Source organism: Anabrus simplex, chromosome 2 (assembly GCF_040414725.1).
Source record: "Anabrus simplex isolate iqAnaSimp1 chromosome 2, ASM4041472v1, whole genome shotgun sequence".
In the NCBI taxonomy this organism is placed as follows: Eukaryota; Metazoa; Arthropoda; class Insecta; order Orthoptera; family Tettigoniidae; genus Anabrus; species Anabrus simplex.
Window position 1 is genome coordinate 786,638,184 of NC_090266.1, and position 72,089 is coordinate 786,710,272.

A 72,089-nucleotide genomic window follows, 5' to 3' on the forward strand; every position below is an offset into this window, starting at 1 on the left:
CTAGTTACGTCACGACCACGGCAGTCTATTGCGCATCCGTCTCGTGACACCTACCGTCTCTCTTTTAGCTACCGTGCTTTAAACTAAGTGCTTAGACATACTAATATTACTATAGTGAGTTTCTCTCATTGGTTGATGGTTCACCCAGCGTAAGACAAGTAAACAAGTGACCGGCCGACCCACCGACCGACATTTCTGTCTCTTTCGACGTATTTACTGTATATCGGATCACGGATACATAATAATTTTTGTAGTGATGGGGCGGTCACCTAGAGGGTTACCCCCTCTCTCTGGCCAAGAGATGCAGGCAAGTTGAGAAGATACATTTTTTAACTAGGCTTGCATATGTACCTTGGCAGTTCCTTATTCTTTGCGCGTGCTAGACACTCCGTTCTTGTGGAATGCCTGCTAAGACTTCAGCCAGTGGATTTTGTGCAGTACGAGGTTTCGTTCTAGTTGAAATGGTGAATGAAATATTCAGACTCCTTAGAGGCGCGCCCAGTTTATCTGCTTCCCGTTGACTCATTACTCCCCGCTCCGTTGCATAGCAACACGGGCAGGACTTTGCTCACTTTATCCGTTCATGATATGACATAACAATTAAAATTAAGAAAACAAGGATTAAGAAAATTAGTAAATAAGAATTAATGAAATAAGCTCGTACCTCATGGCAGAAGATGTTGGAAATGTTCTCCTCCTGCATCCACACATTTTCTGGCACCGTCTTAGGAAGCTCCGATTCACACGCATACGTTCATCTTCCATAATTGAGGCTAATTCTCGCCGGATACGTTCAATTGTAACATTTTTGTAGCTCGCCATACTAAGTTCTTCGAAACCCCAAGTGTAAGCATACGAATTGTAGAGCATAGAATCCTCTACAAAAAAGTCCCGGATGGCACATACCTATTTCCAACCGGCTGTCCTCTAGAAGCGATTTTATGCTATAGTCCGCGGTAGAAAATATAACTCCGTAAAATTAAATAAATATTTCGATATTATCCTCTACTTCCTCATCAAAATAAATTGTTTGACCTCCTCCAGTATTTTATACGGATTACAATAAACTTGTCAGGACATTATTTGCATGAATGGTTCAGAAGTTATGACCATTTTCGACTGTAGTGGTAATACGTGTCAGCAGGACGGGCGAGCGCTGTCTCATACCACATGACGTCACGTAGAAAGCGGTCAGGGAGAGAAACAAGTGAGCGCGATGCGGGAAGAGACCCCCCTGGTTGATGATGACGTATGCAGTTATCCTTTTTTGGTGATGATGAAAAGTAAAGCCGTGGGCGGATGCAGAGTAGGCTCCGGCCTACAGTGGCCACCGATGGTCTATGGTTTGAGGGCTCTGCACTCCAACCGACCGAGAAACCGAGCAGAAGAGTGCTGGTTCTCGCCATCGGCAGTCCTGAGAATGGTCTCCCGTGGTTTTCCATTCTCCTCCACTAAGGCGAACGCCGGCACAGTTCCTGGTTTAGGCCACGGCCGCCAACCCCGTCACCTTCTCCGAATATCACCTTCACCACATCACGTCTCCTTGGCCTGAGAGACGGCGTTACCATCTAGGTGACCCGCCAAGCATGAAGGGAACGAAAACGTTTGTTCGTAGTAGTAAAAGTAAAGAAAGACCTCCGGGCACTGGGAGACTAAATACCATGAATTAATAAGGGTCTGTTTTGCTCGCCATTTAATTGTAGAGTATTGAACTCCCTGATGTTCGAAAATAAAGAGCAGGGGTGATAAACACAAGATGGCGCCCTCCAACCGCACCGGAACTAAAGTAGACTGATTTAAGCGGAGGGTTGGTCGGGGTTATATAGCGAATTTCACGGAACATACTAGAACTAGGTGGAGTCTTGTAAGTCTTCTGGAAGTAGCTGGTGACGTCAACTGTGATGTAGGTGAAGGTCCATGGAGCAGGCCAGCCGATGGATGTGTGTACGAGGCCGGTGAGCGGTGGTGGACCCGGGAATATGTAGGTTGCAGCCGGGCAAATGCAGTGTTGAAGTTGATGAGGTACAGTTTCCAATGGCTTCATGCGTGCAATCGTTTTAAACGGGACTGAAGTTAAGAATATATACATAATAGTTTATTATTATTATTATTATTATTATTATTATTATTATTATTATTATTATTATTATTATTATTATTATTATTATTAATAATATTTTTTTCTACTACGCGATAACAGAAATAAAAACTGTCCTCAATTGCTGAAATATCGAAAGTACGAAGGAAGATGTCTAAAACAGTGACTCAATAAGTTCTCTCAGAACTATGCCGGAAACTTGAACTACAAATAGCTGCATATACGAATCAGCTGATTTACCCGACAGTTGCCAACAGCGAAATATTTGAATGCGAAGATCAACAGCGGTCACCAACAATGCAAAACCCTCTCTTGTCAGTGAGATACCATATATTATCATGAATTCTTACAATTTTCTTTAACTAAATATACAATGGTACCACTATGTTATAGTTCGTTTAAAGAAATGATTTCCGTCCTGATATGTGCAACATGCTACACGAATTGCTACTCGAAATATCGTGTCTGGTAGGCCCCACCTTTACGACTGTATGTGCATGTAGGAACTGCAGAATGTGCAATTCCATGATGAACGATCTATATTCTGAGAATGCTTTCATGTGGTTCAGAGCGTTCGAAGTCAAGGATGTTCCTTGTTATAATATTGCGAATATCAGCCACACGGTAACAAATAGAGAATAGTTAATACGCAGAGGGACTTATACACACTTCATGCCAAAATGTTATTTAACATTGCGTCTGATCATAGTAAATTATGCTTTAAATACGAATTTTTTGTTTCAAAATGTTCTGACACCGGAGTCTTCTAACCCGCGCATGGTCGCTAGCCGAATTATAACACGATTAGTCACACGTGAGACTTTCTCTCACATTAAACTTGATTTAAAATAAATATATCTTTCACAATTTTGCGGGGAGTAAGAGAGAAATAAATTACTGAAATGAGACGCAAAATCCGCGTTATATATTTTAGATTGAAAAAAATATGATTAGCCGTATATTACAGAAACAAATTGCTACTTAATGGAAATTCATCATTAGTTCAGTCACATGTCAATACGTAATATTCACAAGAGTGCCGGGCTGAATGTCTCAGACGGTTAACGCGCTGGCTCTCTGAGCTGAATTTGGCAGGTTTGAACCTGGCTCAGTATGATGGTATTTGAAGGTGCTCAAATGACGTCAGCCGTAGATTTACTGGTATGTAAAAGTACTCATTTGTGACAAAATTCCTGCACCTCGGCTTCTTCGAAAACCGTAAAAAGTAGTTATTGGGACGTAAAATCAATAATATTGTCATTAATATAGAACTTTCTGATTGTCGCAATACAAATGCAAGAATAAAGCACAATAGGTCTTCTCTTTAATATTTGAGTTAGCTGGAGTTTGTAACAGCGCTTATTACCCAGCATTGTTCCTCGACTCATAATTTTTGAAGATTCATTTATGATTAACTGCAAATGGAGAACTTTTCGCTCTCGACTTAAATCAAGTACTAACGCCTACAACAGGAGAAAGTTTCCCTCTCGACTTCAACATAACACCAACGCTACTGGTCGTGCGATGAGAGAACCTCTCACACAGGGCGCACGAACTTAGACGAATCTTTGTTCCAACTAGAGGAGGGCATGCTTACCCTTCAAATGTGAATCGCCTTACTCATGACAGTTATCAGCTCAGCTAGAAGAGGGAACAGTCACCTCGCTTGCATCACTGAGAAGTGAACTTACAATAATAAATATCGTGAGAGAAAATCTCATTTAGCGAACACTCGCGGGCTAATGTACGCGTGTTCTAGTATTTCTAACATGAATCTGGAAATTAAATTACGGGATATTTTACAATATTTACAAGATCGCATTAGGTACTCAGTGTTCAGATATCTCATATCGCATTAACCACTTCTCCTACCAACAACGGAATCAGACCATATCTTGTAGGAACGACAGTAGGATGGTAATGATGTTTTGTATTAACATCACGCAAACACAGTGTTCGTCTTTGTTGGGAGGTAACAAGTTTACGTTCACGTTCGAGAGAGAACAAATACAACCTTAAGATTCGTGTAAAATAGGCTATATGGTATTATTTTATACTTAGGACTGTAGGTAACAACTACTGTTAGTTTAGATATGTTCATGATCCTTAACACGAATTGTTGGGAATATATTGGAAATTAATGAATAAATTCAAATATCTCTGCTCATAGCGTGTTTTACTCATACTTTCTACAGATATCTGTACTAGTTAGTTCAATATCTTCATAAATAACGTACAGTACAACAATGATGAAGGAAGCACTATATTGTAAACAATTAGTATCGGTATTTATTCATCGTATTTCGTATAAATCCAAGGGCGAACTGTAGGAGGGATATCGTTAAAATATTAGCCATAAGCGAGTAACGATGTATTACGGAAATCGTTAGTTGCATGACCAATTTTCTTAAAATAATCACCATCACCAGATTATGCTTTGTACCGAATATTTGGGGGCGGACACTCTAAAACGCACTGGCTAACTCGGATAACCAGCCGAGCAAGGAAAGGACACATCTCTGTAAATAGCACGCCTCCAGGCGCAACCATCGCAACATAGGAGGTGATGCGAGACTCACTGCACATATTACGACAAAGATAACACTCCCATGTACTTTGATCTGTCATGTGAAAAGTGAGAGCAGGAGATCACGTTTTGGCTTACTGCGCTAGCGCTTTCCAAACACGAGAGGACTGTAGTAATTGGAGGGAGGATATAATGACGCGATCGAGGATTGTACACTACTACCAATCTATTTTAATTCGGGTTAAATGGCTCAGGCTGCAGAGTGGTGCCATTCAGAAACCGAGGTCGTAGATCCGATTCCGGATTAGACCGGTGGTATCTGAAGGCGTTGAAAAACGCCGACCTCGTGTCTTAATTTACTGGAACGTAGAATTAAGTATTAAGGACTACATTTCTGACACCTCAGATTTTACAAAAATGTAAAAGTAATTAGTGGAACTCAAAGCAAATTATATCATTTATTCCAAGCGTGATTTGTTTTTTCATTACATATTTAAACATATCTTCTCTCCTGATCACAACAGGTCAGAGATATAAAGAAGCAGCCAGTGAGTCGAGTAACCATAGATGCAGGAGATAGTTGGGCATGAAAACCATCACAGTTCATTCTAAAGGATTGTTATGCGTAGATTTCACTGAAACTGGAAGTGAATATTCTGATTAAACGACTATTTCCTTCGCAATCAGTAGTTGTTTTGTGAAAGTTCTAGTACCTCCTCATCCTCGTCAGTGAGCTGCCCTTTCCTACGTTAGACCATTACGATCGACTCGACAGGAAAGCATTCAACAGGCGTTCAATACCTGTTCGGAGATGAGCCAGGGGTTAATGGTGATATATTGTTCTTATAGGCCTACATTTACAGAGCTTCCACAGGGGCTCACAACTTGTAACTTATGACCTATTAGTTTTATCAACGTAACGTTCCAGAACTTAGGCAAAGCTTACCGTCAAAATGGCTCCTATACTCTATTCGTATATAACTAACTCTAAAGATCTATCTCAGGGGCTCATAACTTGTAAATTACGAACTATTAGTTTTATCAGCATAACTTCCGGGAACTGAAGTAGGGGCTAACAGAAACGATAGTTGATGTAATTGGTTATATTAGACTAACTTTAAGGAGCTGGGCTATCGCTCATACTTCTAACCGCCTGCCCTCCATAACTTTAGTCTAGCACAGGGACTAGTGGTGATACATGGGCTTTTATGGCGCTAACTTGGGGAGAGTCGTGCTAGGCCTTTTCGTGTATTGGGCTAATTCGGCGGCATCATTCTCCTAACCGCGTGTCCTTCCTAACTTCATTCTTGCGCAGGGGTACATGCGTATACATGGGCTCTTACGGGACTAACCCGGGGGAGTTGCACTGGGGATCTCGAGGAAAGATAGCCGCTATACGTTGACTCCATGCTAAGTTCCCTCATCTTCTATCACCTCTACCTTTACCTCCACTTCTACTTTCCCCACCTCACCATAGCCTGCAGTAGAAGTTGAGGTGAAAGTAGAGGCGGTGGAAATTGGGGTAGAGGTAGCATGATATGACGCTCTACCTTCACCTCAACTTCTGCCTCCCCAAACTCAGGATAGCCTGCAGTAGAAGTTGAGGTGAAGGTAGAGGTGCTAGAGGTTGAGGTAGAGATAGGATGATATGGCGGAAAACTTAACGTGGATTCAACGTCCCAAGAAAAATACTGCTTGCATGTGGGAGTCTGCGTCAGATGTTTCAACGGTCATTGCTTACTTCTTCAGAATCGGGGACTGCTATTTTTTCAATTTCGGTATTAGATTTCATCTTAGATAAAGCTGTACTCTCACATTCGTGCAGATTACTCGCATGCAGGAAGCTGAATAACCTGCGGAATTGTCTCTCCGGAGGTCATACGCCATCACTAGTCTCCAGTCGTTAGACCGTAAGGTTATCAGTCTAGAGGCTGTGCATCCAAGTAAATAAGATAGGTTATACGCTATTATTGTTAGTTTACTGTAAACCGTTAAGTTGTTAACATCGTGGTAAGACCTCTCTTCTTAAGCTAGTACTGGATACTTTTCTACTCTACACAGCTTTTTATTACAGTACATCAGTAGAGAGTATTAGGTGTCTATTAGAATTAGTTTGTTTCTTTCTTCCTAAAGAAGAATCTGTTAGCAGATGAAAAGTGACTATCATAGAACAACCTATTCCTAACTATATTTTCAAAGAGTCTGGAAGAACATTTCTCCGGGGCTATCTCAAGGGACGTCATGAGATATCGTATGGGATAATTTTTCAATGTAAACATTGTAGACGACAGTTCAGGAACGCTTACAACGCTCAACGTCATGAAGACGCGTGTAATTTAGCTCCATCGAGAATAAAATTTAACTCAAATGTATTCAAGCAAACGCTGATTTCTTTTTAAAGTACACCTCTGCGAGAGGTTTTGAATTCTCCCTCATTGTCTACCCCTGCTACAAGATCTGTTACTAAGAACATATTTCAAAATAAAGAGAAGCAAGATCGTGATGATGATGATGCTGATGATTATCATGATGGTGAAAATGATGATGATTATGGCAGTAGTGTTAGGAAAGTAAAAATCTGAAGATGAAAAAGAAGATCTCAATGTTTCATTCCCATCAGAACTTCATGATTTTTACTTCGTTTTCTAAAGCCTATTACACGTTCTGTCGCCATGCAATCACGTCAAGAAGAAGAAGAGATGCAAGTTGAAATAGAAGAATATTTAAACGTTTCTTGGCTATCAAAACAAATTAAATTTGTACCTAGAAATGTTACTGAAGGAACACGTACTACATTAAAACATTTCCCTATACATCAAATGTCAGTATATAGGCTCAAAGTTAACAACAAGCCTCTGTTACCTTATGTAGACGCAAGATACTGTAAAGACCCCAACCTACTCGTTAAACGTTTGCAACATCTAAGAGCCTATCAACATGCTGGTTTTATAGAGTATAAAGCGGAATTTATTTTTAAATAGAGCAAGAATTACGTCGTGCGGGTATTATTGAGTAATAGGTCTTCAAAATGTAAACGCAACATATATCTGTGTCAGCTCGCCAGCTTTTGTCCGATAAGACTAATAGGTCCTAAGTTACAAGTTGTGAACCCTGAGTTAGCTATGCTTATATACCACGAGCCCAAGTCACATAGGAGCATTGCAATAACTACCCAAGTATACTACGCAAGTTGCGCGAACCGTTTTCGGTTCTGAACACAAAGATTTGTTGTCTAAGTGAGCAAATAAATCTAGAGTTCAAATCTATAAGTCAAAATCAGAATCTGAGTGTACCTGACTTTAGCATCCTTTAAAACTGTAGTGTCCTTTACAGCACTTTAGCCCTTTAGACCTTTCCCCCTTTGGCCCTTTAGTGCCCTGCATCCCTTTTCCCTCTAGTAGTCTTTTGCCCGTTAGCCCTTTGCAATTTAGCCCTTTTGCCCTTTAGTGTCCTTCAGCTCTTTAATAATATAGCCAATTTGCCCATTATACGTTTATGAAAAAGGAGGAGGAAGTCATACGCTACTAAGTCTAACAGGAAGGTTTTCAAGACTTAAAAGGCTAACGCTCTTCCGCCTGAGCTATTCAGCCTAAGTCAATCTATATAGAATAGATATGCTGCTATGTTTTAACGTCACCGTAGTCTACAAATTCTTAGATGAGCATTTTGGCTGATGTAGATGCAGATTTAAAGACCCAAAATACTAGTGCTTTGCCCCTGAGCTCTTCAGCCTAAGTTAGTTTATATAGACTTGATATGTGGCTATGTTTTTACATCACCTTTACCTCACATTCTTAGATCAGCTTTTAGATTTATAACCATGCCCATTCAAGATTAAAAAGCTACCGCTTTACCGCCTAAGCTACTCAGCCTAAGTCTATATACATAGGCTTAATATGCTGATGTGCTTGTAACGACACCACTGCCTGTCATTCTTAGAAGAGCCCTTATTGCTGCTGACCGTGCATTTGTTAAGAGGCATACTCCAGAGCTGGACGCTTTTCAAACTCGGAAGATAGATGATTGTACCGTATTCAGAACTGATACTGGTTGTTTAAAGGGGCCTAATATATAGATCATCGGCCCATTTAGAATTAGATAACATCGTAAATAGAAGCTCAGAGGTAAATACCAAACAATCGACTTTGTATTTCCTCCCTCAGTGAATTAATTGTAGGTTAATATGCCTGCTCGTAGATCAATTGTTTTGCTGAAAATTCAATCTCACACCTACCGTGTTTCACTCAGCCTTATCACCTGTATGATATGTAACTTACCTCAAGAGCCCTACCATAGCCCACGCAAAGTTAGTTTCATAAAAGGCGATGTACATCCCATAGGCCCCCTGTGCTGGACTAAGGCTGGGAAGAGCAGCTAGTTACAAGGATGAGACTGCCGAATTAACCTAATACACATTACCCCATATCCCGGCTCGCTAAAGTTAGCCTGACATAACCAATTGTATAGGGGCTATCTTTCCTCGAGAGTCTCAGTGCAGCTCCCCCCGCAGTAGTCCCATAAGAGCCCATGCATACACATGTGCCCCTGCGCTCTACTGAAGTTAGGAAGGGTATCCGGTTAGGCGGATGAAGCCGCCGAATAAGCCCAATACGCGAAAAGGCCAGCACAGCTCTCCCCAATTTAGTGCCATAAAACCCATGTATCGCCACTAGCTCCTGTGCTAGACTATAGTTAAGAAGAGCAGCTGGTTAGAAGGATGAGCGATAGCCCAGTACCTTAAATATAGTCCAAAATAACCAATGTACAGAGGCTATCTTGCCTAGTAACTCCTGCCTCCGTTCCGAAAGTTAGGCTGATAAAACTCATAGGTCATAACTTGTCATAAGTTACAAGTTGTGAGCCCCTGTGATAGCTCTCAAGCGTTCGAACCATGAGAATAGAGTGTAGCAGCAATCTTACATAGTAGCCCTTGCATCTGCCCATGAAATTTAGGCTGATAAAATTCATATGTCATAAGTTACAAGTTATGAGCCTCTCAGATAGCTCTCTAGACTTCGGTCCAGGAGAATAGAGTATAGCCATCTTGCATACTAGCCCTTGGCTCAGTTCCTGAATTTTAGACAGATAAATCTTATGGGTCGTGTCATATGTTACAAGTTGTGAGCCCCTCAGATAGCTCTCTAGACTTCGGTCCTTGAGAATAGAGAATCTTGAATAGTAGCCCTTGCCTGAGTTCCCGAATGTTAGACTCAATGAACTAAGAGGTCGTAAGTTACAAGTTCTGAGCCCCCGAGAGAACTTTTTACAATTAGGCCTGTACGAATAGAGTATAGCAGCCATTTTGCATGGTAGCCTTTGCCTCAGTTCAGGAACATTACTCTGATAAAACTAATAGGTAGTAATTTACAAGTTGTGAGCCCATGAGGTAGCTCTGTATATGTAGGCCTATAAGAGCAATGCATCACCTTTAGCCTCTGGCCCAGCTCCGAACAAATGCTGAATGCCTCTTTAATGCTTCCCTGTCGCGTTGATCGTAATGGTCTGACGTGGGGAAGAGCAGCGCGCTATGGAGGAGGAGGCGCTGGAACTCTCACAAAACAACTACTGCAATCATAACGTTCTATGATTACAGGTAAACACACTATACTGAGAGTCAACTCAAGACCTAAGAGGTCCCTTTGATGTTAGCCATATTTCTGGTCAGTGGCGAGGCCTCCGCAGCGGTAAATAGTTCCTAGGTTTTTTGCTTTTTTCTGAAGTCAGGAGCTCCCCTCAGTTTGGTTCGATATTCTGGTGAACTGACTTGACCACTTAAACGTTTTTGCCCTGTAAAAATATGCAAAATATTCCACAAGTTGTATGTTATTCAGGTTCGTTACCAAATCTTTATCATTCAGACGCAGATGGCTGTGAGTAGTTATTGTTCTCGGTGGTATTTGTAGAGAAGTTTATAATTATTTAACGTGAGCTTGATATCTTATTGCATTGTGTACTTACTAAGCTTTGTTCGAGTTGATTCCATTGGTGTTTAGTTAGCAAAATTTTTACGACGTTGGTGGTGGATCCAAGGAATTTGTTGGCAATACGGGCTGCAGTAGGATGCTCAATGCTCAGTATCCATAATGGCTGCCAGCTGTGAGCAACATGTGGGTGATGCTGTGACGATTGAGTCACCAGCGAAATAGTTTAAAGCTAATAAAAGTGAGGGGAAATTATGTAAGGAGTCTAAACAAATTGTTCTGAACGTTTACAGTAGCCTACGAGATAAGAATCCACTGTGGACTGTGGAAGAATATTGGTGAAAAGAAAACCGCGCAGCTGATTAGCGTTTCTATGTATAGTGTTTACATCGTTTGCGCGGAAGTTAAAGGAATTCGTAAGGTTTCTTGTGGTGCCATATCGTATATGCTGTCCTGTGGTTGTTTATATATGTCGTGAGTATTTCTGACGACACGTCTCCCAAAAGTCTATGAAAATTTAGTTTCAGTTTTAGGAAAGTGTCTGAATTACGTAAACAAACAATCAAGGCAATAAAGAAAGTGAAACAAAACGTAACTCAACTAAGCTACATGCCAGATTGTGTAGGAAAACGTCTGTTCGGTTAGCTGTTCGTCATTAGGCCTATGTGTCAGCTCACTTCGAACCGAGCACTCGCTGTAAGTTAAACAGGAAGGCCCTTAACACAGCATAGCTATAGGATCCTTAGCGTACTCGAAATATTACTCAAAAATAATTTGTACTTTAAGTTCGTTTCTGCCCTCTACCTGTAGATATGTCATGAGGGGACCATTAGTTTGTTTTTATCTTCCGAATGACGAGACTACAATATTTACATTCTTCGTCGCCATAAGACATATCTGTGTCGGTGCGACGTAAAGCCCCTAGCAAAAAAAAAACAACAATATTTACAACTTTCCCGAAAATACTTTATTATGCAGTCCCACTCACAGGTGGGTTTTCAGCTTGTTGAGCTGTGAGAAACTGCCACTGGCAGTCGTTGCACGAGAGCGGAATCGTATACTTACGTTCGTCATACTTTTCGTTGCCTCACACAAATTGTGTTATGAAATAAAAATAAACCTTGCTTCTCTTGCCTCATTATTCGTCAGTAATCTGCAGGTTTTACATGATCAATAAAGGAATAAATAGGTACGGTACCTAATCATATATAACGATGTAAAAGGAAGTAATTTATTTTGATGCTACACTATTTGAGAATGAAGTATTTATAAGACAAATGTTCGACGTTAATAACAAGCCGGTTGTGGTAGAGAAGGAGAACCGATACGGGAAGGGGAAAAATGGGACGTGCTCACACGCGGAAGGATACTTTTCCTCAGCTCTTGAGTAAACCTTCCCATTAGAACACTAACACCGTGGATAATACTACTGATACTACTGATAATACTACTGATATGAAGCAACGGAGCTAATATAAACTCCAGATATTTCGATAATGGCGCTGCTACTAGACTTCTACTGGTGTTTATAATAATAATAATAATAATAATAATAATAATAATAATAATAATAATAATAATAATAATAATAATAATAATAATAATAATATTAATAATAATAATATAATTCTTATCATATTATATTCAAATTACATATATTTATATACTTATTATATATAATTTTGTATTATTATTATTATTATTATTATTATTATTATTATTATTATTATTATTATTATTATTATACAGCTTTTTCCCACACTGATAGGGTCGCGGGTGTAAACAATGTAGCACAAATGAATATGGCCCAGTTTTAAAGCTGGATGCACATCCTGACGCCAACCCTATGTGTAGGGATGTATTCACTATCGCGTGTTTTTGTAGTAGTTAGTAGTGTGATGTATTGTATGAACATGAAGAAGTATGTGCTAGGTCAAACACAAACATCCAGTTCCCAAGCCGTAGGAGTTAAACATACACAGCTAATATTTCCGGCTAAGCCGGAAATCCAATCCGGTACGCTCTGAACCGAAGGCAAGTACGCTGACCATCTATCCAATGGGCCGGCCAATAATGATTAGAAAAAGAAGAACAATGGTAATAATAAATCTTGTGGTTATTGTTAGCCTGCAGAACTTGTAAAACAAAACCCCCGGTGAGGTTGGGAAACATCTGCCGCGTTTTAGAAACTGCGTGTTTTTGTGATGGGTGATTGTGTTGCATCTGATGCATTAGTTGCAGGGATATTGCAGACAGTTTAAACACGCAGTCTCCGAGGCAAGATAATTAACCATTGAAAATTAAATCCTCTAACCCTGCTGAGAATCAAACACGGGGAAACCTGAAACGAAGGCCACTGAGCTGACCATTCATCCATGGAGACGAACGTGATATATTAGCTCCAGTACACAATGTAAAATATCTTTCCAAGTAATGAAATATTGATGATGACATAAGTTGTTTTTGTAAGAAGCCTTGCTTTACTTTACTAGTGGTAAAGAACGAGGAAATAGCAAGCATTATTTTTCATATTAAACTTTCCTGAAATTTGATATTGCGTGCTGTCATGTTAAGTAAAAGGTCCCATACAAAGATGGAGAACGCTTTTTGTTTCGAAATGAGCGATGTGTAACTGGAGTTAAAGTGAACAATGTGCTTAATTACTCTTCCGTGAAAATAGCAGTTAGCATGTTATACAGGATGGTCAGAAAGAACGTGAACCAATAATATGAGCGTTAGAGTGTTGGTCATACTGATACGTAATTTCAGGAAAAGGTCTTCGATATCTCGCACCGTTATCATTTAATCAGCTGCTGAATTTAGCCAATTAGATCGTATAGTGGCAAATTCGAATGGGCTTTACGAGGTGGTGTTGCTAAATCTGCACGTGCCTTGCTTGGGCTTGAGAGCCATGCCGAGAAAAGAGCATCAAACACTAACACAGCGTGAGTTTCAGCCAATGCAACCATAGCGTGCTTGCTATTGGCCGAGCAAATCAGCAGGGAGGTCCTTGTTCAAGTTCCACCCCTGGAGAAATGTATTTCATCTATTGTCGCTCTCAAATCGGTCCTAAGCCACGTGCAGGTTTGGGCAAAGCCCATCTGAATCCGCCCGCGAAGTGATGTGATTGACTAAATTAAGCAGCTGAAAACATGACAACGGCGTGAGATATTGATGTATTTTTTTCTAATCACTTATCTTCGGCTCATACAGCGTTCCTTCAGACTACCCTGTATTTTCTACTTTCCAGCAGAGCAGACTCAATTTTCATTATTTTCTTTGTAGGGAACAGACACATTACCTCACCATGCCCGTTGTGGTTCACTATTAATTTTTCCCACACTCACACTTATATTACTCTTGAATAGTTCAATATGAATGTAATAACAACAACACGTGTTACATAAACAGCAACAAAACGTTTGACACTGTTTACACATTGTAATGAGTGTATGAAAAACATGCCAAAGAACGTATGCGTGAACGGTACTCACAAAACCACAGACTGGTTCGAACCCCACTGTCGGCAGCCCTGAAGGTGGTTTTCCGTGGTTTCCCATCTTCACACCAAGCAAATGCTGGAGCTGTACCTTAATTAAGGCCACGGCCGCTTCCTTCCCACTCCCAGCCCTTCCCTGTCCAATCGTCGCCATAAGACCTATCTGTGTCGGCGCGACGTAAAGCAACTAGCAACAAAAACCCACAGACTAAATTACGGCGAAAACAGTGATGACAAAAAGTACAAGAACTTTGGTATATTTACGTAAAAATGTCTTCTGATGAACTGGAATTTCAAGCCAATCTAGAGAACACATCTTAGAAACGACGAAATCCTGGGAGTTCTCTGCGTTTCGTGTAGACAGGAGATTATTTCCCAAAATAGTATGCGTGAAAAGATGTCAACTAACATTTCCAAAAAGTGAAATAGCAAGGATCGTTGTACTATTCCAGGTTGCTGCTAGGCGATGAGGCACTCAGATTCACTCATCTTACAATGACAATCGGTGTCAGGTTAATTCTAGAGGTAATTGAATCAGACCACCTACTGTATATCTCTTAATGTCAAGGTTTCAAATAGTTAAAGCCTTCATCATTGACACCTCAATAGACCTTTTCAGGCTGTATGGAAACTATATCAGCTTTTTGCCACTCTTACAGCTTTGAATTATATTAGTGAATTAATGTTTAAGTCAATGCCACAAAATTTAGAAAACAGAATAACACACCAGTCATACATTTATAGTAATGAAGGTGTTTATAATAATGCACTGAATTACTAAAATAATACCCATTTTCACTTCTGCCATACTGTCAGGTTTTTCATCTAATTATGGCACATAAAAAGGACACGTTGTTCAATGAGCCATGCAATACATAAACAACATGTGAGGTCGTGTGTTGTCTGTCTGAAATATGAAGTTGATATTTTACTTTGGAAGATGATCTGATATTTCAGTTTGACTGCCGTTGTTAGGTGTCCTCTAAGTAATGTTAAGAAAACATTCGGAATCAAGTCCAGAAGCAGGTAGCTGTAAGGCCATTATTATTACGACGTAGTCCGCCTTTGTAATGTGTATGCATTTTGGGGTGCGGGGGAGGGAGCAAGCTAACCTGGCTTCAACGGGGCGCGATATCGCCGAGTTACGGTCCCGCCCTTTCGCCACTGAAGGCAGCCAGACAGAGACGAGTCATACGCTATTTGGCCAGGCCATCTGCTACCATTCCTGTCATCATTCCGTGCCTTCCTTTGATAAGAGAAGCAACCGCAAAGGTGTAACCAGAGCATTTAATTTCCAGAGAGTTTCAGGGATATCTTCCCGCCCCGAAGTATACGGAAGGGCCGGTCACCCTATTTAAGGCAGCCCGAGCGAGCGCGAGAGGGTTCAGTGTGGGCTCATTTCTACTAGTGATTCAAACAGCGGTGAAGTGTTGTGGAGTGTATGTACACCTGTGGAATACTGCATCAATGTCTTACAGTATCGATGGAGGGCTGTCCATGAAATGGCGACGAAGGCAGAAAAGTGCAGCTGAGCGATGTGGGACTGTGATCAAAAACCGCTGTGAGTGTTAATATAATAATATGACTGCACCCGCGCGCAATCTGTGAAGATATAGGCAGCAATTGTTTTACTCTAAATTTAATCGTGAAATTCCCTAGGGTCCACGTGACATTTGCATATGTGGGAGTGTAGTGTAACTGTTTTAGCTCGAAAGTGTTAGACTGAATAACTAGTGTGACTGAATAATGGGAACAGAGAGAGTGAGCACATTAAATAATGTTGTTGTGTGGCTGTGTAATTGTATACACGTTAGTGTTAGTTACTAACGAATTAAGAGAATAATGTTCTTAGTCGCGTATTTATTACCTTCTGTTCGCATCCACGTTTTAAAGTGACAAGCAAAATGAAGCGATATTTTAATTTAGACGAAGCAGTTCGCTTTCTTAAAGACAAAGTTAAATGGTGGCATTATGCGGGACGTTAACAAACTGGATGAAAAGCAGTTTAAAGCTATGCTCCAGATTGCGAAATCGGGACTTCAATATATGAGGGAGGATGGGGGTCCACTGCGCGGAAGAGTGACGGCCATAGACACTCGTACTTAGCTCCAGAGGCTCCAGCGTCGCGAAGGTAGAACCCCGTGCTATGGAGGGCCTACTACCTGGAGATCGTTCCGGACCAGTTCGAGACCATATACCGGCACAACGGTTGGACATCACTGGAGAGGCCCGTTCACCTCATCACCGGGCTACATTCACAAGCAGCGGAGGTATTACACAGGAAGTCGTGGGAGTGCTCGACAGCCTTTACGTTGTTCGAAAACTAGCAGCCGCCTACCGATACCAGCTAAGGAAGAGGATCCAGTGAAAAAACGAGAGGCAACATGAATTCGCCGCCGATGTAGAGCAGATGTCCCAGAAGGCCCTGGAAGGGCTGCCTCATGTACACGTGTGGCGCGAGGACTCTGCGACTCTAAGGTTCGTCAAATGCTGCTGCTCAGCGTGGAGCATAATCTCAGGACGAAATGAAGGGAGCAGCCGCACCGTCACTGAGGGCAAAAGCCGTCACTATCGAGGACGCACCGGAGTCCAATCCAGCAATGGGAGAGCGACACACGCCACCACCGAGGCACCAAAGCCCCCACGACATCACCCACTGGAACTGCGGGGAGCACGGTAATCTGCAGAGGAATGCCTTGTGTGAAAGGCCCTTGCTCAGGAAATGCGTAAAGGCTGACGAGGAGAGAAGTACCCCGGCATTGTCACTACTATCTCCTCGCTGCATATTAAGCGTGATCACCAAGCGGAGCAACGATATCTTGATCTCAGACGGGTGGCTCAGGGACAGGCCGTTCCGGATAACGATAGACACGGGGGCTGTATTAACCACCGCCAGGCCAGATATAACTGAGGGACAGAAACAGAGGAAGCGCAACCACTTGCATGCTGAGAACAACTAAGGGAGACACAATTCCCGTCTCGAAATATGTACTAGTCAACCTGTATCTGGGTCAACGACGCCTACGAGTCTGCGCCTTCGTGCTGCCTTCACGGAAGCTGTCATCCTGGGACTGGAAGTGCTACGGTCGAAAGAGGAGACTGTCCACTTGGGACGACATATGCTGTACCTCGGTAGGAAAGAGATAATACTATGACGCATAGGGAAGCAACCTCGAGTAGCGAGACTAACGGACCCCAGCGTGGGGGTGACACCCGCCAACAAAAAGGGGATGGTGACGGCACGGCTGGAAAGACCCATACAAGGTGAGAGCGTGATAGTGGAACCCAGATCCACGACCACCGAACAGGGACTTTACATGGCCAGGACGATCGTACCGGCAAGAAGCAGTGTTACATGCCGGCACGAATACTGAATTCGGAATCAGAAGATGCCCAGTGAGACTGAGCTTGGAATGCGTTATTCATACACGTGGGACATGCGGAAAATGATCTCCCATGCCTGTAAATCCCTGGAGGGAGTGCAGCTCCGTGAGCTTAAGGAAAGTATCCACGAGTTCCACAACATGTTCACTGCTACTGGATGAGAATATGGGAGGAGATACAGAATGTATCATCGCATCAGCATCGGTGAGGCCACTCCGAATCGTCAAACACACCGCAGGGTAACCGTGGCGAAGAAAGAGGAAATGGACTTGATGCAGGATGATATGCAGCAGTGGGGAGTCCTCGAGGAATCGAACAGCCCATTTTCATCAACAATAGTCTTGGTGATTAAAAAGGACTGTGACGTCCGTTTCTGCACCAATTAACGCAAATTAAATGACATCACTAAGAAGGACTGCTTCACGTTACTCCGGTTAGATGACACCCTGGACACGCTGTATGGAGCCCAATGATTTTCGAACTTGGACCTCAAGTCTGGCTACTGGCAATTGGCACTCCACACCCGGAACATAAGGAGAAAAGGCTTTTTCTACCTGCAAACGTTTGTACCTGTTCAAAGTGATGCACTTTGGCCTATGAAACGTGTCCACGACCCTCAAACTGCTGATTGAGTTTGTATTGAGAGGGATAACGCGTGGACGACTGTCACGCGTATCTGGACGACATCGCTTTACTTGAGAGAATATATGAAGAACCTTCGGATTGTGTTCCATAGTCTGCAAGAGGCTCACCAGAAGATTAATCGAGGAAAATGCCAACTGTTCCGGAAGGAGGTTCACTACCTGAGTCACATCATGTAGTCGGAAGGAGAAACCACGGATCCCGAGATGTTAGAAGGCGTCAGTGACTTGCCAGTTACGAAGGACAAGGGGAAACTCAGGAGTTTCCTCGGACATCGCACATACTACCACAGATTTACAGTCCCCTATCCTGACATCTTGAAGCCGCTTACACGGCTCACCGTAGAGAGAAGACCGTCCCACTCGTCGTCACAGGGAGAAGCTGCTTTCCGAACTCTGAATGAGTGCCAGTGCACGGCAACCTTCCTGAGACATCCCAAGTCTGAGGAGATTTTTAACATGGACACCGGACGACGGCGACGTGGGAATTGGTGGGGCGCTGCTGCAGGTGCAGGACGGCCAGGAGAAGGAGACCACCTACTTCAGCAGAACGCTGTATAAAGCCAAGGTGGAGTACTGCGTGAAGCGTCGGAAACTGGTGGCCATCGTAAAGACCTTGGAGCACATTCACAAGTACCTCTATCGGCAGCCATTCCATCTGTGCGCCAACTACACCGTCCTGAGCAGGATTTTCCGTAACGTGGAGGGGCAAACGGCTCACTGGATACAACGTGACCAAGAGTACGATTACACCGCTGAACACCGACAAAGAAGGAGTAACTGCAACGCCGATGCTCTGTCCAGAAAGCCGTAGCCCGTGAAATGTGCGCATTGCCAGAATTTGGAGAGGCAGACGATTGCTGTGGAATTCTGGGACGTGAGGGCCACCCCGCTCAAGGCTGGGATCAATACGCCTTGAGGAGAGAGCTGCTGAAGATCGACGACATCGGGAAGATTCTGTCAGACGTCGAATCGGGAGAGCGACCTTAATGGAGGGACAATGCCGAACGCAATACTACCTAAAATTAATAGTGCGTCAAGTTTTCATCTCAGAAGATCAACGGCGGAGTGTTAACCCGCGTGTGGGTTTCTATTGTTGGCAAGTAATAATCCACACGAGTATGAGGAAAGGAATGGTGATCGAGTTGCTTGCGCGTTCCAGTGACGACCACATAGGGACGAACAACTTTTTATTTAAATTTTTTCGAATTTAAATTTCCGTGTCCACCTTCCATTACTTGATAGACTGACACAATATAAGAGGTAAATTTAGCCATATTTTATTTGGTACAAGTTACGACCTAACGTGGTCATCATCAGTCAAATAAAATTAAAAAAGGTACCATCTAAAAATCTATTAATGAATAAATAAAATGGTGAGTGGGTAAAAAAGTATTTAAATCACTCAGAAAAGTATGTCATAAAATCTTCTTGCTTCTGTCGTTGCTAAATTTCCGACAGCGTTGCTGTTGGGTGCACCTGAGGAACTATGCTGAGAGGACGTGCCAGATGTGTGACATCTGCGCGGTGAGCCGAGGGCTATATACCAGGAGTAGAGACCGCATGGCGTAGTACAACCTCGGATAAATTTTGGAGAGGTCGCCATCGATATTACTGGCCATTCGCCAAATCCTACGCCGAAAATCGTTACCAAGGCCTGGCCATGGATTGCTTTACCAAGTGGCTAGTGTACTACATTATCCCTTACCACGAGGCATCGACAGTCGCTGTCTCCTATCCATCCTCAATCGGAAAGCATGGGGGAACGTTTTGTGCAACACATGAGCAGGTGGTTTTGGCGCATCATTTGGACTGGGACGAGAATGTGTCATTTTTTTTGTTGGTGTATATTGCGTCCACCCATGAGATGCCGGGCATAACCCCAGCCCACATGGTCTTCGTGATGGAACTTCGCCTACCATGCGACCTGATGTTTGGATATAAATTGGATAAGGAACAACCGGCGAGTAACTGCGTGTGAGAGTTGGTGGACTGGCTCCAACGACATCCAAGACTATGCCCGGCAACAACTAAGGGTAGCCATTGAGAGGATGAAAGCCCTCAACGACAAACTGGCCAGCTCTTCGGGTTTCCAGAAGGGCGACCGTTTATTTCTGTACCGCCTTAGGGAGACGAAAGGGAAGTCGTCGAACTTTCAGACGCCATAGGAGGACCCATGGATCAACGACATCGTATACAACTCGGTGGCCTCCCCGTTGGAAGGTGATGGTTGTCCAGCTGGATCGCATGATACCGTATCGTGTTGCAACTCGGGACGAGCAGCCTTAAGGAGAGGGCAAAGTGACGTTGTTCGCCATGTTCATGTACGGCCTTTGGTGGAGTTAAGAGATAAGAGTCATGCACGCATTGGGCAGCGGATGTGCTTCCACTACTGTCATCATTCCGTGCCTTCTGGAAGGGAAGTGAAAGTCACCCTCTTTAAGACAGACCGACGGTTCATTCTGGGCTCAGATATTGAGACCCTCCTTTCACGTAATTTTGTTCTGTAGTATCCCAACCTCATACACTTATGCAGCCTCCTTAATGCACGTGGCCGCTACCTACCTGACAATCTACAACACACCCACACTGTAATTCTGCTTATGTACAGAGATAATACATTACTCTACTCCTAAATAACACGCTTTTGGAATCACGCTTCTTGGTAACATTTATGTCTTTATTAAAATATTAACAATTTTAGATTAATTGTACTTTATGGGCCATGCCCCATATAGAACTAAATGGCGTTATTTCTCCTTGGTAGGTAACATGAAGTTTGACTAACACAGGATCCTATGTTATTCCTTTCTTAAATGCGGCTTTCATTTACCTGTGTTAATTTAAATATTAAATATTTTCAAGCATTTCCAAGGCATACATTTTTAAAGTACACTCACGTTCATAAAAACCTGAATACCTTGAAAGAATAGACATATGAAGTTCATATACAGAGAACATGTGCTTGACTATAACCTGAAGAAACTATTAACATTTGAATTATTTCGGCCCTCACGTTCAAGGTCCATATTGATATCTCGACGCACCACCAACGAGTGGTAAAATGTAGCTGCCGCACTCTTTGTCGCCATATATCCAAGGTAATGGATCAGTGTGACTTGAGCATACATGAAGGATGCCTTGCAGACGTATGCGTGAAGCATACCGTCAACTGAGTGAGTTTGAAAAAGGGCACATTTACGGAGTGAGAGAACGTTATGAATCCATTTAGAAAATTGCTGCTCGTGTGGGACGAAGTGTGTCGGCAGTGCAATGGGTGTGTACAGAATGGTTCACAGAAGGCCGTGGAATACGACGAGATGGGTCTGTTCGCACCACCCAGACCTCCTTCCCGCCGCCCAGGGGAGTTCGACACCTCATCCGAATGGCACTGCAGGGCAGATCTGCGTCCTCCTCGGCTCTAGTGCAACAGAGGAACAGTGTAACACATCGTACACTATCAGAAGTGTCTGTCCGTCTCCCTTTATTACGGTCTGGGTTACCGGCGCGTCGTCCACTTCTGCGCCTACCTTTGACTAATGTGCATAAACATGCTTGACTGCAATGGGTTATGGAACGACGTCCCTGGAGACAGGAATGGCAGCAGATAGTGATTTCGGACGAATACATTTTCTGTTTGTTTGAAAATGATGGCCGCATTTTGGTTCGCCACAGAGAGGGCGAGAGACCTCACATTGACTGCATTCGCACAAGACATACAGCGCCAACTCATAGCCTTACGGTGTGGGGTGCTATTGTGTAAATCACAAATCACAGTTGGTGCGTGTCCAAAGCAGTGTGACCAGTTTGACCTACGTGAATGACATTCTGCGACCCGTAGCCATACCCTTTATTCACGACACCCCAGATGCCATATTTCAGCAGGACAATGCGCGACCACACGTTGCTGCACAAACACCTGTCTTCTTATTGTCACAGGATGTCAGAATGTTTCTTTGGCCCGCCCGATCACCGGACTTGTCGCCAATCGAAAATGTATGGGATATGGTGAAATGACGGGTGCGGCGCTGGGATCCAATATCAGCCACCTGTGGAACGAGGTGAATGCAGCATGGGTGGCTAACTATACCCCAGGACGCCATTCACGCCTTATACGCGTCGATGCCATTACGTATGGAACAAGTTTTCATTGCCCATTGATGGCCCAGTGCCTACTAGGCAACAGGACACATGCTAAACGTAGGTGACTGAAATGCTAATCGTTTCTGCAGAACATACTAATCAACATGTCCTGTGAATGTGAACTTCATACCTCTAGTCTTTCAAGGTGTTCTGTTTTTTATGATCTTGAGTGTAATTGTAATTATAACATCAGTACGGCAACTTCCTAGTGGAAGTCAATACCTTAAACGTCTGAGATTGACAAAAGTTTGTAGAGATAAGGTGAACATTCTGAAGAGCCCTTGATTTTCAAGTTTATGAACACATGTCACTACCTAGGGGCATAGTATGAACATTCTTTAGTGGGAATTATAATTGTTACTGGCTTGAATCTCGGTAGCTTTCATCAACTGTTCCTAAGTTGCCCTTATTTATTTATTTATTTATTTATTTATTTATTTATTTATTTATTTATTTATTTATTTATTTATTTATTTATTTATTTATTTATTTATTTATTTATTTATTTATTTATGCCTTTTTTCAGTGGCGAAGTTAGGGCTCGAGGCCCTCTCTTCCACTTAACCACATACTAATCAAAATCATAAATAAAATACTGAGACATTTAAAATAGTTAAAACCAAACAAAAATTAATAGAATTGAGAACAAATTTAAATACATTACTAAGTTAATAATAAAACTAATTAATAGTAAAAACTCTTAATAATGACTAATCCTCAGGCGCGCACACATTATTACTTCAGCCATTCAGTTAGCTGTCCTCAGCAGGTAGTCTCGGCAGGTGACCTTAAATCTTTGTAAAGAGCTAGTTTCTCTGACCTGAGCTGGCAGGGAATTCCATAATCTGGCGTCGGTCACTACAAACGATCTATTAATTTTATTTGTACGGTGCACTGGAATAGAAAGTGAGGATCTGGAACTTGTTTTTAAGTTGTGAAATGATGATAAAAAAGTTGAATTTGGAAGAAATATACAGTAGCTGACTTTCAGCTAGTACTCTAAACACCATCGTTAAAATGTGTAGCTGCCGACGTTTATCAGGCTTCAGCCATGAGAGAGCCTTATAGTATGGGGTAATATGAACATCGTGCTCGACATTGTAAATAAATCGCAGGCAGGAATTCAGTGCTCGTTGAAGTTTAAGTGTTTCTTCTCTTGTCATATCAACTAGAACAACGTCACAATAATCAAGAATAGGGAGAACCAGTGTCTGTATTAGTTTAGCCTTTGCCGTTTAAGAGGGTGAAGCGCTCCAAAAATCTTTTTACAGATGATTTTCGTGTGATCAGACCAATCAAGTGTTTCATTTATAATTACGCCGAGATTTTTAACTGTTTTACTGTAGGGAATAATGTTACCATTCAGTAGGATAGGCGGGACTGCAATGTTTGAGCAGTTCAGTAATTTTCGTGTTCCAATTATGATTGCCTGAGATTTTGTGGAGTTTAGTTTAAGAGAATTTCGTTGTGCATATATACTGAGTCGTCGGATGTCATTGTTAATATCTTGTATTGTTTCGTCTAAGTCTGAAGTCTTGCAGTGTCGATAAATCTGAAGATCATCAGCATAGAGGTGGTGTGTGTTATTTCCTGTCTCAGATGGTATGTCATTGATGTAAATACAGAAAAGTAAGGGCCCAAGAATACTGCCCTGTGGGGCACCACTATGTTTCATTTTCCATTTAGAGACCTTGTCGTTTACTGTTACACGCTGTTGACGGTTACTCAAATAAGAACTAAAAAACTTAAGCGCAGCCAGGTCAAAATTTAGCTGTTCCATTTTCTTTATCATAGTCTGAATGTCTATAGTGTCAAAGGCGCTACTAAAGTCAAGAAGGATAAGAATAGTAAGCAGTCGTTTGTCCATAGCATTTCTAAACTCTTCAGTAACCTTCAAAAGTGCTGTCGCGGTACTGTGCCCCTTCTTAAATCCAGACTGCAAAGGGTCCAAAAGAGCATTTTTATTTAGGTACTCCAGAACCTGCTCGTATACTATATGTTCAAAAGCTTTAGAAAGCGCAGGGAGTATGGACACCGGACGATAGTCAGAGGGTGATTGTGGGTCTAAACTCTTAGGTACCGGTATAATATGGCAGTTTTCCAGACAGTTGGGAAAGTTCCGTTTAGTAAACAATAGTTCAGTATGTATAGGCAGGACAGCACCCATAATATTATGTATAAAACCAATGGGAATATCATCAGCACCTGTGGCCTTTGATTTAATCGAGTACAAAGCCTTTTTAACCTGATTTTCTGTGACACTGTGAAATGTGAATAGTGGATTGGCTGGAAGAGAAGGCGGTTTGTCGGTGCAGTTAACTGGGGTAGGTGGAATATTTATTTTACTAAAGTAATCGTTCAGTTCGTCAAGTGGAATGTCAGGAGTTGTCTGTCTCTGTTGATGTTTTCCTATTCCCAGAGCTCTAAGTTGGTCCCATGCACGATTAGAATTTATGTTGTTAGCTAAATTCCGGAAATATGCACATTTTTTATTTGTGATTAATTGCTTTGTGCGATTTCTTAAGATGCGGTAAGATTCAAAGTCTGCGTCATCTAGGGTTTGTTTATAATGTCGAAATAACGAGTCACGGTGGGCCATCATTCTCCTGGTTTCATCATCTAGCCATGGACAAGAAGGGCGAGAGACCTTTATTCGATGTTTGGGGGCATGTCTGTCATATAAGTTCCTTACCATCGTATTAAACAAGTTAACATTAGCGTTAGTATCATTTAGACTCCGTATATTGTCCCACGGTAGTTGATAAGCGTCATATTTCAAGTAATCCAAGTTCAAGTCCTTCGTATTTCTAACAGTTATGTACTTGGGTTTGTATTTAGGCACTTTGAGGGAATACGATAAATATATAAGGTCGTGGATCGAAATGGGTGGTACAGGGATTTGCCCATGGGTTATTACTTTACCTGGGTTGTTGGTTATAATGAGATCTATGAGTGTGTGTGATGAACGGTTTGTTGCATACACGTGGTTCGTGGGTTGTAGCGGGAGAATAGTCATGTTACAAGTAGTAAACACATCTACTGTGATTTCTAATTAAATTAACCAATAATCGCCCAGGTCGTCCCTACAAATATGTGCAATCTTGGACCTGATGCATCACTCTTGATCGGGGTTACGTACAAAGAGATTCTCCTCACAAAATGCTTCAGGAGAGCTGGGGCAGCTTCTGGGGTACGCGGCTGAATAATTTACTCTATCATGTGAACTTACTTGTGTGCGCCGACTGGAAGATAGCAGCGTTCGCCTCTAGCATGTAACGGTTAGGGTCGATTCACGTTTACATTATTTTAATGTAGATTTTTAATTAAACTTAGTTAGGCTACTGCGAGTGTAACCAACCGAGCAGGTACTATGTTTTAAGAATGTACTAGTATGGGTCCTCGTTTCCCATGTACATATTTTGGCATTTGTGTGACAAAGCTTTTAAAAATTCAAACTTCCTCCTTCCTCCCATTCGGTTTTTGTTTTAGTCATATCACGGGATTGCTTGTGTGGGATTCCGTGCTTTTCCATCAACCTTCCACTTTAAGTCATTCCTTGTAGTGTGAACAATTGCTATTGTTCCTGCTTCTTTTGGATACCTTTGATCGATATGTCGTGTTGTTTCTTCCCTCTGAATTCAGGACAGCGAGTGTTAAATAGGTCTAAAACTTGATAAGTTTTCAAGTGTACCCCGATGTAAAGTCTAGGCCCGTTCGGCCTTGATAATGAAGTTTTGAAATTTGATCTCCAGGTAGGATGTAGGACTTATATATTGGAAGCTTACACTTCTTGCCTACGTTAAATACCAAACGATATTTAAAGGCTAATAAGTCCCGTGGAATAGGAGACTCTCATCCCCAGTTGTTTATGAAGTTCCAAAATTAAATTGTTAATCCTTATTGTGTCCTTCTAAATATGTATTCCATTGTTAATACTTGCTGGTATTGTTTTGAATAGAGGTAAAAGAGAAGCACAAATTACTTAGAAAATAAATTTTAAAATGTGAAGTGTCACTTGTCCAGTATCTTAGAGCCTCTTCTTCCCTTGATCCCCTAAGTAATGGCAGCAGAGCGTGTGGTTAAATAGACATTTACCAAAACTCATTTGGCCATTTTGAAGATTTATCGATCTGGACTCTGAAAATTTCCATTTCTTTATTTTCAATAATATATCTCACAATCGGTACGTTCCTTCTCCATGGTTTATCTCTAAAGAGAAGCTTATTTACTAACTCCTCATTAGAAAAGTACAATCCGGTGGCACTGTAACTGCCGATGTGCCGCGTCTTAAGGGTCCTTGACCCAGTCTATTATGATTTCTGCTTTTGAGGAAAAGGAGGTTGGGGAGTTGCTGTTCCTGATCGAATCTAACATTGCTGAGCTCATATCTGTAATTAGTTTTCTTGAAGGCTATGAGTCATCCACTGAACAGCTTACGTGTAATCAGGCATGTGTGTTGCGTTTTTACGATCGATTTGGGGATCCATTTTCTTTGAAGTTAAGTGCCGAAAATTGCAAATCTGCTCACCCTTGAGCGCCAGAATTTGTTTTCTGTCTGCTAAGGTAAACGTTTGGCTATCAGTTTCCTGCAGTAGTAAGCCTGGCGGTATTCCGTCTTTTACTTATAATGTGCAGTAAGACCAAGAAAAATTCTCTGAAAATGTGTTCTCATCAGATTAACATGTTGTAGGTCCATCACAGCCTCTGTATTTACCCCTATTCACGTTAATTATGCGTTTTCTCAATCAAGTCAACCCCCCGCTGTATTTTTTCAACGGCTCGGAAAATTCCCCATCCTCTTGCGATTTTAATATATGTTGCGTTGTCTCACTCGCAAATTTTGCAGATCAACTATCCTTATAGATTTAGGTTTGCTGTCTGATATCTATATCAAGCCACCTTAATTTTCTAATCGCCTTCTAGGTAGAGTCACACCCAACTAGCACGCAAACTCTTCAAGTCTGTGACATCGCAGTCACGTGATCGGCAAAAGCCAATCTGCACTTGATCTGGTACTCTTGCAGCCTCCCTACTACTCATAATAATACTATTACCAATAACAATTCCCTACTTACACTTTCTTAAATTTCAGTTCGCATTTATTACAATGTTTTGAGTAAAATATTACTTATCCTATTCCTTTTACTTTCTGGTTTGTGTTTAATATTTCCATGATGAGACAATTATTATTATTTAAAATATGATTTTATTATCTTCTCACATTTGAGATGTACAAAAGCGAAGATCATCAGCCTCGTATTTGTGTAGTGTGTGTAAAAATATATTGGTTTTTCTTTCATAGCACATTTTATGGAGTCTCATACACGTCTATGATGTACAGTGTTTTGTATGCTATTTGACAAAATCGCGTTATGTTTACAAATGATAATAGTGAACGAAATACCTAACCACAATAACAACATAATTATTTAGTACCTAAACAGCCCATAGTAAAGTGGCCCATTTAGACGTGCTCTTCTTATTTGAGTATCCCCCATGGCGCAACAGCGCCGAAGGACCATGGCCTACCAAGCGACCGCTGTTCAGCCCCAAGGTCTATAGATTGCGAGGTGTCGTGTGGTCAGCACGACGGATCCTCTCGGCCGTTATTCTTGGCTGTCTAGACCGGGGCCGCTATCTCACCGTCAGATAGCTCCTCAATTGTAATCACGTAGGCTGAGTGTACCTGAAACCAGTCCTCAGATGCAGGTAAAAATTCCTGACCTGGCTGGTAATCCAACCCGGGGCCTCCGGGTAAGAGGCAGGCACGCTACCCCTACACCACGGGATCGGCTCTTATTTGAGTATATTACCTTAATTTTCAGGGCAGAATTTACAGATCTGCGCATTGTCATGCAACTTGCAGATACAAGGTATAAGAAAGTCTTGTGGGTGCAAAACTATGTAAATCTGGAAATAGAAGGTTCTCTTTCAATATAACAAGGTGATCAAGCTTATCTCACGCTTGGAATTATGGACACGAGACTGATGAACTCACTACTGTAAGTCTCTGCATTTGGAAAGTAACAACAATTTATAAAACCTCTGCTTAATCATAATGCCATGCTTCACACAAGGCGTAAACCCTAATATTAATTTCCCAATAGGTGCTAAGAGAACTTAAATTGTTAGTAGTGCTGAAGATTAAATAGGATATTTCATATTAACTCTTTCACTTTATTTGTTTGTTATTTAGCATTACATTTAAGGAATACGTCTCAGTGAAACTTTACGAATCTCATGAACATATGTCAATCACAATTTGAGGGACGTGCCAGAAACCAACAGTACAGGGAAAATATTATTTCCTGGTACATTGTAACGTTCTTTCACACAGTAGGGAGCAAGGTCAGCACAGATCTTTAGATACTGGCTTTCTATGCAAATATCTGAGGTTTGAATTCCAGTAGCTACCAGTCTTAAATTTGTCGGTGAATATGAATGTGCCGTCATGACGGATATCTAATGCTGAACCCAAAATAAGCTAGGATGACTCCAATGACACTTGAAATAGCTTGAATGACATGAAGGTATTTAATGTTATTTTCGTTCTTTATACACTTCTGTAATTGATTACGTTGAATGTTAAGTGTCTTTGAACTCGTGACGTAGGCATAAATGTGGTGAACTCAACATTAGCACATTGTTTGCTTTCTATACGAACTATAACTACGGCAGCTGGCATATACGGTATACCCACATGTATATTTTTTGGAATTCGTACGTAAGTTTTTTACATAAAATTATTGCTGGACTAAAAAATAGGTTCAAGTGCTCAGAGTTTTGTGTAGTTAGCAAGGGTAAACTCGACAGCTTCACGTTTCCCCCGTTCAATTCCTTCTCCGCCATAGCTCTCCTTCTGATTTACTGAGGTTCATACATAAATATAGCTGAATGGTTGTTACTGTAGATGCCGATGATGATGATAATAATTAGGCCTATAATCATGAATAGTGAATTTATAAAGGGCGCAACTTTATTTGTTGTCATAGCCTCCTTTAATTTATTTATTAACCTGTCCCATTTGCCTTAGATGATATGAAATGAAATGGCGTATGGCTTTTAGTGTCGGGAGTGTCCGAGGGCATGTTCGGCTCGCCAGGTGCAGGTCTTTCGATTTGACGCCCGTACACGACCTGCGCATCGTGATGAGCGTGAAATGATGATGAAGACAACACATACACTCAGCCCGCGTCCCAACGAAATTAACCAATGGTGGTTAAAATTCCCGACCCTGCCAGGAATCGAATCCCGGACCCCTGTGACCAAAGGCCAGCACGCTAACCATTTAGCCATGGAGCCGGACTGGCTGAGATTAAAAATTTCAAATAATAATAATAATAATAATAATAATAATAATAATAATAATAATAATAATAATAATAATAATAATAAAAATTATTAATTATGTTCACAATTGTTTGGTCAGTTCACCGATACATACGTATCCTGAAAGCAGTCCTCTGTGGATTTCGCCATTTTAGCCTGTAAAGTCTCTTACGTATTAAGCATGAATTGAACAACCACCATGGCGCAAGTGCCCTCGTGGTCCTTGACCTGCCATGCGACCACTGCCCAGCCCGAAGACCTGTATATTGTGTGGTGACGCGTGGCCAGCACGTCTAATCCTCTCGGCTGTCTGTTAGTTTTCTACATCAGGGCCGCTGTCGCACCCTCAGATAGCTCCTGAATTGTAATCACGTAATCTGACTGGATATTGGACCAGCCCTCAGATCCAGGTAAAAATCCCTGACCTTCAAGTAAGGGGCAGGCACGCTACCCCTTCACCACGGAGCCGGCCGTAAAGGACATAACATGGATGAATATTAATTCAGAATTTTATGGACGTTTTCCAGCACTCTAGGTATGATATTCTGCTGTCATGATTTATTAACACTGTAGTTTCCTTAACTGACGAGTTTTGTATCGTTTTCAGTATGTTTTAAATTTTCTTTCTCAATTAATTAATTTCTATACCCACATGGAGAGAGAAAGAAAGATAAGTTGGTATTTCTTAAGAAATATTAGAGTGTTATGATCAGAAAGGGGCGAGCTACGTTTAGCAGTGAAATGAATTATATCCGATGGCTTGGCTAAGTGTCGAAAATGAAGCACATTCGACCAAAGGGCACTGGACAGGAAGTGTGTAATAATATTAAACCTATGTGAAATAGCTTGAACTTGTAGTTAGTCTTTACTCTTAATAACGTGTTCATAGTCAAAGGACCTCCCGTTCTACGTAGATTCAGAACCACGAGGACATGACTGCTTTACAAAAATCCCACGTACATCGGCCAGGGTCTCAAGAGCTGCCGCCTCGGTGATAAGCCAGTGGAAATGCTGCTCGGCTATCACGACCTCTATGGAAAATAAATGTACAATTGAATTAAACTACTGAATCACCATGTAGGTTAATCTCGATCTGTCTCTGAATATTTCAATGCTATAGGAATATGCCTGCAACATAGCTGAAATTCACATCAGCAAAGGGTACTTATAACTGCAACGGTCTTCAAATACCAGTCAAAGAGGGGAACTTATAAATGCAACAGTGTTCAAATACAAGTCAAAAAGGGATCTCACACTGCAACAGTGTTCAAATACAAGTCAACGAAGGAAAAAGAGAACTGCAAATATGTTCAAATACTTGTTGCCTGATCCTCCGAAACTTCGGAAGGTCCTTCGGTTAAAAAGCAAAGTCCACAAAGTACGAAACTGGAAGAATATTTTCCCTTTTTCCCGTCCTCGCCTTATTGACACAAGCTGCTAGGCAGAAGTATCTCGCACGGTTGCACATCAATACAATATTATGTGTTAAATTTCCCTTCAATCGTTATCAGTTTTAAGAGAATTTGGGGTGTGATTCTGATGTATTACCATCAGAATGAGTTCTTTAACTTGCCAGTGATACTTGTCTCCCGCATATGTGCGTGCTTAAGTGACAGCCGACAGAGATGTGATATCAATACATGACCTACGAAATCATTTTTATGGGAAATCGAAGAGTAACACTCTGCTAGGCTTTAGAACTTGGAACACTCTTTCTACGACTGAAGAAGAACCACATCTGTGAGTGTAAGGAGAAAGAGGGAAAATAGAGGGGCGTATATATAGATGTTAGGCCCCTTTGTACAACAGTTAACATCGTAATCATCAGAAAGAGAAAGCACCTCCGATGAATGACTGAAAGATATTCAGTTCTATAGCTCAATATTAATTGTATGATCATGTAATTTTCTGTAAAATAGCACAAATTGACATATTTATAAATATATTCCGAAAATTTCAATCCTTGTCATCCGAAATATTATTTTTAGATCCGACAACATTGGTTGAAAGTACATGTTAAAGGATGGAATTTATACTTGGAACGGTGTTCGAATACAAGTTAAGGAAGGGAATTTATATCTGCAACAATGATCAAATAAAATTCACCAGAGTAGTGTGAAATTCCCTGCACAATAAGAACAACCATATTAATCTGGCCCATATGAACACCAAAGGTATGTGAAATACAAGTTTAAATATGTGCGTAACTGCAATGTGCCGTTTTTATTTACTGCCGTATTGAGTAGCAGCTACGTTTTCTGCTCGGTGCCTTCAAATGCGGATGAGGACATTCAAGCGGATTGTCACTAAACAAACATATGAGAGTGACTTCTTATTGCATGGAGAAATATTCAATCAACCGTGAATAGCCAACTGATTAAATGAAGCTAAGCAGAAAGGGGTCAGTAGAATAGCTTGCTATAGACTTGCGCAGTGGCCCCGTTGTGGGAGCGAGTGAGACTCAGCTCGTATTATCGGCTGTGGTCCCAGGGGAAATGTGTTCTGTCCGCCAGGCTTAGCAGGGACAGGGTTAGGTGTAAGCCTGCCTCACACCAACTAGTGGAACTGGCTACTTTCTGAGCACCAAGGTGGCTATTATGAATTGCATCATAATATCATACCTTCCTCATTCCCCACCTCAAATCTGCACCTGCAAAGTCATGTGTGGATGAAACGTGGACCATTAGAAGAAGCGTGGCACAGGAAGTGGCCTATCCCGGACTGAGGAAATATTCGTCAGTAATTTGAGGATAGATTTCCACCTGGTATTTCCACATTCAATTCGGGAAAGTATTGAGACGGCTCGCAGGGAGTTTCGTCGTTACAGTCTCACAGCATGCTGAACACAGATGGTTAGGTGCTCATATACAGTCCTCGTAGTTACGCATTTGAATCCCCGCTGGTCGCCATTTAAAAATACCAAACCTGTTAGACAACCATTGATATATTTACTGAAATGTTAGACAATACTTTCAGATCACCATTCAGTTACCACAGCAATTATCAGTACCATTATTTATTATTATTATTATTATTATTATTATTATTATTATTATTATTATTATTATCGTTTGGTTCATCTATGGATCACGTTTGACAGTGTTTCACCATCCCTGTCAGTGTTTCCGCATTCTACCTTATCCTTTAATTCTGTGGAAGACAGTTCTTTTAACTGGCACTTTCACAGTCTCCTGTAAACCTTTGAACTCCTTAATTTGTTGTCTAGGCCTATCTCCGTTCACTTTTTCAACTGTCAACCCAATCTTGGCCAGGTCGAAACCGTTTTGACTTTGTCCTCCGTTGTCTCTGCCCATCAACTTTGTATGTCTATAGAACGTATCTTCTCTTCCTCATAAAATGAACCACATATTCTGTGCCGTGGTACAATTCTTTGTTACGCCTGATCTCATCTCACTTCATCTTTGGATCCAGAATTTTCCTGAACATCTCTCTTTCTCACTTTCGAGTGCATTATAATAATTATTATTATTATTATTATTATTATTATTATTATTATTATGAATGTTATTTGTTTTACGTCCCACTAACTACTCTTACGGTTTTCGGAGACGCCCAGGTGCCGGAATTTAGTCCCGCAGGAGTTCTCTTACGTGCCAGTAAATCTACCGACACAAGGCTGGCGTATTTGAGCTCCTTTTAAATACCACCAGGCTGAGCCAGGATCGAACCTGCCAAGTAGGGTTCGGAAGGCCAGCGCCCCAACCGTCTGAGCCACTCAGCCCAGCATCATTATTATGATTATGATTATGATTATGATTATTATTATTATTAATATTATTATTATTATTATTATTATTATTATTATTATTATTATTATTATTCGAACGGAACGCTGAAGAAACCACTGCAATATCGGTTAAAAGGAAGTTTAACTCACTCGGGTGTCTTGCAGGCCTAATGCTTTTCTAATTATTGTTTTTCGGCAATTCGAAGAAGGGAGGAATTATATAATGACTGGTAAGTAATTTCGATGTATTTATTTTCGAAACATGACTAAGGATTGTATCTTTAAGACATATGAATGACAAAAATATTTTCTTAGAAATTGTCGAAGGACAACGTTTTTTTTTAACTGGTGACTGGTACCTATCACCTACTGCACATCAATATCCTGTTCGTTAAAATCTACATACAATCCATCCCATGAGACCCATTTCCCCTTGTATCAAAGGGAAGATGTAGGCAAAATATGACTCGAAAATACAATTCTTAAAACATTATTTTATGATAGCAGAGAGGCTCATAAACATATTCCCAAAGTTTCGTATCGAAAAAATGTATCTAAGTACCTTCAAACAATAACAATTCACGTACATGTGTTTCTGCCACGCCCACCTGTCAAAGAGTAGTTTCCAGCTTGTAAGTTTTGTTCCCATTTCTTGCAGGTAGTTTCAAGAATAGTTACTTTTTTGTGCTTATTTCTTGTAGGCAAGGCCTAAAAGCCTATATGTATTTTCCTGTGTGATTTATTATTGTTGAGACGGTTTCCATTTAAGGTTCCTATCTATATATTCATCAACTACGGGAAGAACAGCTAGGACTTTTTAAAACATTAAGAAGTTTGAAGCAGCGAATATAACGTTATGAAACAAGACGTGTTTCGCAAAAGTGGTTAGGAACCTTACTTCGTCAATAATGAATGTCTACTGGAGACAATTCTGGAAACGTACCCCAGTGAGAACCGCACCACCACGTGCAATTATAAAAGTATTGACAAAATATTTTAAAAAGCGCAAACTAATGATGAACCATTTGAGCATAAAAGTAACATTCCTGCTGCCAAGATTAATGAAATTAAGATTATGTTTAGAGTCTCAGGCCACCCAGGCTTGCTGAAGGAATGTGTCCATGAAAGGACGCAAAATCCAAAATCCACCTGGAAAAGTTGTACAGATTGCAGCTTCTTATACAGTAGATATTTTCCATTACGGCAATTCTGGAAGAGTTGACACAATTCGCAAACTCACTTTCTCTCCAGGTGAATTCACATTGAAGATTTTTAAAGACGTTGATGGCAAACGTGTTGCTGATGCAAACGAAGTAGTGGAAACTATGTCTAGGTTTGCTTCAGCAAATGAGGGCGTCAAGGAGGAAGAAACTACAACATGAAAAAGAGACTCAGAATACGCATGCAGTGAATATTAGTAAAGAACTCCAAGTATAATATGTGTCCAACTTTAAATGCGTTTTTCTAGAAACGTGATTTTTTCATATTCATGTACCTTTTTTCTCAGAGATTTTAACTTAACGGTTTATACTGATGCACATCCTGGTTCAATAAAGGTTTTAGTGGATAGATATTTTGATAAATTAAGGGGTAGAGGTATGGAAATATTCTTCACGAAGGCCAAATATGTTATGAAAAATTTAAATGCCTCATTTTTCAAAATACTTCACTTAAAACAATATCCTTCCACCCATTTGTGTACGTACATTGAAAAAAGCTACACTAAATTTCAGCTGTCCATTGCCAGCGGTATTCGAGAAAAGGTACAGAATATTTTTCTCCAAATTTCAAATTTAATTTATTATAATTCTTTTACATAATAAGTCATGGCACTGAAATAATAGTAGGATTCTTTTCAGTATACTGGTTTTAGTTGCCATGTTTCAGTTTTCTAAATTTAATAATAGTTGAAGAAATAGTATACATTTAATAAGTGTAAATTTGCCTACAACTCCCCTTAGAGTTTTGGTCAGTTCACTGTCCAAAGTAATTGATGGTTATTTCTGAAAGAATACTGTATACTGGACCCTTAAATTAGTCATATAGCGAATATATTTTTAGCTTAGCTAAATCGGTGACATATCTCACCTGATTCTCGTATCTCTGGATAGCTTACTGATTCTTCGTAACTTGATGACATGACTGGCGGGTATAAGAGAACGCCTAACTACGTGAAGTTAAAGTTTTAGAAATGCTAACTGAAGTTTACTAATTTAATAGGCATGAAAAATTGATAATAACGAAGCAATCAGAAATGTTAAGAAACAGCAAATTAAATTAGAAAGATATTCAGGCACGCACGGTTTATTTTGTTTACATTGTTGCCTGAGGGGCTATATCAATAGAAAACCATCGTTATAAAGGATTATTTAAAGCAACAACAAACTGAAAGCCTCTTCATTCAGATTCCACCGATGACAGTGGGTTGATTCACTTTGTTCTGGAAAGTGTAGATCTCGGAAACCGAGCTCCTGACTTTCATAATAGTTAAGTCTGTCCACTAACGCAATATCAACACAGAATACATTTCCCATCACCTGGACACTTAACTGAATCGGACTGCTTTCCAATTATGCTATCGACGCTATTACCGACATTAAAACGATGGTGCTGGTAGCAAACATAACTCATAAAAATAATCTAATGATAAAAGATCATTGAAATATTAATGCAAACTCATGCCACAAAGTTACACTCCAAAAAAAATTAATTTTATATAAATACTCAAAATTGAATCTCTCACAGAAACAAAGTTCCAAATGAACAAAAGAGTTAACCTTTATCAATTGAAGTGAAGCTTTACATGAAAATGCTTTTAAATTCCTGACACGTTGGTTGGTCAGTTTATGCGGACACTCACACTCGTTCTAGTCCTTCCTGTTAGAAATGATGTGCTTCTCTAACAAATTATACTAATATTCCAAAATATTATTTAAGACATCAGATTAAAGTAGAATATCTTCTAAATAAACAGTGGGTTATAATGAACTATAATATAAGAATTGCACAAAAATTCAAAACACCCTTAACGCTAGGATATTGCCCTACTAACTATTATTTACACTTCACTGACATCGAACCGGGACCCCCTCGTGGAGTAGCGGTGAACTACTAAGCTGTTGCGTGGAGCATCATACGGTACAGACCCTCTTGTGCTAGCTAGGTGATTCGTCACTGATCAGGACGAATGTCCCAGCTGCATCAGTTAATCGGACCTGCCGTGATCGAAAACCTATTTAACAAATATTTCCCCATGACATGATCCGACCACTAACTTACGCTACGGTAGGGATGATTATCTCAACTATCATCAACTATGTCTTACATCACAATCCTACATCATAAACAATTACAATATGTACACTCGAACTGGATCATCAGTTCTTCTCAACTCTATGAAAATGTGAAGTATGCCCTGCCACTGTCACGGTGTTCGCTTAAATCGAAAACGTAGACCCCGAAAATCCATCGTCACAATAAACCAATCATTACCATGTAATTTCAAAACAAGAAGATCTAACTAACACACATTAAGGCCAAGTTTCAAATAGTCCTTAAATTCAACGCCCACTCAATAGCTGTGTTCATTTCTGAACATGACGTCAAATTAACATGACTTATTTCCATCTACCATCAGACACTCCCGTGCTAACGCTGACATATGAGAGAGACCCAACTATAAGAAGCACATTTCATTACATGTAAATCTCACACACATATTTACTAACGAAAAAGGGATCTAGACTATTGAAACCTGAGATGTTATAACACATTTAATAAGCCGCAGTTGGACATATCAGAAGAAGCAGTTGCAAATACTTATGGACCTCGACTACTCTCAAAATGCGAACCATGAAACACCTACACCGCCGTTCAAAAGTAAATAATCGGGCATTCCGCACATGAACCCCGTTATTCTACAACATCTTCAGGACTCTCAAGCGTAGCACATCACTACACCGATTCACCTGGATCTCAGAGATTCAAAGTTATCTGGACTACGTGTCTTCGACATCAAATAACAAGACACGGACGACGAGGAATAAACTACCAGTCTCGATATACTAACCCTGAAACATACTGACAAAATTCCATCTTAACCAAAAAGTTTGGCCTCCAAGATCGTGATCGAAACCTGACAACGTCACTTGTCACCAAAAATTTGAAAATATCTGTTATAAAACTTACTTTTCCCGTAATTTACTTTTAAGAGTCACGTCATACGTTATTATTATTATTATTATTATTATTATTATTATTATTATTATTATTATTATTATTATTCTTTCTTCGTTATGCCAGTCAAAGAGCGCGTTCGAACTTGTTCCTTAGCCTCATGGTTTTCACCTTCTTATCCTCCCAAAAAAATTTCATGTATGCACTGGGTTACATCTTGTGTTCTGTGGACCACTTCCTACCAGTTTAAGTTTTAGGTTTCTCCACTAATTTGTTCTTAGCTGCTACTGTACTAAAGGCTCCACGACCTTCTATGATGTCGTCCGTGATATTTATTTCATGGAGGTCCGCCTAAGTTTTTTTTTTTTTTTTTTTTTTTTGATTTGACGTCCTTTTTCCATTCTCTAGTAACTTGGTCTAGAACTATGCTAAACAGAATAGGGGAGATGCCGTCACCTTGGCGAACGCCCGTACATATTTCAAAAGGCTCAGAAATTTCCCCAAGGGATTCCATTTTAGAAGCTGTATTCGTGAGATTTTGCCGGACTATTTATTGGTCCAGTGAGCTTCTCCTTAGTCGAGAGATGTTCTAATGTGTATAAAATACGTATATGATATTATTATGTTGCCTTCCCACTCCATATTCGCCAAGGCTAGCACACAGGATTAACTTTCAGTATTAAAGGCTGTAGTCTCCGGTTCTTTAATGACCAAAATAACACCATCAATCGGATATCGAAAGAAATTTCCGGGCTTTCAAACGGGGTCCGATAGAGATCATAGTTCCCAAAGATTTGCTGAAAAATGCACCAGGAATTTTCAAGGCTCCACAAGGTCAGGAGTGGTCCACGGCTTGTGGCGATACGTCAGCAGGTAGGAACCCAATCGGACTATAACCCTCAACCTCGTAAATAATAATATATTTATATTTATTATTTACTATAACCCTGAAGCTCGTAAAATGTCTATATTCATCGTTGCATTAATCACGACAGGCTAAGCTGGTATGTTATATGTTACAGTGAATAACATAAAGATCCAATATCAAACTGAAATAATTCTTGATTTAGGAGGGGACCTTCTGGCCACATCTTTATTAATAATAGTACTTCGTTGAAACATCTCAGAGGTTATAAAACCATTTCATCAATTTTTCTTCTTTTCCCTCAGCAAATAGACTAACAATAAATTGAATACTTTCTCTCAGCTCTACTCCATTATGTTAAACATATTTGCAGGTACAGTTTTAAATTTTTTGAAGCTTCAATACAATTTTATATTTTCACACTAATGTGAAACTCACTTGAAAACGAGGAAGGGAATCTATTCGATCTCCACCTAATATTGAAAGAACTTGGTAATTTCCAGTAGAAATTATTGTGTAATTTTCACTTTACATTACCTGCATCAAATGAATCCCGACACACAATTGCTTCCATGGACTCCTCTATTGCAGCTTATGACACTACGTTTAACAAATTGCGTGGAAGAGAGGTATTCAAAACGATTTTAAACGGCTTTCTAAATCTTATATCCAAAATAAAAGTAATCAGATCAAATCATGTTTAGTGAGTGATATTTTCCGACTGGGACATTGCACCAGAATTTTAGGGATAGAAATTCGTACTTTTCCGTTTACTGTTTGTTCTAGTTTCTCGAAAAGGAGCGTCTGCATACTTGATGAACGGTATATTGAAAATTATTCATTCATTTTATTTACTTAATATTGTTCTTCATGTGAATGAGGAACGGTTGCCAGACTAATCACCGCAATGAAAATCAAATGTTTATCTTAAAATATTTCAGTTATATTAAGTTGAAACTGGCGATAGGATTTTTAATTATTAGTGAAGCAATAAAACTTTATTGAACAATTAATCAATTCCAAGAAATTGCTTTGGAAAATATTTGCCCTAGAAACCTGTATGTCTTTATATCTTGTAGATTATTATTTAATACTAGGATTTAACATTTATTTCCTAACGATCTGTAGAGAAACACTCTGTTCTATTTGTGTCAGATACATTTCATAAAAGTGTAATAGAAATTATGTAATTTTGTCTATCAAAATGGCTTCAATCAATCAAGTTTCCCCTGCCGATTGTATGCATACATCAAACACAGTTGGGTTTAAAATAATATGACATTAACGTAGAGCGAATTTTAATTTCAGTAAATATTAATAGAGTTCAAACAGTTCACATGCTAAATTCTACGAAACACTTCTATTCAGTTCATTTTTGTTATAATCTAAAGTGAATATACTACAATACAGTTTCCAACACCGACACTTTCAGATTATAAAGAGATCAAAGGTTTTGAGAATAACATTAACGAGAGCTCCATTTGAGTACACTCAGTAATGAAAATCTAGCATTTATTCGAAGAACTTTTTAAATGTGAATTATATGTATTCAGTATTTTATGTTGCATATCAGGCACACCCCTGTCATTAAATCCATGTAATTTATTGAATGATAATGTTTCATGAATTCGTCTGAAATACTGAAGTCTGTTGCATCTAATCTCGAATTAATTAAGCCCAAGATTTCTAAGCACACCCAACCTCCCATACAATATGATTATTATTTCATGTCAAAGCGTTGGTACAATATGACCAATACAAATATACATAAAAATAACATTCACATTACATTACACAAACTTTACAGATGTCATTCGTACGGTCACACTGAGTCCATTCAACAATTAGCGACAATAATTTTCTTTCTGGTCACTTGAACGAGGTCCTTAAGCGTACACTGGACAGGGAATAACTGACAGTTATACATGTGCAGGGTAGTTTGTTTTTCCTCGCAATCACAAAGTTCTGTCTATTTTCCTACATATCCCTCACTTTTAGAGATTGTACCTAGATCTCCCAATACCACTCCTCAAATCAAATCAAATCAAATCAAATCAAATCAAATCAAATCAAATCAAATCAAATCAAATCAAATCAAATCAAATCAAATCAAATCAAATCAAATCAAATCAAATCAAATCAAATCAAATCAAATCAAATCAAATCAAATCAAATCAAATCAAATCAAATCAAATCAAATCAAATCAAATCAAATCAAATCTAATCTAATCAAATCAAATCAAATCAAATCAAATCAAATCAAATCAAATCAAATCAAATCAAATCAAATCAAATCAAATCAAATCAAATCAAATCAAATCAAATCAAATCAAATCAAATCAAATCAAATCAAATCAAATCAAATCAAATCAAATCAAATCAAATCAAATCAAATCAAATCAAATCAAATCAAATCAAATCAAATCAAATCAAATCAAATCAAATCAAATCAAATCAAATCAAATCAAATCAAATCAAATCAAATCAAATCAAATCAAATCAAATCAAATCAAATCAAATCAAATCAAATCAAATCAAATCAAATCAAATCAAATCAAATCAAATCAAATCAAATCAAATCAAATCAAAATCTCTTTATTTGCAAATGAGGTGTCTACCTCGGTGGCAAATGGTACACTAAAATACATTATTGTCAAGCACTAAATTTTAAATTAACAAGGGGAGAAGAAGATTTGTCTAGAATGCAGTAATATACAATTTACGCTAACAATTTTTTTCTCTTAAACAAACAGATCTTCCTTAATAAATTTATATTGTGTACAACTTATTATATCTTATAATATCTCCTATACTTACAAACATAGTCAACTATAAACGATTAAGTGACCTTCAAGTATTCCAACTGAGCTCATGTCCAGGAGGTGGAGATTCATGAAGTGTTGTATTCTTCTTCGCCACACGTCTCAGCGGTGGAGGAAGCTCCTTCTTGATTTTAATCTTTCAGGAGGCGGTCGATGTCCAAAGAGCGTATGACTCCTGTTGTTCTCCTCCTTTACCCTCTCATATCTTGCCATCAGTTCCCTCCGATTATTAGGAGGAGCGATCCTAGCCAGGCAGTAAACTTTCTCTATTGCTGTTGCTTTCAGGCATCCTGTAACTAATCTGCAGGTTTCATTCAAAACTACATCCACCCGCTTTGTATGAGCCGAACTGAACTACATAGGGGTTGCAAATTCTGCCGCCGAGGAAATGAGAGCCAAAACAAATGTCCTCAGCACTGGTGGACGTGTGCCTACCTGGCCAAGCAAGGTTCACGAAGGGATGAGACCTTTGTCCAGTGTTCGTGCAGTGTGTCCTGTCTGTTAGGACACGTTACAGGATGACTCCAAGATACTCTTGTAAAAAGCAACGTATCAATCGTCTCCTGTCCTACTCCACAATCAATTACATGTCAGCTTCCTGATCCTTAAGATGAAGTGCACAAACCTGTATCTTAGCAGGGTTTTGAACTAATCGGCTTTTCTTATAAGTTTATATTACTCAAGTGAGGAAGCCATTATCCCTTTAATAGTCTGGATATCATGACCTTGGATATCCAAAGTCAGATCATTGGCATAAATAGAGCTCCCAGTGAGAGGGGATCGTAGTTGATCATTCGTATATGTATTAAAGATGACAGTAAAGAGAAGACTACCCTGTGAAAGACCACTCTTTCTTCTCTCATTCTGCTATTCCTTCTTTGGAAATCAACAAAAAATCTGCTCTGTAAGAGAGTTTCGATGTCCTTTGTGAAACCTTAGCCCTTTGTTATGTGATAAAGCTTGCACAACAACGTTCTGAGGTGCACCGTATCGTACGTCGCAGTGCGGTCCACGAAGGCCATGTTAGTTACCATGCGTTTCTCGAATCCATCCTCAATATAATGGGTGAGATTTAGGACCTGTGATGTAGAGTTACTACCAGGTTTGAAACCTACTTTTTCAGGAATAAGATGTTCTTCAACTTTTGAATTCATGCGCTCAAGCAGGATCCTCTCTAATATGTTATTGACGTGACAAGACAGTGATATCGACTATAGCTCCTGGCATCTGATGCATTCGTGCCTGGTTTCTAGATGCAATCTCTCGGGTCTAGCTCCATACCTCTGGTATTTGTTTGTTCCTTAGGCAGTTATTGAAAAATGAAACAAACCACTCTTTCGCCCTCGTACTCTCATATCATCCAAACCCGTTGCCTTACCTGTCTTGGATTCCTTGATGGCTCATTCTACTTCAATCATGGTGACGTCTTCTGTGAGGTCACTAGTCTCCAATGTCGGGTTGTCTTTCCAACTTCGGCCTGTTTATGCACCCTCCGATTATTCCGTTGACAAAAAGGTAACGAGCGGTAGCATCCTAGGAGTGGTTGGCATGCAGCGGCGCTTCAGCGAAGTCGTTATTAAGTCTCTTCTAGAGTCTCAAACCCTTCTGGCAATTCTTAGACATATCCAGTTCAACTAGAGTGAAAATCCAACACTCTCTTTTGTTCGCGGCTAATTGTGATGACAAAGCCAAACTTTTGTGAACGGAATCTTCTCCAAATCTGTGTCGATCAAATAATTCTATATATTCAGGTAACAGAAGTGACGTTTCTGTATTGAGTCCAGGAACATACTTTGTACGACATCCACGAGGAGTTGATAGACTAGAGCTCTTCTTCACTTCTTCCACAAACAGATCGTGTAATCATCTGATGAGTTACCGATGTAAGATACAGCACATTCCAGACATGTAATAGACAAGTTCCAGTCAGCTTCTCTGAAATTAAACCCTCTGCGGAAAGTCTGAACATGAGGCGCACTGGCGCAATAACCTGACATATGATTGGTCTGTGTTGCGAATGTTGTACATGGCGGAACGATACACTTCACACATCGCTGCCAGATTCCTTCGCTGGCAAAAGTTAGGTCTGGATTGTACCCCCAATTCCATATTCCGCTATTAAAATAAGAAAGCAGGTTGACATCGTGCATCAAAAGTAGCTGGTTAGCCCCTGCCCACTCCGGCATTGCCTCTCCATCTTCATTGCCGTGTTCGTATCCCCATACAGAGGTATGGCTGTTGAAATCTCACATCACAATACGAACAATCTGATTATACTAATTTAGTGGCCTCTGGAAGTGGAATGAATTGTCGGGTGGTTTATACCCAGATGAAATTGTACAGTGATTCAGCTCAACTTAGGAATGTCTACATCATCATCATCATCATCATCCCCCCACGAAATATCAGTGGACAGGACAGTGACACCAGTCATAAGAAAAATGGCACTACTATAACGTTGATTCGGTATCTTAACCACTAAGTGCATACCGGTAACTCTTGGATGACGCCGTTAAATGTCTCGGTGTGTTTCTTTAACATAAATGATGTCACATCCATGAACTTTACAAATATTCTATAAACGTTCTTTTTTCACCGAAGATTTTCTCTCGATATTTATGGACATAATTGTCAGCTGGGGTCCTGAAAAGGACCATTTCAAATTCATATTCTTTAACGTGTCTGTTGTGAAAGTATCAGCCAGCAGATCATTCTCTAATGTTACCCAGGATACGCCCGATTGCTGTTTTCATCTTGAATACCAATCATTGCAATCTACGTATGTTGTAAAAAATTTGTTATTTCTGTTCTGTTTACGTACATTGACCGAATACAACAAAGAGTACCAAACCAAAAAACCAAACGCCATGGCGCAACAGCCTCGAAGGACCATGGCCTACCAAGCAACCACTGCTCAGCCCGAAGGCCTGCAGATTATGAGGTGTCATGTGGTCAGCACGATGGGTCCTCTCGGCCATTATTCTTGGCTTTCTAGAGCGGGACCGCATCTCAACGTCAGATAGCTCCTCAATTGCAATCACGTAGCCTGAATGGACCTCGAGCCAGCCCTCAGATGCAGGTAAAAATCCCTGACCTGGCCGGGAATCGAACCCGGGGCGTCCGTGTAAGGGGCAGGCACGCTACACCTACACCGAGGGGCCGGCAATAAAGATTACCTCAAAATATTTTTATACTCTATGCAATGAAATACAGTTTTCACAATTATATTTTAAGAGTAGTGTATTTTAGAAACTTTCCCAGTACAATAAGCAATTAACCGGATAAGCCATGGCTTGCTGTTCCATGAGTTTAAATTATCACATAAACTCGTCAACAATCCAATCATGCTTACCGGGAATAACATTAGTTATATTATTTATATGAAAACATTGTCTATATATAACTATTTCATTTACACGGTTGTTATTCTTCGATAGCAAATATGTTTCTTCACTACTCATGAAACTCGCTCCCTACTCACAGGTTAGCTATTTCCAGTGGCCATCCGGTGATACGTCTTAAATACTATTTTCAGAAAATCAATCAACGGAGAAAGTCACAAAGTATTGCAATACTGTGTAATAATCAAGCATTAAACTTGTTGAAGTAAGTAAATATATAACGTTTTACTGATCGAATGACAGGAATTATACTTTCCTTAGTGAAGATTCTGTTCTTCATAGCTTCATAGTCACAATCTCAAGTCACTGCTCCTGTCCCGTGCCGAGTATATTCGCACTCTAACGACTGTGACGTTCGCTTGGTATGTAAACTGCCCGCATTTCAGACACGCGAGCCCGCTGCACTGGGTTAGCCTCAACGAGGTGAATATCTCAAGTGTTCATTTTACAGATATTACAGTTCCCTACAATTTAGAAGAAATATTTTAGCGTAACTTGGCCTTTATAATCAAAGTAAGCAATGTGTCACACGGTATTTTAACAATGTAATATAGAGGACGGTCATAATGCTTTCGGCACCATTTTGAGGACCAATTTTGAATTCTTTGTAGATTTACAGTAACACAATATAACTCAGTTCAAATTTTTTATACTCCACAAGGTAGAAAAACCTGAAGTTTTTATTTATTTATTTATTTATTCAGGATCAGCAACAGCATAACGCCGAATTACAAAAATCCGAGCTATGTACAATAGATATGAATCTAAAATGAAAGATATATAAATATTTACAAAGAACACAAATATACACAATAAAAACTGTACAATCATATATAATACATATTTACATAAGTAACGATATTAACAAAGAAAAATACATCTACAGTAAATACAGGAGCAGAACTGGAAAGAACAAGAAGGAAAATTATGTTATATTACAAATATTATGACAGAAGGAAGGAAACGTTACGAAGATGTCTACGTTCTTGTTGATAGATAATGTATTAAACATTGCTGGAATACGTATAGAAAGGGACCTTTGGGTGAGAGAAATCCGGGAGTAAGGAATATGGAATAGGGTCTTGATTCTGGTACTACGGGATGGGACGTGGAGGGGAGTAAGGAAGCTACATTTGGAGACCTATATAGATCATTAGCTGCTTTGTATAGGAGCTTTAGGTCGGCTACTTTCCTCCGAGCAGTTTGGAAATTTAGACCAAGTTTTAGTGAGAAATGTTAGAATAGTCCAATAATAATCGCGAAACATACGATAATTAGGTGTTCTTTAGTAAAAAATTGACAACACTTTCCAAATGTTTACTTGAAAGGATACAAATGAGAACAAGAGATGAAATTTTCACCTTGTTTCAAATAAATTGTTATAACACTACATCAAGTTTTCAAGTAGCGCTTTTACAGACCGTTGCATTATTGTGCGTCACTTACCCAGCGACATAAGACAACAAGATGAGATTCAGTTCTGATGTACCCGCACTACAATGGTCTATAATTAAGTAGGTGTAACATCCAAAACAATGAAGACCAGTCACATAACTCAGTTGACTAGGCCATCACCTCCTGAGATGAAGAATGCATCTGTTGGCATTTAAGAATGTTACATGTGACGGAACTCTACCTAGAGATTTATTTGTACCACGTTTCGGAGCAAACTTCCGGCACTTCGTTCTTTCATAAATAAGAGCCATTGTATATCAAAGGCTATTGAACATAATAATAATAATAATAATAATAATATATTTTAAAGGCATACTATATAATGTTGTAAATTTTCAGAGAAGTGGTTCCGGAATTTTGTGCTGAGATAAGTTTCTTAAAATGGTGGCGGTGGTTATTGTAGAAAGATGAAGAACCACTAGATATCCATCCCCTGGGTTTCTACAAGTATTAGTAACTGACCGTTACGTATTCCTCACACTAAGCCACTCCTAGATACCAACGTTGTGCACAGAAGGTCAATTGCTTGCAATAACACAACGCAGTCGTTCTATTTCAACCGGTGTGATTTTTCAATTTTTTTTAGTAATTACCCGATTTTAATATATTTTGTCAAGATACACATGAGTGTTATTATACACTATACTGCAAAGGTTTATACTTTTACCACTAATAGCTTCTGAGATATTGATAAAATATTATTTAAATTATACATTTTGCAAAATTCGCCACGCAGAAAACTAAGAAATCTTGATGTGTTTTTCGTGCACAAGTTAATGTAAGCATTCGTTTTAACATTGCTCTATTACTTACTGTGATACATTAAATTTTCTGATACTTTTTAAAAAAAAAACATTTTCTTTTGAGGTTTGAGAATTATCCTGAGAGCTCCATTTCTGTAACAGCAAATGCGATACTTGAAGTTATAGAACATTCAACAAAGAACATATAAAATAATTTGCAGATCATTTCCACTCATCCTGCTGCACAAAGAACATATTTTATATTTACAAATAGAAATAGTAGAACAATGCTTTTTTATGAAAACAAGCAGTTTTTACACTATCAGGTTACATTATCAACTAGGGGTGTCGTGCAACATAAGTGACAACTTTCTCATTCTTTACAGTTTTCAATCCTGTGTCTTGGAACGGGCTGCTTTTACCTTTTGAGACGCTGTCCGGACATTTTAACAAATCCTGCGACTGTCACGTCTCTTCACAGTTTCTCGTATAACATGAAGTAGTTTAGCTGAGGATCTGAGTTTAGTTGTAACCGTGCATCCCATATTAAATTCTGCCACAGCATTGTAAACTGAAAAACGAAGTCTTTCCTATGATAAGATAATCTATTTGGGACACTTCCGCCTCAATCGATTTGAAATATATTACTCTTCTATTTTTAGTATGTATATTCATCACGAAGTACTACTAGAAATACTTCTTATGAGTGCGACAAGATTGGAGCACAGTTCAGTCTCCAGGCACATGGTGGGAAGAAAATTGGTTCACTTAGCTTGAAAATTGGAAAAAAATACGAAGGCGGATCTATCAGAAGATGGAGTTTAAAGGTCCAAGCGCCAGACGTTTAAAACCTGCGGTAGACATTTAAAAATGGCGGAGTGTGGAAAAAATATCACTAATCGTTCCACAAAAGTCAGAGGTGTGTTATGATGAAAAAGCAAAAGCATTTTTTTTTTAACATTTGAGGCTATGCTTCACTCACAGCGTCCCTTAATGAAAGGGTTATCTTATTTAACTTTAATCTAAGAGTTACTGGTTCATAAATTATTACTAAGCATAAGACGTAATCCGTAGAAAGATTTAAAACTAATCTTAATTAATGAAAAGTTTTTCAGGTAGAAATCTGTAATCACGGTTTGTATTTGGTTTTATGGAGAGTAAAATTGATGATTCGAGTTGTATTGAAAGTCCAACTATGAATACTTTTTTCATATTCATGAAAACTGCAAACCCAAGAATGGAATAGAATAGAATATAATTTAATAGAATAGAATTTACTCTAATTAAACAACGTACATTATAACAGAAAAAGTAAAACGATCCATACAAAAGTATTTATTTATCATGAATATACAAGGCTTCACAATATACCTAAATTGGCCATGTTAATTTCCCTCTAAAAATTGATAACATAAAACTTTCTTTTACAGTTCACCTCCCTTAGAATGTATCCTCTACTAAATATTTATATTATACCTAGAACTAATTAATCTACGTACCGTATTTAAACATCTTCACCAATTTATACGGAAATCTAACATTTTTTCTTCAAATTCCTCTACCGTATACTGTAAATGCTGAATTCCTCAGCCAGTTTTCAGAATACTTCGACAGTATTCCACCGACATTTCCTTTAATGCCAGTGAGAGCTTGTTAAAAGAATAATTCCTGTGTAATTATGATATTTTTACGTTTTCTTTAATCTAACATGCGGAGTGTTTATATCATTTTTTGCTGTATTATGCTGATGTAACTCCTCCCTTTATGGGTAATTAAACAGGTTTTCTTTCATGTCCTTTATGCATTGGTAATTGCATATCGAAGGAAGGGTCATTATTCCCAGTTCCTGGAAAACAGCCCTACGTGATTCTTGTCTGAAATTCCCTGTATGCACTTGATTGCTTTCTTTTGCCCCATAAAATCATCCTGAGGCCCCATGGAATTCCCGCACATTAGTGCTCTATACTGAACCATATCATCACATACTTCATTGGCAAATTTTAATCGTGATAGAACACTGTGGACTTATTGCGCAATATGGCTTTGTGTGGGAGTCTGTTTGGGAGACGGTTAGATACCTGACCACGCTAGCATAAAAGGAGCGGCCCGTGGATGGCTTCAGACAACGAACTTTGTTTGAATTTGAACGTGGTTGCTGGAAACCGCCGCAGTATTCTTTGTCAAGCCAGTTTCGAAATCCGCCAATCACGAGCTAGTATGAGGACTCTGCGAACGGCCGAACCGCAATGGCAGAATAACCAACCATCTAACTGCATCTTTGAACCAGTTTCCATCTATGATAATAATCTGTCATTGCGCCGATATTCCACAGTTCTGATGTGTCCAGATAGATAAGTGTAATTTTTCTGATGCCTGAGAACATATTTGGGGCATACGTAAGGCATAGGTGTTATTTCGCATTTGTCAACAGCTTCTCATTCAAACTAAACCGCCGCTCAACAGACTTTCTATTCTTCAGAAGGGAGTTCCGTTATTTGAAAAACTCGAAGAGTCTTTATAACTGCCAGTAACAAGGGAGCGTCACCTCATTCTCTGCCTGAACTTCGTGCCGTAAAGTCGCTTGCACGCCGAGACTATATTTACCGGAGGACGCTCTTTTCTTATGTTTGAGAACTAAGCCAGTGATACGGGTTCGAGTAAATTCAATCAATAACTGTGATCAACTGTGGCACAATGTATGTGCAGTATTTTAATTCGATCCGGGAGTGATCCGTATATATGCAATAATAACAATTCGCGGGCGCGATCGGGAACTCTCGTAATCGTGTGTCGCGTTGCCGCGCCAAGGACTCTTCACGTCCGGGCCGAATTGCCCTTAAATTAATGGTGAGCTGGACGAACTAATTTCTGCTTGCAGGTCGTAGTCAATTGACGGCCAAGCATTAAGGGCGTGATCTCACACACGTGTGTGACTAGCGGCGAAGAAACGGTGCCTAATTCAACTGTTACAGGTGCAACATCAATCAGCGCTATGGAGCCCACGCCGAGCATCGATGGACTGACTTCCCACATCCGGAAGACTGGGGTGACCATGGCCTAAGTTCGTGATGACGCCATTGGCCTTGTAAACATCATGGCGCAAGATAAGCACTTTGTCATTATTTAGCATGCCTGGGTAATAGTTGCACACTAGCTTAGATCAGATGTAAATAAATAAATTTCAAGGTAATTCTCAGCCAGAGGGCACAGTGGTTCTTCAATTCAAGTTACAGTTACATGCGTCCTGGGCTGATGCATGCTTTTATTTTCCTTTTATCTTTTTTTTAAGTTAGTTTAGATGGGGTTAAGGGTGTGCCAGTGTAGATATAGGAGTGTTTTCATGTGTTTTGTTTTCCAGAGTATTCCAATATGTGGTCGATATGCAAGCTCTGATCGTCATTTACAGAGGCTATACGCCGGTGATGATGTATGGGAGATAAGTTTACAGCTGTAGTTTCTCTCTTTCATTTTTTTTATTTCTCATGCATGGGAATTTCAGCTGTGGTCAGTAAGCAGAATAGCGGAGATTCAACGTTGTTAGGTAGAGTCATTACTACACAAGGGAAGGGCGAATAACGGTTCTTATCGAACAACTGACCGGCCATGTAAGACGCCGGAAGTGCACGTTATAGATGAATGTTAACCTGGGGCTGGTTATGTGAGCCGAGTGGAATCACGAGTATATTGATGAGTAATTCAGGGGTTGATAGATTGAGACATGTGAAGGAGGCTGGAATTGCCGTAGTCATGACATAAGGGGGACGAGAACCCGTGTACTGCAAAATGAAAGACCCGAGTATGGTCTCAGGATTTACAGTAGGTGATGTGGGTATTCATATAAGAGAGGCGGACGCCCGTATTGAAGTGCCTTTATTTTAAAGCTGCGAATTGAGATCGCAGGTCATTATAAGGAAGAAGCGGTAATAGTGCTGCGAATGTTGTGAATTTATCCTTGTCTCCGAACGAGAGTTAGCAGGTAGAGACCAACCCTTTTCTTGAGAAGTCAAGTGTACCGCCCAAGGCCGTGTTTCCATAGAGTGCTAGGTGGACCGTTATTCGCATTCTCTCCCTACAAGTCAAGAAGTTACAGGTAACAGCTGTTTGCGACAGTGAAAGTGGTCCTTAAGGGATTGCCCTTGCGTCTGACTTATGGACTTAACCCATGTACGTGCCTGCTGGGGAGGATCCCGCTGACCACATGTGGAGCATTTATGCATATTTCATGTTGTTATTTTTCAGGTTCCATACTCCCACTTTATTTACATATGTTATAATGCTTATCTGGTTTGATCCATGATTTCTATGAGATGGTGACGACTGGTTCGTTTTGTTTGTGTTTGTTTATTTCCTTTGCATTAGGTGTCGGCGTGACCAGCGTTGCATTAGATTATTTGTGTGTTTTATTAGCTCGTTTGCTAAATAGATGGTCGTTGGCATTCATGCCATCCAATTGCTATGTGGACGGCCACATATTTAGAATCTGTGTAGTCATAAGTTGCAGCTCAGGGCTAGTGTTGAATTGAATTGATTTTGTTATTGATATGTAAATATGTATAGTTTGGATCGGTTACTAGTGTGTTTAACTATTTACCGCGGTCATGTATAGACACTTTCCGAAGCGCATCCCATAAGGGAATCATGACATTGAAGCGAATCTTGCGTCGACTTAAAGTAAACGTATTCATCCGAAGTCAGTTCCAAGTCGTGTCTTTCTTCCAATAGGAATTCGAGAAATTGTGTGTTTTAACATGGACATGTGCGGGGCACATATTTTACCTTGGTTCTATGAGGCCATCAGGCTTAATGTATATATATATATATATATATCATGTCGTAGTGAATGGGTTAATGTCTTTAATAAATCCATTTTACCCCCCATTTCTCTGTCTTATTCACGTAGTCTATGTACCCGACTTCCCGTCATGTACCTTTGGTATATTGCTCGTGACGAGTTTTGAATTTAGTCTGCCCATATCATTTTTTTCTTTCTTCGAACGGTAACCACGTCTCCGCCGCGACTAGCCCGGGATATTGTGAAGACGGGTACGGTACAATACTGTAGACGTGAATGAAAGAAAACATATTAAACAGATATTATTTGAAGTTTGCTAACATATATCTTCAGTTTTCGCAAAGAAAGATTGAAATGTATTTGAAACTTGCGGTAAATGCAAAGCAGGGCATGAGAAGAAGGTAATTAGAATGTGAGAGTAATTTTTAATTCCTGGTCCCAGCTGTTCTCCAAGTCATGTTAGGCGTATAAATAGAGGGCTGTTGAGGAGCCGAGCCATTACAATACTTCATTAGATTCAAAATGTTGTAAATCATTTTCAGAGAGTCAATATGTCTCGTTGTTCTCAAGGAAGGTGGTATAAACCAACAACAAAATACGAACAGCGGCGGAAGACTGGCCTGCGTTACGGTGAATCTTTGTACCATGACATTGCCGCTCGTATGCGACACAATGCCACATCAGTGATGCGAGTGTGGAAGGACTGGACGAGGAAAACCGGAAGCATTGCAAGTCTGGCAGTTGATCACGCACACTCCCTTGAGGCTGATTCCCTTTCTTGTATTGTAGTTGTGGACCATGGCAAGACTGAAGAGAATAAAGGGTATTTCTTGTTTCTGCCGTGTCATGGATTACATAAGGAACGCCGCGTGAGGAATCGGTACACTATTCAGGATACAAAATGCTATTGTGTTTAAACATTCAGTCTAATCAAATGATACCAATGACGGCCACTTGATACCAATGATGAACTAGGTGAAATGTTCCCTGTATTTGGGGAGTGTCATCGCATTCAACGAGAAACAACACCGCATAAACCAGATCAACGACATGCAGATTGAAACATGTTCGGGTATCCAGAGAAGGGACAACGCCAGCAAGTTACGCTTCATGTAGCAACTCGTCCATTGAGAACACGGCAAATGGATGCGGAGAAAGTAAATACGCTGAGAGAATTTGTTGCCGCAGAACTTCGCGAAAGCACTAGAGCTATGCACACACATTGGGAATACATCACGTTGAAGCGAATCGAATTACTAAACATAGTCTTGCACTGCAACGCATTCAAACAACACTGAACTGAACGCCGGGAACCGGATAACCATGCCCGACGGCATTCTGTGAGTGGATTGCTGAACAAGGCAGTAGTGCACACCTGAGCATGAAGCTGTTGCTTAAATGTCCTAAATTCACGCACGAAGTACCTCATGTCGTTTTGGTTTACCAAATTACGCCTCCAAGGTCATTCAATTAAACCCCCAGGATATTATACATCGGTTTATTTGTGCGATACATATTATTCAAATTGCTTGCAAATTGAGCTGACATTGAGCGAAATGTTGTGTATCGAATTTCACACCGGAAATGTTAACAATACTACGAGAACCGAGCGAGTTGGCAGTGCAATTAGGGGTGCGCAGCTGTGAGGTAGTGGGTTCGAACGCGACTATCGGCAGCCCTGAAGGTGGTTCTCCATGGTTTCCCGTTTCCATACAATTTTCATACACACACGTACTCAATCACTACTCAGTCACTACTGATCTGCATTTAGGGGAGTCGCCCAGGTGGCAGATTCCCTATCTGTTGTTTTCCTAGCCTTTTCTTAAATGATTGCAAGGGAATTGAAAATTTATTGAACATCTCCCTTGGTAAGTCATTCCAATCCCTAACTCCCCTTCGTATAAACGAATATTTACCCCAATTTGTCCTCTTGAATTTCAACTTTATCTTCATATTGTGATCTTTCCTACTTTTAAAGACACAACTGAAACATTCATCTACTGATGTCCTCCCACGTCATCTCTCCACTGACAGCTCGGAACATACCACTTAATCGAGCAGCTCGTCTCTTTTCTCCCAAGTCTTCCCAGCCCAAACTTTGCAACATTTTTGTAACGCTACTCTTTTGTCGGAAATCGCCCAGAACAAGTCGAGCTGCTTTTCTTTGGATTTTTTCCTGTTCTTGAGTCGAGTAATCCTAGTGAGGGTCCCATACCCTGGAACCATACTCTAGTTGGGGGTCTTACCAGAGAATTATATGCCCTCTCTTTACATCCTTACTAAAACCCCTAATAACCCTCATAACCATGTGCAGAGATCTGTACACTTTATTTAAAATAACATTTATTGCACCCTTTGAGAGCTGCTTCAGTGTTCACTTGCAGGTCACTGTTGCCACGGCTGCCTTAAAAATATAATTACCGAAGGCTTGAGACTCGCCTCAGAGGCGATCAGTCCCTGTCGTCGATTCATGGATGCATAAGGGAATACTTAACTAAGGATAGCTATCTACCGAAATGAAAGACCTTGACGCAGACTGATTCATGGAAATTGTGTATAGAATTTATTAATCATAATCATAAAAATATAAATAAAATGTAATTATCCATTTTCAGCGAATATAATGAAAATTCAGAACCAAAAGCTGTAACTATTACATTGTTGTTGTGTCGCTGACTATCACTCATGAAAGTAAAACTTGTTATCACAACATTAACGTACTTTTAAAATAAATAATTTGTTAATGACCTTGTGAGAAATTATTAATTAATTTCCAAATCTATTATTAAAATTCATTAAATACTTGCGCTGAATATACACATTCGCATGGTAATATTATGATAATATCATGAGATAATAATAATATTATTATTAATAATAATAATAATAATAATAATAATAATAATAATAATAATAATAAAATTTAACTGAATTAAATACAGTGGCTGTCAAATATCAAGTATCAAAAATGCTTATAATCATCGAATGAAACTTGATCAAACCAAAAATTAAATCGACCTGAAGTTACATAAAAAATAAATATGCTAATGTTATAATTAATTGAAGTTATAATTAATTTTTAAAATGCATAATTAACTGCTTCTAGATGATTAGAAACTTGTCTCAACCATAATTTTAGGCCTTTCTAATAATATGTAAACCATAGTGATAACACACTAATAATAATAATAAAATATAAAATAATGATAATAATAATCATAATAATATATAGCCACTGGTGTCCACTGTAATTTACTACCACTGCGTATACGAAATTTACTATACAGAACATTCACAAGCCAATTAAACCATTACACCTCTGGTAATTACCATTAACTCTTATTTACATAATTTAATAAATATTTGTTTCCATATAAACCACCATGACAAACTTCATTTCAGAAAGAAAAACAATCTTCACTGTGTAAAATAAAAGTAAAGTCCGTTAAATAGAGAATGTTTTTGCAATTGACAGTTATTTCATTGTTGATGGTTACTGAACTGCCTAAAAGTGAATTTATGGTTCAACAACATACGATTTCAACTATATCCAAATTTAGTTCACAAAAATTTTAGCTCAGTAACTCATTTTTATTTTCTGTTGTTGTTGCCGTTGAACCTAGAACATTTCTTTCCGTGTTCTACGTGATTCCTACACTTAATTTACATAAATTAAACCAGGGATAATAACTCTCCCACTTAATAAAAAGAATCACATAAGTAAGCTACAATTTACAACAAGAGGCACAGTCTGATAAATAGCCTACGAAGTCAATAAAGAATATATAGTTGGAAACAAAACATACTATCACTAACTATCCACAAATATATATACACAGGTCATGTCCAACGAAACTGTTAAAACAATTTAGTATCATGTTATATAAATTTAATATTGAGGATTATTTTGTTGGTTTCAGTGTCCAAACAGTATAATTCACTGAAATCACCGTTAACCACGACTATGAATAAGTTATTATCGTGGCTATTTAACTTGTCAAATTGTACAGTGCAATTACATGCACGAAATGAGTTCATAACAACTTACGCGACTGTAGTACACATATTACCAATGAAATTTTTAATAATAATAATAATAATAATAATAATAATAATAATAATAATAATAATAATAATAATACGTTCATTAATGTCATGCCAAAAAGAAATTTATCAAAAGGAAACAATCTTAATAAAACAACTGGGTATTTCTCACTTCAATATAACTTTATTATGGCAATCTAAAATGATCAATTATACTTTTATATCAATTATCGATGTTGCGTCACTGGTAGCCTTCACATTCAACACTAGGTCCTCACTACTACTCAGTTTAATCAACTGGTTCATTAGCATATCTCCTTCTCAACGTTATATTCCCTTCGGCTTTCTAATGCCGGTATTAACTTATTGTTAGCTGCACCGCTGATCTACTACACTGCCAATTTCAAGCTGGCTCATAAATTTCTCAATTATTCCATGAGAAAAATCTCACGTACAACAGTATATTCTTCAATCTGGACCTCAATAAAAATATATGATCAATACTGTCACTCAACATCTCTTTTTATTATAATCAATGATTCCTACCATAAGCTATACATTTTTATGTAATATCCCAATTGCTTATTTAGATTCCGCTTCAAAAAATATATAATTTCTACTATCACATTATCTGACATCATGACCGTAGATCTATAATTTCCTAGTAATTTATATCAAATTCATATAACTCAATCCTATCTCGTTTCGCTGGTACTCAAAAAATACAAATTAACTAATTACTTAATTGTGAAAAATTAATCCAATAATTGTACATTTAAATAATTCAAAATAAATGTGTTTACGGCACCACACTAAACCGAAATTATACCTCATACAATCGTCAAGAAATGCCCTGACAACCTGAACTACCAACATGCACCTATTAATAATAATAATAATAATAGTAATAGTAATAATAATAATAATAATAATAATAATAATAATAATAACTGTACACATATTTATATGACATAGCAAAATCCCTAAATAATTTGACTGCGCCCTCGTACCTTATCACTATGACTCGCAAAATTATAACTACATTTACGGTAAGATATGTTCTAGATTCTATAAAATTATGAGATGTACTCACATTTTAGCAACCAAATCACGCCCGTAGCCACGGGGCTCCGTCATGGTGAATTTAGAACCACATCTTTAGTAGATTACAATTTTTCATCATTCTTGTCGTATCCAACATTGCTCGCACACGACTTATACCTAACACAGAAATATTACACTTGATTATTTACACATAACACACGACATTTTCACTGTACTATTACACAATATACGCTGGAGCATTGATCAGCTTATATTCGTATTCACTACTCCGTGTTTTACCGCGAAGAACTGCCGGGAATAATTATTTATCTCGGATGTCGGCTTCCTCTACACACACCCAAAATCCTACAGTCGCAAGCCTTCCCTTAGGTTTTGACAAAGAGTCCCCCACAGTTTCTGCTGCTCGGGAGGGGGGGGGGGTTCTGTTCGTTCTTGACCGAGTATACTGACTATCATTCATAGAACCTCTTTTACATTTTGAAAGTTAATGATTCCAAACAGCCGCTCACCAGCTGGACTACTACAAACATGGAAAGAAAAGTATTCTTTTAAATTAGAATCATTCCCTGCTTGTTGAAATGTCTGTCGCTATTACTGAACGTAACAAAGACTGTACTGCACTTGTGTCGTGATTATTATGGAACTAAAAATCTCTTATTGATATAAGTGCCTGCTCTTCCACAAATTGTGTTTTTATGTCGTTTAATTCCATGATAATCTAAATGACACTATCTTAAACACTTGTTATCTTGACTTAATACTGTACTTAGACTTGTAAATATACACTTTGTTATACCGTATTTGTCCACTATACGGAGCGAATATTAATACGCGTCTGCCCGACACTGTCTCTCACTGCGAACTGATTTATGCGAATTGGGCTCTGTCCTACATTAGTTGCGCTTCAGCGGAAGGATCTTCACTTCAGCATATGGAAATTCCCGATTGGGGAGCGTCTCTCAATCAAAAATATTCAGTAGATTAATTGTACCACTTGACTAATTATATAAAGTGCATGCCATACCAATGACAAGGCGTGATCAGAGAATTGTTCGTAAAATTCTATGTAACACTGACGGTATGGGTCGCACTAATTTTTCCTACGCACTGATCATCCAAACTCTAATGTGGCGGTAACTCGTCACACCTGGAATTGACCCATAGCTTAGTGCGTAATTAATTATTTGCCCTTTAATTAATGTAATTACTTGGTCCTAAATATACTTGGTAAATTCAGGTATACTGCTATTATGGAATTTTCGTTAGTTATTTGCGGAGATCCAGATAAGTTAAATATTATGTCCCGCTACTTTTAAAATATTTGAATGGTGAATTCTGATTGGGTGAGAGGTATTCGCTAGTCACTTGTACAGACGAGACATTATATATCAAGGGGTTTTGGGCAGTAACTTCGTAGTTTTCTGTCTCTCTTGCACAGTGTAAATTTCCGCTGGTACTGCGTAGTACTCCCTACTCCTATTCTGATGCAATCCACCGGGTGTTCGTTGCTTACATTGCAGATATAACATTTTTTTCTAGAAAACAAAGGTGGGCTTCATATAATTTCTGGTTCACTTACAGTGGCCTTATGAATATACCATAATTATACAATTTAAGTACCATATATAAACACCTCACTTCTGGTTTCAAATAAAGTTAATTTAATTCGCCAACATGCTCCAAATGATGGGCGCATTATGTGATTACCCTAATGAAGATCTTTCCCCATATTAAGACCTAGGTATTTACAATGACCCCAAAGGGAACATTCACCCCATCAACGCAGTAATTAAAACAGAGAGGACTTTTCCTTTTTGTGAAAGTCACAACCTGACTTTTAACCCTGTTTATCATCATACCATTGCCTACTGTCCATCTCAGATTATCGAGGTCATTTTGCAGTTGCTCACAATCTTGTAAATTATTTATTACTCTGTAGAGCAAAACATCATCTGCAAAAACCCTTATCTCTGATTCCACTTCGTTACACATATCATTGATATATATAAGAAAGCATAAAGGTACAATAATACTGCCTTAAGGAATTCCACTCTTAATTATTACTCTAATTATTACTCTAATTCTCTGAGTTCTATTTTCTAGAAACATAGCCACCCGTTCAGTCACTCTTTTGTCAAGTGGAATTGCACTCATTTTTGCCAGTAGTCTCCTATGATCTACCATATGAAATGCCTTAGACAGGTCAATCGCGATACTGCTGAGTAGGTATCTGAAGCACCTAGTATATTAAGTATGCTGTATAGGATACATTTTGCTTTGAGTGGAACAAAATTATATGTAAATATTTTCCACTTCTCAGTTAAAGAGGAAATTACGAAAATAAGAAATACGAGCGTACATGTCTTTCATTGAGCATACAGTGTCCTTTCTGCGCAGTATATTGATATTTTGCAGTGTGAAGGAAATATCCCATCCAATCGTGATAAAGTGGCTCGGGGAAATAAAAATGAGGAGAGGACCAACCCTCTAACTTGACGTTTCCATATAGAGTCAACTGGGGAAAAGTGAAGTAATGTAGTTTTGCAACCGTAATTTATCAGGAGGGATTCTTTATTGCTGTTTTCCTTGCTTTAAATTCGATTTCTGCTTTCAGACTACAGTGTGAGGGAAGGGAATATTTTACAATCGTTCAAAAACAGATCAAGCACTTGGTATTGGATAAGTTCCCTACAGGTACACTTTTCTCAGAAACAACTGAACTATAGATACTAAGTTTATTGTTGGTATCCACTGGGTTTTATCTACATGGAAGGTGAATAGTATTTTGATAATAATTAAAATAAAGTCCGAGGAAACATTAAAAGTGAGGGATATACATACAACACACATACATAGATATTCATTATGGACTGTTTGCTTTTCAGAGTTCAGTCTCCAAGCCTCTGTGTGAATATTGGATTCAAGAAAAAATTAGCATTCAATTCTTGACGGATCCTAACATTTCATGGCCGCATGACACCGAAAACTGTTGAGTTTCTTTCAGCATAACTGTGGTTCAAGTTGTTGTCAGGGCTCCTTCTGTGGCATATGGGCTGCAAATCTCGTTCAAAATGACATTATGTTACATGCCCCATCTAAATCTACATGAACATTACGAGTCAAAGGTTTGGTTCCGAACCTCACCACAATAATTGTTCCGACACCCATTATCAGGATGTTACTATTGGATAGACATTTTCGTACGTCTTTTATCACTTCTTGTATGGAATCACAAATTGTAAGTAGGGTTGTCAGTTCCCCAAGCAAATGTTCGAACATTTAGTTATGAATTTGGTTCTACATTTATCTTAAGAGAAAAGTCATGATTACTATACGTACGAGTTTAAATAATATGTGCATTTTATTTTAATTCATAAATTTTAACTTTTATACTGAGACTTTTCACATTTTTTGTAGAGAGATATACAAGTAAAACTTAAAAAATATATGATGAATTCCCTTTCATTAGACAGGAATATATTCGGAAGAGATATAAGGAGCGAGAATTGTTGCTTACGATACGACACTAGAGTACATGGCTCATTATGGGACAAACAGTTGACGACGACTTTGAAACGATATCTGAATATCAATAAACTCCTCATGTAAAATATGCTTTCAAGAACTGCTGTAGTTAGCAATCATTTAAAATTAAGGAATAACTATGAAATTATTAATGTTATTAATGTTTTATCTACCATAACGCAGTGTCTGAGAGAACAATGGCCTCGGTAACGTCGAGAGAGGACAGTAGGTATCATTTATACGCACACCCACGGAAGTGCCACTTGTCACATATTCCGCTTTTCTTTGCTGCGGACCGACCATATTTTGGGGATCGTCTGTATTTAGGTCTACTGCTATAATTTACAACGTGTTGACTGCGCACGAGATGCTAATTTTTCAGAAAGAATACTAATTGTGTGTCCGATAACGGTGATATGACTGAGGAATAAGTGAGCTACAAAATAAATTGTGATCAGTTAGAGTTCGCGTGTGGTACACCAACGTAAATACAAGGATAATATCACTAGCAAGACAATGTAGAGTGTAATCCCATAAGTGCATTAAGCGATTTTAAAGTATTTTTCAAAGTTTCAGTGCCTCAAGAACATTACGGAATGTGGTAAATTGAAGCCTATATCAATGATAGAGCCCACTAAATCTACGGCGAAGTTCACGAAAATGATCCTTCGCTAACATGAGGAAAGCATAATCATCATTGAACCACAACGTGAATCTTCAGTCCGGTAAGTCCGTAATATTTCATACTTAGTAGTTTCAATGTATATATTTATATCTTTAATTCCTCTTTGCATGAGTGAGTTATTTTAATGTCATTTTAACGTCAGCGTGGGCATAATGAGATGATTACTGAAGAAATTTGAAGGGTGTAATACGATATTGTAGAAGTAAGTCATATTTAAATTTTGGATGAAGATATAGCTTCATCTTACTGCTTTATGATATGAATAATTCGGGAGGAATAACATATACTAGGATTAGTTTGAGTTTGAATTAATGCAGGAAGTTATTATGCAGGATTGAACGTAGAAGAAGAGCTGATATTTCGTACTATGATAGGAATAATACCTTAGAAGTGGAATTGTGCTTGGGATCTTCGAAATCCAGTAAAACATAAGTGTAAGGAGTTCTTCATATAAAATGCTAAGTTAACTCTCCATAGAACGCAATGTGGATTAATAATGGGAAATAATGAAATATATTAGTCAACAAAAAGGGAATGGGACCTCTGTTACAAGAGGAACCACCACACATATTCAAATTCGAAAAACTGGGTCAATGAAGATTCAAATGTGTGGTTTCAGTTCAAAATGAAACCACTATGCAGGACTTGCAAAAACTGACACGTAATGGTTATTACTCCTCGGGACACCTATGATTCAAATGGTTAAGATATGGTAGAATACAGGCCTAGATAGGTGTATATTTATAGATCGAGCTTTACGTGATGTGATTCAATTCCTTATATATCAATTATTCTAATAGTATATGTTGGCAATCAGTACTACGAAGATATTATTATGGGAATGAATTCTAGCTGTACTGTCTGAATAACCGTTGACGAGATATCTACATGAATGGATATTGCGTAAAGTCTTCAAAAATTACAGATATAGGTTATAGTCTTCCCAGATACACAAATATAGTTGCTATGGATTAGTATACAGCGTGATTCAGCCACCCCCTCCAATGTAGTTTCATTCAACCCACAATATTCAATCCGTCCTAAAAACATCCGCCCTGCCAGCATGCTCAGACAGCACAACCGGATATCTTCGTATTTACCGCCTCTCCATGAGATGACACCATGATATCATACTCCTATTAATCACTGAAGACATGCGTGTGCCTTCTAGATCATATAATCCGCGCACGCCGGCGAAACACTAAATTGATATTGTGACAGCAGTAAACCTAATACTCACTATAAGCTGCAAAATGTGCCTTACGGAACCGAAGTGTAGGTGGTAAATGGGTGACGGGGCGGTTTTGCATGTCAGATGGAAGGTTCGAGTCTGGAGTGAAAATAACAAATTTTTGAAGTATTTGTTTAATACGTACCTCACGCAATGGAAGTTCAATACCCGCTTTCATGCAAGTTGTGTCGGTATGAATGGGTTTGTGGCCCCAAGAAGGGCTGATCAGTTAGCAGGCCCGACATATACAGACAGGAAAATTAAGAACACAACTGGCCTGACGAAGTTTCATCCCAGCAATTGCTCGATGGGATGACCGTATTGGTGTAGGCACATTCGGAGCTGACATCCAATAGATCGTCTTGCGCGCTGGAGAATTCCAGGTGAAATTGCTCGGCAGGCGTCCGTGATGAACGGCCGGAGCTGGTAGGGTTTTCCGGTGCTTGAGTGTGAAGGACGTTCTTCAAATGTCCCCACAAGAGGAAGTCAAACGGCGTTAAATCCGATGATCTGGCGGGCTAAGAAACAGGGTATCCTCGTCCTATCCATATCCCTGGTAGTTCCTCCTTCAAATGGTTACGAGCAGGCAAATTATAATGTATTGGAGCTCCATTCTGTTGCAACCACATCGTCAAACGACCGTGCAAGGGCACATCCTCCAGCAGCAGTGGGAGTTCCGAAGCAGAAAGTGCAGGTAGCGTGAGCCCGTTGAATGGGCTTCAAAGGAATAAGGTCCAATCAGACGATCCCCAAAGATACCACACCAAACATTCACTCCCTATCGTACTTGATGAGCCGTCTGTCGCACCCAGTGAGGATTGTCCGGACTCTAAAAGTGCATGCTGTGGCGATTGACTTTCCCATTATTGTGGAAGCGTGATTCGTCCGAGAACAGTATGTGCGTTACGAATGCTGCATCATTGTCCAGCCTACCTAATAGCCACAGACAGAACTCCATTCGAGCTTCGAAGTTCCGCCCATGGAGCTCTTTGTGTAGCTCAAGATGGTATGGGTGAAATTTATGTTCATGCAGTAATTTCCAGACGGACGGCTTACTGGTATTCACCTGTCCTGTAATCGCCCTTGTACTGATGTGTGGATTATTATGAGCTGTCTCTAGAACGGCCTCTTCTTCTTCATCCGATGTAACGGGCCTATCGCGTACTGGTGGCTGGTTGGAAATCACGTCTGTTGTCTTTAGGCGTCTTTCAACACGGCGGAATGTAGTAGTAGCCGGGTGTCGCCTGTCGGGATGCCGTTCCTGGAACAGACGTTAGTGCCTTGCAAGCGGTTTTTCTTGCTTACCCATAAATGAGGAGCATGTCAGCGTATTCCTCTGTGGAAAACTTGCCCGATGACAGCAGGGATTACATTACATTCAAGCCCTTACTAGCGGAGTATGCGAAGGGTACAAGATGAGTAACAGCGGCATTATACTGTTTGCATATGGCAAACGTGGACCTGTTTTTACGTATTCAAATAGCATACCGATCCAAAAAAATACCTGAACGATGCACGATTCGAACAGCCGCTGGCACATTCCGTCGATTCCCAGCCCAACGCCTAACCTCAACCGCTACACTACACTGCTGGAAACATACTGGTAGTACGACAAGAGCAGAGTATGTACACCATCGCGTTCGGTGTTTAAGTCATTAATTACTGCACTGTTACCTAGTTTTATGCATTGATTCTCCTCTTCGTTATATCCGGTCACGAGGTACGACACATTAACATAGTTACATAGTAAAAGGACGTTGCTACATGATTTCAAGGCGTAATGTTTTACGATCGAATATAACATTTCGCTAGGGTTCAGAATCTTGTGCAAAATGTTCTCACTGAACATTAGTACAATACAGTACGCCTGCAGGGGAATAGCACCCCTGTTACCATGTGCACGTTAGGTGAGTTGCAGCAAACGATATTGGAAGGGGCTGCTGAATCACACTGTATACAGACTAGGAGATAAACCACGGGTTATGTGATGGCGCATAAATAAATTGTATGAGTTTGAGATAGTGGTTGAGATTCCCTTACAGGTATACCCGAGCCACGAGTTACCAGGAACAGCTGATCTTCAGAAGTAGTTTGTGGCATTTCAGGTCAAAATTATTGTCTTCTAATATTAATGGAATGTGTAACTTCGATACAGTAGAGTGCAAATACTATTTTAATGTCTAGCGAAATCATAGTTTTTTCCATGTGCATGCGTTTTACAACTTGTTTGTTTCTTTCTGGGTGTTGATGTTGCTGACGTCTTTCTATTTATTTTTCCTTGTGTATACTTCATTTGATTCCATTGTGATGTTGTGTCCTTAGACTGCGTTACATATTTGAGATTATGTCTGGATTTCTCATTGTTTTTACTAGTCAAAACTGTCATGATGTCGTGTTTGTTTACTGTATGGATATAGATATTGATTCCCAAAGGGAACCTGAAATATTTTTTCTGAATGAGTAAATTCATAATTCCAGTATAATAGGTCCTTTATTAGATATATCAAATCTTCCAGCTAATTCATTCTTGCCTGCCAGCGTTTCGCCCCAGTGTGCCAATATGGGCTCATGGGTTGGTATCTAGCACACCTACCAAGACGCATGGCTAGTGCATACCGTGGAGGCAACTGGGTAGTCTTACCTGCTAGGCCATCTGATGAGCTCATTTTGGCTCACTGGAGATAATCGCTGGCAACCAAGAATGAATTAGCTGGAAGATTTTTAATATCCAATAACAGACCAATTATGTTGGAATTATGAATTTGCTCATTCAGGACAAATATTTCAGGTTCCCATTGGGAATCAATATCTATATCATCAGATCGCCTAGCAGGCATCAATTTTTGTAAATGATAAAAGGTATCCCATAGTGCATTGGCACTGCCGGTGGACCCATGTAGCCTACCTAGTGGCCTCCAGACACACAGTACAGGACATGGGAACGATCAAACCAATCACTCTACATCTCAAAGTATCGACACCAACCCATCCAGGAAGTCACGTCAGCTGTCCATATACTTCTTCTAGAACATCCGAGATGTATAATTCTTCTAGAACATCCGAGATGTTTCAAGAGGGTTCTCTGCGGCGTCATCCACCTGCATCGCCAGCGCAATATCATGAATTCGAACAGGCTATACAAGCCAGGGCCCATGAAGATGCGGCGTCTCCTAGTCAAGAAGGAGGACGTAAGAAGCTTTGTGTCGCTCCGTCTATAAGCACGGGAACAACATACACTGGCACCACCGATACTACACAGAACCCAGCCCGGGATCCAGGCTCTCTATCACACGTCCTTAGAATATCATCGCTGGGGTAATATCGTCTCCATATTGTCTCCGGCTTCCAGGTTGCTGGCCATCATCAGCTCCTGATCATTATATACCTGTGAACTTCCTGAGTTATGCTCAGTTGGCTTGTAATCCAGCGCCAGCACCCCACATCCGGAATCACAGGATTGTGGCACCAATACCATATACTGCTATCCAACCAAACTTCTAAATCACTAAAATCACCAATATAGACTTAGCTAAAGCCAATACCCACTTCATATACTCATCGCCAGATTCACCACAACCTGCAGGACTATCACCTAGAACTCCAATGTACCAGAGATGGAGGCTACAATGTAAAAACAAGTAAACCCTTTGATACACATTTTACGTATAACATTGGGGCTAACCAACTAGGACCGCATGCCAAGCAGTCCAACCTGACCCAGCAGCGCCCAGCCAAGAGATCTGAATCACCATATCGGCCAGCGACGGTTCTATCTGTCGTCGCCTACGGAGTAGACCGTGACTTTACTGAGGATGAGGTGGCCGCCCAGCTTCAAGTGGACGGACATCAAATCTAGAGAATAGTCCTAATCCGGAACGACCAGGGACAGACCAGGCCTAGTCCGTATCCTGCCACGTGATGTGATCACTCTGGAGGCCCTTCTTCGTGACGGCTCGGTGATCTATGGACAGGGTCGGGATGTATAGGACGCCACTGACATAGAACATCCGTTGCGGCAGATGCCAGCGCTACACCCACGCACCAGCAGCACTTTGTGTGCACCCTGAGGTAACGCCATTTGTAGTCATGAGGAGCAACCCACTTCATCTCGCCCTAACAGGTCAACCCCTAAATGTATCAATTGTACACGACCGCTTCCCTCCTTCAGTTGGAAGTGTAAAGCGAAACCTAATCCAGATCTCACTCAACCAGAAACCTTGCATCTGGGAGATAGTGGGTTCGAATCCCACTGTCGGCAACCCTCAACATGGTTTTTCGTCGTTTCCCATTTTAACACCAGGCAAATTCTGGGGCTGTACCTTAATTAAGGCCACGGCCGCTTCCTTCCCATTCCTCAGCCTTTCCTCTCCCATCGTCGCCATGAAACCTATCTGTGTCGGTGCGACGTAAAGCAACTAGCAAAAAATATCCCTTTATATTTACCACCTTTATTCTTTCCTTATTCTTCTTCTTCTTATTATTATTATTACTTTATTATTATTGTTATTAATATTTTTGTTATTAATTATTACTTCTGTCTGCCTCTGTGGTGTAGTGGTTAGCGTGATTAGCTGCCACCCCCGGAGGCCCGGGTTCGATTCCCGGCTCTGCCACGAAATTTGAAAAGTGGTACGAGGGCTGGAACGGGATCCACTCAGCCTCGGGAGGTCAACTGAGTAGAGGTGGGTTCGATTCCCACCTCAGCCATCCTGGAAGTGGTTTTCCGTGGTTTCCCACTTCTCCAGGCGAATGCCGGGATGGTACCTAACTTAAGGCCACGGTCGCTTCCTTCCCTCTTCCTTACCTATCCCTTCCAATCTTCCCATCCTTCCACAAGGCCCCTGTTCAGCATAGCAGGTGAGGCCGCCTGGGCGAGGTACTGGTCATTCTCCCCCGTTGTATCCCCCGACCAAGAGTCTGAAGCTCCAGGACACTGCCCTTGAGGCGGTAGAGGTGGGATCCCTCGCTGAGTCCGAGGGAAAAACCGAACCTGGAGGATAAACAGATGATGATGATGATGATGATGATGAATTATTACTTCTTCTTACTTTTTCTTTTCTTTGTGCTCGTATTATTTTATAGACAGATATTGAGCACTTGTTTATTGTTCACTGCAAAATATCGTGAACCCTACAGCACCAAGTGCAGTGCGATAGTAGAGTATTGTTTCATATATGTTGTTTGGTGGCACACAACGGGCACCAGTGTCGAAAATTTTGCCTAGGCAATTATATGTTTTCTAATTTTGCGTAAAGGTGTCCGATACAATTTGAAATTTCCATGTTTAGTGATTTTTAACAACTTTATGTCCGAAAACACCAAACACTTTGTCATAAATTACCCACGCATCGAGCAAAAGTGACCAGTGAATGTCATTTAAGACAATACCAGGACTATGGGTTAGCGTGATTAGCTGCCACCCCCGGAGGTCCGGGTTCGATTCCCGGTTCTGCCACGTAATTTGAAAAGTGGTACGAGGGCTGGAACGGGGTACACTCAGCCTCGGGAGGTCAACTGAGTAGAGGTGGGTTCGTTTCCCACCTCAGCCATCCTGGAAGTGGTTTTCCGTGGTTTCCCACTTCTCCTCCAGGCAAATGCCGGGATGGTACCTAACTTAAGGCCACGGCCGCTTCCTTCCCTCTTCCTTGCCTGTCCCATCCAATCTTCCCAACCCTCCACAAGGCCCCTGTTCGGCATAGCAGGTGAGGCCGCCTGGACGAGGTACTGGTCATTCTCCCCAGTTGTATCCCCGACCCAAAGTCTGAATCTCCAGGACACTGCCCTTGAGGCGGTAGAGGTGGGATCCGTCGCTGAGTCCGAGGGAAAAACCGACCCTGGAGGGTAAACAGATTACGAACCAGGACAATGAACTTACCAACATATTTATTGAAACTATCTATACTTGTACCAATTCTTGTACGTATTCTGGATCACCTGCTGTACATGTCTCTGAAAATGTATTTGTATATTGAAGATCAATAAACGAGGGACTAGCAGGGACCTACAATGGTGGGTGTGATGCGGTTCTGCTCTGGGGTGCCCCTTGCGTGCTGCGGTGACTTCTGCTCCACTCCCTCCAATCCTGTTACCTATGTACAATACATACTCCCACTTATATGCTTCACTCAATTAAAATTCAATTCAATTCACCGGCCCAAGTGCTACTTATTTCGCTGGTGGCTCGCCCGCCTCCGTAGTATCAGAGGTGGGAATGAAATAACTCCTTGTTTGTTCCTTTGTTTGTTTGTTTTGGCCTCCATGGTACACACGAGCTATTCATCTTGGTAGGTGTGCTAGTTACCTACTGATGAGCCCATATTGGCACACTAGAGCAAAACGCTGGCAACCAAGAATGAATTAGCTGGAAGATTTATAACGTCCAAAAACGGTCCAATTATATTGAAATTACTATAGGGATGGCATATACGTACACAGTTCAAAAAATTAGGAGAACATGTTTATGAACTTATATTATGCTCCACAAAACAATACCTCACACCCAGGTATATTACCAACTGAACCTTTCTTATTTATCGATGAAGTATACACGACAACATCGATGGATTCGCGTTTATTTTCAGGACACAAACCGAAATATCCAAATAGGGGCGAAAACAAAGTGATAACAGTCCTCCTGGATGGATTTTTATCACAGTTGGAGAGCTTCACTGTGGTGTATGTCTTCCACGAGCATTTATCACAGCTACGTGGCATGCTCCGTACCAGTCGACGGAGGTCACGTTGCGGTATCAAGTCCCATTCTTCTATGAGAAACTGTTCGAGGTCTTTCAGAGTTTGTGTTGGAACAGGACGCCCACGAACACATTTGTCAAGCCTATCCCACACACGCTCGATGGGATTGAGATAGGGACGGTGAGCTGCGCGATGTTGCTGCGTTAAACGGGGCACTCCAACAGGACTTTTGGGTAGTAAGGACACTTCTATTAATCGCTTCCTTACTGTCTGATCAGACACCGTGACTCCAATGACCCTCCTGAGGTTTTGTTGCAGTTCTCTGGGAGTTGCTGAACGACGCCAAACGCACAGATGGTCAGATATCGGTCATCCTGTGGGGTTGTTGTGCGTCCACAACCTTGTCCAACCCTCCTTGTAAACTGGCCTGCCTCATTGTTGCGATTCCACAAGCGGTGACTAACTGACGGAGAGACACTGAGATCCACTGCAACACGACGGAAAGTCCATCCTTTCTGGATCAAAGTGACGGCCTTTGAGAACTGAACCTCGTTAAGATGTCTCATGGGATGTGCTTGTCGACGTACAACGTGTTCTGATGACCGCAGTAGTCTTTGTACCTCACAAAGACACACGGACGCACAGCTATTCACTTTGTTTCGAGGGGTCACCTGACAGTTTAATGCATAGCTACGCCTACAGGTGAAGTATAACTTCGATTTGACACACCCTGAGTAGTTAAGGTCTCAAGGTATGCTGTACGACCATTGGAACCACATCTACCAAAACGTTCAAAACATGTTCCCCTAATTTTCTTGAACTGTGCTTTTTCCAGATCATTTTTTTAATATGTAGTCTACTCTATATATTTCACATTACCGTTTGCAAGGAATAATTAAGGGAAAAATAACTAACATTCTCAATCATCATTAGGATTATAAAAGGGAAAACCAGTATGTAAATAAGTTACAGGGTAGTCGCGGAACGCTTCTATGGAGTTAAGGCCGGCCCCATAGTGTAGGGGTAGCGTGCTGCCTCATACCCGGGTTCGATTCCCGGCCGGGTCAATACCTGGACCTGAAGTCCGGTTTGAGGTCCAATAAGACTACGTAATTAGAATTGAGAAGCTGTCTGACGGTGAAATAGATGCTCCGTTCTAGAAAGCCCTTCAAGGCTGCAGTGCAATGGTGTTGGGGGTTTCTTTTTTTCTTTTTTTTCTAGTTGCTTTACGTCGCACCGACACAGATAGGTCTTATGGCGACCATGGGACAGGGAAGGGCTAGGAGTGGGAAGGAAGCGGCCGTGGCCTTAATTAAGGTACAGTTCCAGCATTTGCCTGGTGTGAAAATGGGAAACCACGGAAAACCACTTCAGGGCTGCCGACAGTGGGGTTCGAACTTACTATCTCCCGAATACTGGATATTGGCCGCACTTAAGCGACTGAAGCTATCGAGCTCGGTTTGGGGGTTCGTATGGAGTAAACGTTAGTTATTGAAAATGAACATGAAAGTCCACAGCCTGTTTCCAGACATTCGACTGGGTCAGGAATGGAATGAATGAAGCCCCTATCTAGCATCGAGGATAGGAATTGTGCCAGCTGCTGAAGCCTGTCGCACTCCTCTGCGGCAATGATTAATGAATGGCAGGTGGCATGAAATGATAGTGGAGAGTGTTGCTGGAATGAAAGATGACAGGGAAAACCGGGGTACCCGGAGAAAAGCCTGTCCCGCCGATGCTTTTTCCAGCACAAATCTCACATGGAGTGACCGGGATTTGAACCACAGAACCCAGCGGTGAGAGGACGGCGCGCTGCCGCCTGAGCCACGGAGACTACAACGTTAATTATTAACTATTTTCATTTCATTTCTGTTCATGTTATTAACACTTTATTCAGTCGTGATTTTATATTTGTTAGATTGATCTTCTTTGCGAACTTCGGCTTGTTGTGGAAGTAGAATGCACATTATTGACACGCGAATTCATTGTTATTTAATTCATATTCCATTGTTGGATAGCAGTATCTTAATCTCAAGAACGGAATGTAAGGGATGACTTTGGACTATTGTTGAAGATGAAATAAATAGTTTCAAAATAGTCCTTTCGAGTACACTCATCGTTAATATCATTGTACAACGTAAAGTCATACCCGATCCCATACCGCTATAAGAATATATTAATAAATCTTATCAAAATATGCCATTGAAAGAGATGTTAGAACTCTCAAGCCATTCACCACTTATACCGGTCACCTACGTCAGAATCTCGGTGAACCTAAGGAAGAGAAGAGGAGAAATGAACATTCACACCGCTGGTTAGGCCGAGGTGAGAAACGTGTGCCCCACCGACGCACCAGGTACGGGTATAATATGTATCAACCTTGTAAATACTCGATGTTGGCATACAATTTACACTGCATAAATTTATCTATTTTCCACAAACGAATGTCTGTTCGAATCAGACATTTTGAAGGTCATTCCACCTTGACAAGTGAAAATTACGCATATAATTCTCATATCATAATGAGCGCTGCACTAAATCATTTCATCTTCATTACGACGCGCAAGTCGCCTACGGGAATCAAATCAAAAGACCTGCATCTGGCGAGCCAAACTTGTCCTCGGACACTCCCGGCACTAAAAGCCATACTCCATTTCATTTTGATTACCACAGATTAACGTACCTAAATACGAGAAGGTAGTATCGAAATATTTACTGGCACGTTAAATAATCCCATTTAAGTGTACAATTCCGGCACTCCAAAAGTATCATAAAATTTGTAAACCCCATATATTATTATTATTATTATTATTATTATTATTATTATTATTATTATTATTATTATTATTATTATTATTACATCCACGGTATCACCGTACAGCACTGAAGTATGCACAGTAGGCAGTTTGGTGTCTGAGAGTGGAATGAGTGATTGTGATTAGATCAAAATTACTTTTAAAATATTGGCATTACCAACCAGAAACAAAAAATATAAATAATAGTAGTAGTATCTGGTACTGCGAAGATTACTTAAATGTAGTAGTGGTAGTAGTAGTAGTAGTAATAGTAGTGGTAGTAGTAGAAGAAGAAGAAGAAGCAGAAGTATTTCTACTTTTTGAATTTCATTTAGTTATTGTGATGTCGTTAATATTTCTGAAATTAGTACAATCAATATAGGTAGTTCTTACGTAGTTTTGTTCTTATTTTAGTCTTCAACATTACTGTTATTTTGTATTCTTAGTATTTTATGTTTTAATAACTTTGATACAGTGCAGCTTCGATAAACCAAGCGTCAATTATACGAA